Raw genomic sequence first — 72,089 nt, 5'->3', positions numbered from 1 at the left:
TTTTTTTTTTAGTTTTCCACCACATTAAACGTAGAGGCAGTGTGTGTGTGTGTGTGTGTGTGTGTGTGTGTGTGTGTGTGTGTGTGTGTGTGTGAATTTCAAAGCAGCCACTATAAAGAAGTGATTATCCACTCTTACATTACATTATTTTCCACACTGCTTTTACTTCCTAAGTGCATGTGTACATGCACATACTATATTTCCCAAATGACAAGGAAAAGTAACCAAGGCAACCTCAGTGCCTTTACTGGTGATGATCATGTAGATGGAACAACATTATTTATCCACTGCAAAGAGCCAGAGTGTGCCAGAGTGTGTGTGTGTGGGGGGGGGGGGGGGGCGAGGTTTAGTGACTTACTGAACTGCAGCTATAGACAAGTGAGTGTGCATTCATTTGATCCGAGATGAACAGCCTGTCTCATTAGATGACATAATGGGCCACAATTCAGCTACGTGACAGAGTGGCTCCTGGCCACCGAGGTCATGCTGTTGAATGAGACTGAGAACAAGACACGGGGAGAGAGGGTGGATGAATATGAATCAGTTATAATGGAAATGTGTTACATGTTGTTTTAATATTACACACACACACATACACTCGAAACACACACACACACAAAAAATCAAACAAGAGCAGAGTGAGAGTCTGAAGTAAGTAATTACATTTTATCTACGAAACAGTGGCAGGGAAAAAAAAATGTGAATGAATTGTGGGAGAAACAGGAAATGAAGGTGTAGATGCTTCCATACAGGACACGAGGTGTCATCCAGCTGTCTAAGTGTGACAATGAAGTGATTGTTATGCTTCACTCTCACTAGATGAACATCAGTGGAGGATTATGGACCAACAGGAGGACGGCGAATAAGTGCCTTGAGTTTTTTTTTTATAAAGAAATTTCACAATTATTTCCTTGATTCATAATTTAATCAATAAATAAATACAAACTGAGCATATACCATAACTATTTTCACATTACCATTATATCATAGTCCTTAGATCGTGTCTCTCTTGGTTGCAGAAGTTAATGCGTCACTGCATGATAGTGACGTTATTCTCTGACTTTGGTTGTTTCACGCTCTTCTGGGATGCATAATTAAACATCAAGCCATACCGCTGCTTCTTTGTGACTTCATGATCAATAGAGTCTTTGTTTAAATTGTCTCTATATTCGTTAATTGGCAGAGATATGTTGGGGAATAATGTTCACAGCAATATGTGCGTTAGTCTTAACCTTTGAAAATCAATAGTTGAGTTATTTTGAGTTTGTGTGAGAATAGTTCTGAATGAATTTGCCATTGATAAATTAATAACTAGGGTCTGGATCAAGCTGTTGCAATGATGGCTTTTCTGAAACATGAAGAATATATTAGCTGTGATGCAAATAGGGTCCTAAAACAGTTTGACTTTCAATTGTCATGTCTATTAATCTATCTGACAGTTATCTACAATGCATGACAACTATTATTTCACTGAAACATTACATTTTTCTTCAGGCTTCACTGCATAATGAAAACCTGCAGGATCAGACGCCTTTTCCAAGAACCAAATCCAAACTTTATCTACATGCACCAATGTGTTATATCCTGAAGACTTTTTAGACTTCAAGCACAACTGTGCAAGAACCCTATTGAAACTGAAAGGATTATTATTCTTATTATTTATTATTATAATTAATATCATCAAAAAAATATGCTAAATACTGTTGTCTGTGAAAAGCTCATACCTGCTTATTATTACACTGGGTTACAAAAAATTGTAAGTTGTCAATGTCTTTTCAACTGAATTAGGACCATTTTGCACCGCTGAATCCACAAATGACCATTTTTCTCAATCAGGTCAGGTTTTCATGCTAATTTGATTTTGATCTGATCTTCTAAATTGATGACATTTTTGTGACATTATTACTTATGACAAAGTTTTCTAACAGATTCCTGTTAGGAACAATAGTGTATTCACCACAGATGTAGCAGAATACGCCAGGGTTATTTTTGCAAGATCTTCTAGTCGAAGCCATTTCATTCACTTGTAATATATATATTTAAAAAAAAAATTGTCATAAGTTGGCACATGCAAAATCTTCAGAATTTGTTTATTGCAAGAAATATAAAAGAAATTTGCATCATATGACGTACCCGTACACGTAAACAAAAACGTTAAAAAACAAATATGGAGCTTTGTTCAGAAAATTGACCTGATTGAACAAAACCAATGTGATTTTTGGATTCAGCACATCAAAATGATCCTAAATCAGCTAAAGCTAAATTAGTTTCTCCTTACCTATTGGATTTTATTTCAATGTAATTTTTCACGTGGCTCTAATACTATAGAGAGTTCAGAGTTTCCACTACAGAGATACATTTGATATATTTTCTGTTATTAGCATTTTATTCACACTTCGGTGACACATTCATTTTAATCCCTTGAGATCCCCTAAACACATTTTTTTTATTTGTGCATGGAACGAGGGGGGAGAGGGATACAAAGCATCATGCTTTTTTGCAAATGAAAGCCTCAGCAAATCTGTACGATCAAATCAATGTCAGCCGCATGGAGCTTCAACAATGCACTCCCTGATTACATTGTTTTGCATGCAAAGACAGAATAAATATACTGTGTGTATTAATTAGCCCCATTTAAAGCAATACAACAGCTACTGTACACACAGTGTCAGTGGAAAGGATTTTCAGCCCACCAATTGCCTATGGTGGTCAATCAACAGCGAAAGGCGTTACGCAAAGACTTTGAAGCATAATTGACAGCTTGAAAGCCTCTGTTTTCCAAGCTGAAGACAGCATTAAAGAGAAATAGATTCATACGTCGGTTCTTATATGCATTTTCTTTTCTGAAGGTCTGCATTAAGCTTGAATTCAGAAAATAACATTTGTCTCAGTAAGGGTATATCCTTTCACTTATCTATAAATCAAGTTGCATCTGTGTGTCTGTGACAGCCATGTCTCGCTGACTGTTAGTCAGATGGCCCTAAGACTTTGGATATGGGTTGACCATGGCCCGACGGTATGCATACTTGAATTTCTAATTTTTTGGAGGAATTTTAATTTTCACTGATTTATCATGTTACACCATGCAGGCAGCGGCTCATCAGCAGCAGCTGCGCTGTCTGGAGCGGGGAGGTGGGAGTGAAGAGGCTGTCCTCATGGGTTGGGTGAGACATTTTCACACGGTTCACGCAGAAGGTATAGTCCATTCACCAATATGCAAGCACATATTTATTTTACATATTTATTAGCATGCTACTACTTTGCGGCTAACTTGGCAAAACTGTTTCCAAAGGTCAGCGAGGCTACCATTAGCATTAGCGTAGGGCTAACATAATACAAACTCTGTGCAACCTCATTAGGTACAATGCAATTTCTTTCATTTTGCATTAGCATTAGCATATGTTAGCTGGCTAACATAATACAAACACAGGTTGCACAGTGTTTGTATTATGTTAGCCTTTACGTTCCTTATCATGCATTACCATAACTGAAAAATCTTCTTTAGCTCCCACAATAGGAATACATACATCCTACGGGCACTGCACTAGTTTCTACTAAAAGCCTAAAAGCCAAATGGACATGAACTCAATTGTCACTGTTTTATCATATAATCTGTCAAAAAAATTAAATAAAAACGCCGAAATAGGAAGGGCTATATATAAGTGTTAAAACAAATTATAGGCAGCAATAGCTTCAGCTGATTCCTTCTCATCTCACATTTTGATCCATAGCCACTTTTCAGTCAAAAATGTGGACTCTATTTCTTTCTCTCTGTGAGACTTTTCCTTTGAATCTTTCCTCTTTTCCATCTTTTTTACCATCAGTCTGTTGGGATTGTTGGATCAGCTGCTGTGCTAGCTCATGTCCCAGACTGCTTTCTGGGACAAACTTCAAGAAGCCACGTGAAAAAAAAAAAAAAACGTGGAAAAAAGATGTAAGGGAAAATATGGTGAAGTGAGAACGCAAAGGAGAGAGAGGATCCTGTATTGCTATGCGGCCTCTTCAATTATTCAAATGGCCGCTGTCCCTTTGCACTTGTTCTCTCTGCTTGGTTTGAATATTAAAATGACCGCCCCCAAAGAGACATATATCCAGAAGATGAAGCCCACGCAGAGAGCAAAGGCTGACGCTTGACTTCTGACATCCCCACCACATCAGCCGATGAACGAGGAACTATCTGACTTCATGACTTTGAAGAGAGAGGTATTCCTGTCACGTTTGGCCTAAATTCCATCTATAACTGGGTGACAGACTACATTATTAGCATCAAGGAGAGTGTGTAGCACTTTCAATGGACAGGAGATGCCACCTCCTCTGGAAGTGCCCACTGAAATGCTAAACGAGGTCTCGGTTCTCTCTTTGGGAGCTTAATCTGGTTCACCAAAATCTGATAAATAATATGACACATAATCGCCTGCTGTAACTGAGTTGTTTGAACTTCAGCCACTTTTGTTTGGGAAGACTTTTCTTGCTGTGTATAGCCGTGATTATTCACTTCAAGCAACAACATGAAATAACTCATTCCTTCATTTTTAAATATTAAGACAACATTTAACAAGATTTAATTTACCATTTTTTTTATTTTATGAAGCATTATTAAGTTATATCATTTACAACACATAAAATATTCAAAGATTATTAGTGGCTGAATTTCCATGTTCCATTCCTCAAGTATTTAACATTGCACTTTGCACACAACTACAAATTGTAATTGTATATTTTAAGCGCAATTTTGAGTATTACTCCACTTTATCTATTTTTACATATCTGCTGTCTTATTATATAAAGGGGGCAACAAGGTTTACAGGTTGAATGTGAATAAAGTCATACTGTTTTTGCTTAATAACAAAGATTATAAATTAAATAATATAAATATTATAGATTATAAAAAATATTGGATTCCATGCTGTTATGAGGCAAATCACATCAATTATACAATGATTAACTACTATGGTGATGGAGAGTAAAAGGCCAAAGCATTTGATTCAAATATTATCCTCTTGTGGGACTATTTATATTCATTGTGTTTCTTCACTCATTGCTTATGGCGTTCCTTTAATGTATCATTTGTTCAGACTCATGTCGAGGAGTAAAGGATGTCTCACTGCTTTGTTAGTGCACACATGACTCTGAAGACTCCCTCAACTCCTCCAGGCATTGTAATTTACTCTGTTTCTTTTTTTTTCATTCAATTCAATTTTGTTAGTATTCAGTGATCACAGAGAGCAGTGTAGGAGGATGAACCCTAATGGATCTTGTTTCCACTCATTTCAGGAGTTCCATATAATTGAAGTGGTATTTCTGTGTACACATAATTACACTAAAGACCTTACACTAAAGAAAGAAAAACACTAAAACGGTTAAATTACTGTTTCAGTCGCATTTTTAAGCACCAAAACCACTCAATCCCCACTGTGTGAAACTATAGTGTTGGATAGTATAGCGGAGACTGCTAGACTTTGTAAGCAGTGCAACTGTCTCTATGCACATATAAAAAACCAGAAGTCCGTCAAGTCAGCCATAGAGGATTTATGTGTCCAGTGGATACATCTTATATATGATGACAACAGTTGAGCTGAGCCACTATTTTCTAAAATAAATATTGTGTGGGGCTGATTGGCTTAATTAGCATTGTGTGAATTCACTTGACAGGGGTTTGAATGTAATGGATCTTTGTTTCGAATGAAAACTTACACAATGCAGCGTTAAGTCTTTTCCTCTTGTGACTTAAAAAGATTTGCATGTAGGTCACAAAAGCTTAATTTCTCAAGGGCCATTGTGAATGATGTGGAAATGAAATGGCTGATACTTGAATTTTATGCACTGAATTAATTTGAAGCAAAATGTGGAAATATACCTAAATTTCCTGACACAGCAGCTCCAGTCTGTTTGTTTGTTCTTTTAAAGCACCTGTTCTTAAAATTGATGTCATCAGCAATGTGTCGTGTGTAACAATGCAGACTGTTTTTTTCCACCATACATGTTGTTTCTAAAACAGTCAGATGGTAAAATATTTCTGGTCAGTGCTTTTCAAGGACCTACAGTCCAAGTTGTAACACATTTACCAACGAGAGGACATAAGGAAAACTGGGAAAATAATCCATCTATCCATTATATTCTGCTTTATCCTCAGCTGACATAGGGTGATAGGCGGGGTACACCCTGGACAGGTGGCCAGTCCATTGCAGGGCCACACAGAGACGAATAACCATTCACTCACACTCTCACACCTAGGGTCAATTTAGAGTGACCAAGGGCCAATTCCAATTCCTATCTTTACCCTCAATCTTAACCCTCAAGCTCAACCCTTATCTTAACTGGCCCTCAAAACCAAGTGTTGAGGGTTATTTTGTCACTTAGAAATGGGACACCCCTTAAATGCAGATACGTCCTCAGACCGTAGGGGGCAGAATAATGCGAAAGCTGCGTCCAGTCTGTCAACTCCAAAAAAGAAGAAGAAGAACACATTTACGTCACGATTATTTATTTATTATTTTATTTCAGTCAAGTTATTAGGTTGTCAGTTAGTTATAAGATGATACTCATACAAATCAGCTGACAGTTACCACACACCACGACTTATTGAAAAGTAACCCATAGCAAACGATCGTGTGCGCACCGGCCGGCTATTGACAAAAGATCGTAAAATAAAAATAAATGTTACGCAACAATGACGTAAGTAATCCATAATATGGGCCTAAACTAAGATATTACAATGGTTTTCATCATTTTTATATCTCTATTAACAAAGAAAATACTTAATTTGTATCGCACTCGCTTCACTGCTTTCGACGCCATCTTTCTTATGTGAAAACACGCAATGCATTCTGGGTAGCCCTTGCTCCCAAGGGTGGTCCCGGGAAAATCTCAATATTGAGGGCGATACAGCCCTTAAACTTACCCCTCAACTTAATTTTTCTGAGAATCGGGACAGCACTTGCACTAGAGGGAGTGCACATTTTTGAGATTGAGGGTAAAAATTGAGGGTTAAGCAAGGAATTTGAATTCACCCCAATTCACCTAATCCCAATATTGCATGTTTTTGGACTGGGAAAATAATACTTAAAAATAATGCCCTAGCCCTCCATACATTCCAGACATGACGATTATAGGAGAAAACAGTGAAGAGTTGTACAAAGCTACAAATGCCAACTGGCACATGGTCAAACATGCTCCATTCTCCCATTCTTGTTCAACACCGCTGACAAAACAACCCCCCACCCCAGAAGTAATTATTTTTTGATTAATGACACCAGGTTCCTCTTGAATTTGAATGACCTCCAAAAGAGTGTTCCAAGTCGGATTCATGTGGCTTCCTGTTTGGGAGCAGATTTCTATCAATCAGGATAGTGGAGCTCATTAGCATAAACATGAAGAGAGAAAGAGGCTGGTAAAAATGGGTGGTGACGTTACATCTTTATCTTTATCTTCCTCCACATTTTCACCACCTCACATGAACTTTCAGCACAGAAACACTACATGCACAAGAATGATGATAAATGCAGAGGCTTTAGACACCGTGATGTGCACAGGGATGGCAGTTAAGGGGAATCTAGTGCATCCTGGTGGTTTGTCAGAAACACTGAAGCACATAACCACATAAGTCACAATAAACCAAGCCATCCAGGACCAACTGATCATTTGTGTTGTCCTTGTGTGTTCAGCGTGCATTACTGTGATCTTTAACTACTGAGTCACGACATCTTTACAGAGGGAAGAGCTCGAGATTTTAAATTAAGAGGGATGAAAAGGAATATCAGTTGAGTCATGATTAGAAAGCTGAGACTTTAAGATATCTAAGATTTTAGTTTTTAACATCAGCATTTAGATGATTCTACTTTCACCCTGCAATTGTAATGATAAAATTGTGGATTTCCACATGATCAGCTCTGGGTGTCACATGACTCAGTTTGCTGACACCGCCATGTTTTTTTCACACGCTTTGAACCCTGCAGCCTATAAAACGATGCAGCTAATCTATAGATTTTACGGTCCAAAACTGGCCGCATTCAAAGACCAACATTTGCTCAAGTCTGCCAGTGGATCCTGACACCAATGGGTTTCGTAAGGCTTGGACTGCTGCGTGATGAAGAGAACGGCATACGCACAAATTCGCCCTCAAGACGAAAGTGACAGCGACAACGAAAGAGAGACTGTGAAAGTGTCTGACAAAGTCATTCTGAGGCTGTTTAAGTCTGACACTTATGAAGAAGACTTCAGTGGTTTTAGTGTGCAGGAGGAAGACGAAAATAGCGATCAATTACTTTTCTGGTAGGCTGGTTATTTTTTTTACCAATTTTTTTTTTACCTTTTACCGGTCTACTTACATACATTAACTTGTTTTTATGGTCAAAAACCTCCTAGCTGCTGGAAACGAGCCGATAGAAATCTGTCCTTTTTGAAGCACTTGTCAGCCGGGCTATTTCAGACATAAATCTCGCCAGTACCCCGGAAGTGAATTTCGGCACATCCACTCTCAGAAGCGCAGCTCCCTCTTCTGGAACGGTGGATGCACTGCTCCTCATTATCAAAACATTGTTTTAATAATGTTAAAAAATAGCTTCTTCACGACTCCCCGCCACAGTCTCTTTTATGACTTTGACCTGGAGTCAGACCCAGAGTCAGAAGACACTGTCGCTCGTGAAACACCTCCACAACGGACGTTAATCTTCTTCTGCGGTTCAATGTACGCAACCGGATGTGCCCGGACTAGTGCCCGGAGCAGGACAATCGGCTGTTCCGGAGAACCGCTGTTTACATAACTATAACGGGATTTTCAGAGATCTCGCTGAGCCCGAGATTACAATAAAACACAGCGTTCTCAGCAGTGGCTGAACTGTTTGTTTCGAAACTTCAGGGCTTCTTAAACAAGGTAATGACGCAGATACACACTAAAAAAACAGCGTTTATTGGAACTTCCGGTCTAGTTCCGCTTTAAATGTTTATTGGAAATTACTGAATACAGACCAATAAGTGTAAACTGTAGAACTTCTATCTGGTCATTAAAATTATTACAAATGGGATTTCTTGTTTTTTTTTTCCTTTGGCGGCCCTCAGTCCAATGTTCGGTTCCTTAATTGGCCCTCAGGTATCAAAACTTTGAGCACCCCTGACATACAGGATACTCAAGGGACATGTAACATAACAATTGTGCCCCACATTTTATCAAATAGACACAGGTTTCATAAAAGTCTTTTTCAGCATCATTATAAACGCAAAGTGATCACTGTACAAGCAGAAACTGTTGCCTGTGGGATCGCGTCACTCTGTCTTTTATGCTTGCTTCAAGTCATGTAGCATCGATCCACCTCTGCCATTGTTGGGATCTTTGGTGATCTGGTGAATTGCTCTCTTGTCGCTGACAGTTTCACCATCTTGGCGCACAACAGATATCCACCATCTTCTTTTTTTTATGAGAACAGCCACTGAAGAGATGAGTTTGTTCAAATGCAGGTAGATGGTACATGACTATGGATGTGACGTCACCTACCGGAGCTCCATACTGGTGATGCTCGTGCAGTGGCAGTTCAATGTCCTTCTTAATCAGAATGGACAGCGGGTGTCACAAAGGACTGGAACAGTGACCTTCCATTTGTAGGATTGCCTCTAACAGGCCAAGCCAGTCTTCTGCAACATTGATTTCCTAGTACTCATGTACTGAATTTTAAATCTTATCTTTCAGTGAAAATCCTTCTAAATGCCAGACACATTTATATTCAAAATCAATGTTCAGCTGAAAAAAAAAAAAAAAAAAAAACTCTGTGACTGGTGAGCACACTTTAGTTGTCTTGGTGATAAAATTGTCACCTTAACAAGACCATTTTCTCTGCTCTGAAGTCCTGTGAAATGGCTGATGGATGACAGATACGATCAGCTGGTGGTATTAATCGATACATGGGGATGCAGTGTTACAGGCTTTTGTGCGATAATCTGGACTGAGCAGCAGCCATACAGCAGCGCAATTCAGATGTCAGACGAAGGATATGCTCGTCGACAAAATAGTGACTGCAGCATAAATCAGTGTGACAATCAGTCAGGCAGCACATTTCATTATGTAACCAACTAATCTAACTGTTCCCTTCACCAGCCAGCTAATTTAATTAATAGAGGTTATGTCTCCTGGGTTATCAGATATGCTCTCCTTATTGCTGATGTTATGCTAACTACCACCACGAAGCTTAATTCATTACTGATACGTGAATTCCCTTTAAATGTCTATTTTTCTCTGTCGGCCGGTGGGCAAGGTTTGTGGAATGACTAAAGACCACCTAGAGGGCTCTTCACAAATCAATACCAACCTCATGGTCAACGTTATCTCCTAAGGAGGGGAGTTAAGATTGATTGTCGTTAAGCACTTTACAGGATGGAAAGAGGATGAGGAGGGATCATAAAACGCCCACACACACACACACCACCTACCCATCCCTCTCAGCTGCACCGGAGTGCAGCCAATCAATAGAAGCAGGATCAGCAAAAACAGAAATAATAAAAAAATAAATAAAAACAGTGAGAAAAAATAAACAACTCTCGAAGTAATAGTGAAAGATACTCATGATTGCACCAGAAGCTGATGATACACGTGGCATGAAAAAAAGTGAAAATTAAGGGAAAATAGATTTCATCATTTTAACATAATATCAATTTCCAGAAGCTTAACCTTTGGAGCATGTGCTGTGTCAGAGTCACAGGTTACAGAGGGAGAGATATTCAAATTCAATAATTTTAGCCATGTAAATTAAAACTAATAAAGGTCCGGTGTGAATTATAGTTCCACACGCTCAGGAGGCAAAGAACAAAAAAATCCATAATTTATTATAAAGCATTGAGTGGATTATTACATAATATTACATTTGGGAGAAGAAGAGCAAAAAAACATAAGTGTAACTCACAGGAAATTATTTCATGATTTTTTTGGTTAATGGATGGTAAGAAGACAACTAGCCACATGCTAAACCTTTAAAACTTTTTAAAAAGGTTCTTGGTAACACTAAGGGTTCCAAGTGAAACTTTTATAAAAGGCCAAAAAGGGTTCTCCTATGAGGACAAGCCGGAGAACCTTATATGGTTCTACTTAGCACTCTTATTTTTAAGAGTGTACAAGCTCCATCCTGGCAGAGTAACACTAATAAATCAGTTTCCTGTTAGTGCTTGTGTACTGGGACAATAGAATAGAATATATTGTATTGTCATTGTACATAAAATGCAAAAACATTTTCTATAAATGAGTATAATATCAGTATAGACAGTAGTCTACACTCTTACCCCGGATTTCCACTGGACGCGGAACGGCAGCGGCGCGGTTCTGCTTCGTCCTCTGCCCAGCGTCAATCCCCACCGGGCGCGTTACGGCAGCGACGCGGAGCCTTGGGAGCCAGCGGTATTCACGGAAGATCGCGCGATAATCTCGAACGGACGCGAGTTCGCGAGATCCAGCGATAGACTGTGTGTATAAAGGAAACGACAACAACACAGCTTCTTTTCATTCTCCGACGTGGAAGAACTGTTGATCTGGTGTCATAAATGATTTTATGTTTCTTCACTTCAACAATCAGTCTCTCGTCGAACATTATGACTCTCAGAGACGCTCTGATTAATTGATTAGTTGACCTGGCAGCACCGATCACGGCGTAATGTTGATGTGAAGATGTGACAGGCTATATTACCTGCGTATTGTGTTTTATTTTGAAAGGGGGTTAGTGTTTTACTTTGATTCTGTGTCGGACTTCCTGTCTTGTGCGATCTGCTTCGTTGAAATTTACGAGGTTCATCAGCGGCAACGGAAAAAATAGAACTGATTCCTATTGATAGCGCTGCGGCGCGGCGAGCCGCTTCTGGGACACTGCTGAGACGCGCCGCAGCGCGTCTGGTGGAAATGCTCTCATTGATAAGAATGGAAGCGATTTTCAATGGCGACCACGCCGCTGCCGTTCTGCGTCCAGTGGAAATCCAGGGTTAGAAATAAAAGTTCTAAGTAGAACAATGTAGGAGAACCCTTTTTGGAGGGTTCCACCAAGAACCCCTTTAAAACCCTTTATTCAGGAAAGGGGTTTTAAATGGTTCTCTGGATCAACATGGTTCTTACTGGAACCATTAGTGTTACCATGAACCCTTGAAAACCCCTTTCTTCGGGAAAGGGTTTTTCAGAAGTAAATGGTTCCAGGTAGAACCTCAGCCCTTGTAGAAGAACCCTTTTGGAACCTGTATTTCTAAGAGTGAAGTTGAACTACAACGGTATAGTGTGACTATGAAATGTGCATGAAAGCGTATGATTCTCATCTAAGCCAAGTGATGATTAAAGCCCAGAGAAACTAATAAGAGATTGGGGAAAAACTGCTCTGTCAGGAATGTCTAATTATCTAATTTTCCCATACAGTTATGAAAAATAAAAAAAGAAACAGATCATTACGTTGTTGCAATAATTGAAAATCTAATAGGCTAAACGGCACCAGTTAAAACCTGTGGTGATGAAAGGAAATGGATGACAGCAGCCTTGGTTTTGATTTGGACAGAGCAGCTCCAGCTTCTTTGATGAGGTTTACTGTCTTCATACAGTTTTTTTTTCTCAGTAGTGCCAGCTGTAGATTACACACATTCTCAGCCCAACAGCGATTTATTTACATGTGCGTGTGTGAGATGAGCCCACATACTTGACAGGAATCTTTTCAGGAAGGGATGAGATGGAAAGTCTCTAAAGTAAAATGTGGATCTTTGCCATGTTGTTTGATATGCTTGTAATTATCATGATCATTATATACACACAACAACAAAAACAGTCAAGTCTGTGTGTTGATGTGCTGCTTAACAGCAATGGATTCACATCTGACTTTATATCCCAATACAGTAAATATATATATAAATAAGTAAATCATGGCCTAATTAAAAACCATACATCCTCTGACATTTAACCTGACTTTTTTTCATATATATATATTCATATATATATATACATATATATATATATGTACATATCATAAAATAAATGTTTGTTGTTTTTTACTATGCTGTTACACTGCAATGACTTGCTAATGATGTACTAACACTGTAGACCTGCAAGTATAAAAAGAAACAAGTATGGGGAATAAGACATGAAGAGGTGTAATTAGAGATTAACACTTCAGAACTTTGCAAAGGACTGCTATTATTTATTATCAGTTACATAATCTATAGGGTATGCATATCATCAGTGTTGAATCTGATTTTATTTAATTTCAAACACCTTATTTCTGACAAAGTGGCTAATCCCATTTGTGATTACTGAAGTACTGTCTATACATGCAGAGGAGTGTGACACTCTAAAGGCAATAAAAAGCTATGGTTATGGTGCAATGGTTGCAATTGTTAATAACTGTTGTTTTCAAGATAGGGGAGTGTATTGGACTTCTGGTACTGAGAGGACTATATGCATAAGATTGTGAAGATTCAGAACAACATATAACTTGAAGCAAACATATTAAATATGAAACAGGTTGTGACAGTTGTGCCATCTTATACACTCTAAAATAGCTCTGTAATGCACATTTTCCTGGAAGCAGGAAAACATTGCATCTCACAGCGTCTTAAGAGAGACAGAAAATACAACAGCTGTCATAATTAATGACGAGAAAAAAGCAGGGAATAATTCATCACATATTTTCCCAGACAAATCGGTCACGAGTTTGAAAGCAAAGAAGGTTTAAATATTTAGTAAGAAAACACAGGCTCTTATCACCTCTCTCATTTCAGCAAATCTATGCATTTGTACTGTGAAATAAACATAATGCAAATCTCACTGTGACTTTTTTTTTTTTTTTACTTTTTTGAGAATCATAATGGCAGGAACATTTTATTCTCATACATTCCAGAGTGACACTGTGCCTTTGAGACAGTTGTACTGTCTTGCATTATAACATCAGCATTACATTTAGAGTGCTGACTAATGGAGCCAAGTGTGCCCTACATCTGTCTGCTTTCCCTCATAAAAGTGGTCAGGTTCACTGTTGAGGAGCGTAGTGGGGCAGCCAGTCAGTGGTCTGTGGAAATGTTGTAGGTGTAAATGGAGTCGTGCTCTGTTCAAAGAGTGAGGCTCGTGCGCTTGCCCCTCTCATCCATCATAAATGTGTCTGTTTATATGGGCGAGGAGAGATGGAGGATGCTCTCCAGCCAGGCCCAGGAGATGGGCTGAAGGGAGGATGACAGATGACAGATGAGGTGCCGTCATGGTTTCCTAAGAGCTCAGTAAGACCTGTCTCCTGGCAGCATGTCTAAATTATCACCAGCTTTGCAGCCTATTCTTATGTCATTTGTGAAAGACTGCAGACCTTTTGTAAAGTCATTAATGTATCTTTCTTCTTACTTTCTTTACTTTACTTTTTAAAACAAAGTTTACATTAAAGAGTAATGTAATTGAGTAACAATAATAGAATCAGAAATACTTGATTGATCCCCAGGGGGATTAATAGGGCAGTATAGGGAACACATATTCACCATTAACTAGGTGCCTACTAACATATGCAAGTAGCATACTAGCCCTTTATTAGTAATCATTTAGCAAATATTAACACCTTATTCTACCTCTATTACAACATGAATTCATATTTCTCCTACATAAGGTGTTAATACGTGCTTAATATTTACTAATAAAGGGTTAGTATGTTACTTATATGCATGCACCTAGTTAATGGTGAATATGTGTTCCCTAATCTAAAGTGTTATCAATTGTTTTTATCATGATTATTTGTCATGTAGTTTCCAGGTAATAACTTGGTCATGATAATTACTATAGGTTGGGAATCTAAAAGGTTAGGTCCATGTTATAAAGCTGAGGTTCCTCCCCACTCTCTGTATGACACACATTATTTTGTTTCAAGGTAACACAGTTCACACACCTGTTACATGTGTTACAAGATTATCAATATTACCTTGTATTATACAAGGTTATTACTAAACGGTATAAAGTGTTACACACAGATACCAGCTTGTTCCTAAAGGTTGTGATTGTGGTAATATGTTTGAAAATTAATCTCAAAACAGGAAGTGATGATTATAAACCCTAATGTCAAAAAACGCAGGTGGCCATTCCCGCTATCAGGAACCAGATGCTCTACATCTCTTTTCAATTCCCACTTGGACTGCCATGAAATAAATTAGCATGCAAGTTTCATGACACACACATATGGTGAGATGTTACATGTGTTTGCATGTTCCCTGGACAGCTGCTCTCAAGTGATCACTCTTATTATAAAAGAAACAGGCCCTGATGATGAATCCCATTCACTGTTGAGTGTGATTTGTTTCCTCGTGGACCGACTCATGTGCTGCGAGTTTGGATCATGAGGGTGCTGTCCTTCTTGTTTGACTGTGGCCCTGTAGAGTATAACTGGCAGGAGGACACACACGAATGTAAACCAGACACACTGTGTGCTGGCGCTGAGTGGGTGCTTCAGCGTGCCAAGCTGTGTGGCGGAAAGTAGGGCAAACAATGAAATACAAAACGCAACAAAGCACTTACACTTTCTCTTCAGAGCAGAAATTACGCAAATATAAAGTGTCTGTAACATTTGCATATATTTGCAAAATGATATACAGATTCTCTGCAGGCAGCAAACTGCAAGCCATCATCTCAAAGCAAATTGTTAGTAGTATTTGGAGTAATATTGCAGTAATATCTGTGAAATAGCGATTGGTAAAGCCCTTACATGTTTTTTTCCACATAGAGCACTCAGACATACAATTAAATATTATGTAAGGGATCAGAAACATCTGTGAACATCTGTGAAAACATAACCGTAAAATTAATATGATAATGTTTTTTTTTTTATTTCTTACTTCTGACAATAATATATCTCATTATTCTATAAAAACAATAAAACAAGAAGACTTTCTCAACATCAAATATGTCACCTTGTGTTTTTAATCGCATTTAATTATTTTTAATTGCTCTGAAATACTCAGTTGAGCAATAAATCACAGCATTACCAATGTCATCAATTAGCAGCAACAAGATACATGCCGAGGCCATGATAATAATAATAAAAGACAACCACCATTTTGCACAGCTCCTCCAAGGGCTACATTTAATAAGAACCCAAAGGATGCACACACCAGGAAAAAGGCTAAAAGCTGTGGGGCAACCACATGCTTTTGGGACCTGAATGTGACAGTTAAGTTGGGCTAACATACTCCTGTCATGTTGTGCTGTGGAGCAGTAGTAAAGCTGTCAGCTGGCACAAAACTTAACTCTTGCACAACTGGCAGTTTCAAAATCACAGTCTGCTTTGAGATGTAGAGTTGATAGCGCACCGCAGATCCTCCCTACAATTGCATGCTATAATAAACAATTTCACCTTGGAGGTTTAAAGTAACAACTATTGTAATAACATAACCATCAAAGTCAATTCTGAGCGAACAACCTCAATTTCTCAGATGTTGGATAAACAAGGTTCTGGTTTGATTACAAAATATAGACACAAACTATCCAACATCACAGTGAATTTAATCCAGATGTGCAAGTAAGTAGATTATAAGCGAGTCTGCCAGATCTGCACTTGATGTATCCAATCACGTTATGTATGAAATGCACTTCAGGCAAACAACATTTTTCCACTATGATCGCCGAGATGCACAGAAGCGTCTGCATAGGCATTCTGTCTTGTGGCTGCTTCCTGAGACATGGATGCGTGCCAAGATGGAACTAAGACCCTTGCAAATCCATTCACTGGGAATGGTTGTCATTCCTCCAATCCATTCAAATTTGATTTGGCAAAAAAGTACTTGACGGAACCTTGATTCCAATTGGGGGAGGCGGCAGGGGCGAGGTGAATGATGCTCATGACCAGGAAGCTGAAAGGGTGAGGAGGAGGAGGAGGATATCAGGGACTCATACAATACACATTTTCTTCTGAAAGCGCTGGTCGGAAATGTAAAGTCTTGTCACACATGTCCACTAAACTTTTATATTTACACGCATGTGTTTTATAACGTTTGAATATTTGTTCTGTGACACAATGTAAGATTTAAATAAGATCTCCAAGATTAGTTTGATGGCGCATCAACTTACAACAGGGTGAAAGGCAGATCTGCATAGCCTGCATTGGCATGGACTTCTGATTTCAGGTCCGTGCCATAAAAGAACCACAAAATTTTACTTTACGGCGTACATCACAGCCCCTCTGAAAAGGTTTTCCTGTAAGAGCAATTAACCACACACCCAGGGGCGGCCGGGGTATAGGGACGATTTGGGCGACGCCCTCCCATCTAGGAGGAGAAAGATAATTTTTTTCATCAGCAGTTCCAAAGATCCTCAGTACTAATATTCCTTTCAGTCGTCTCTGCCAGCAAAGGTAGTTATTATCAGTGTTCTAGACATATTATCTGTCATTGTCCAATCAGAATCATCAGATTCAAGTCACGTTTTATGGTTCAGCCTCTTCTGGGGCGATTTGACTGACGTGAAGAATCGCCCCAAAATTCTCCCATTGACTCTCATGTTAAAAACTTTTTTTTCGAAAAACATACCCTCCAATGCATTTTTAATGAGGATTTATGTGCATGCACTAACGTGCTTGCGTCATATGTAAATTGAGCAAAGAGAGGAGGGGATAACTTCTCTTCACTTCACGTCTCTCGATAAGTTGTTCGTCTCTCTGCTCGCAGCGTTATGAGCGAAGCTCACCGTTTTAAAAATACACGGAGGATTGTGCTCGTTTGATCGATCCCAGCACGAACGGATAAGTATGCGTAGTTTGACCAGTGCCACGGAGTTCATGCTTTCATACGTGTTAGCTGTTAATGGCTCGTAGCAGCGGACAGCAGTCATTTGAAGCTACGTTCGTTAGCTTGTTTGCTAACATTGTTGATGTTTGTATTGCTCTGCTAAGGGTTTAACTGTAGGTTTAAACTTCAGGTTGACAATCGGACTGTTTTGTGTAAGGGTTGCTGGACACATCTTGTGTCCTGTTTAGCTAATCATACATTAGATTCATGTAAATAATATTTGTTTATCAAGTTGTCATCTAGTGGACACAAGGAAGACTGTTAATCATCTAACAACACAATGATACTGTCTTTCTTTATGCACCTATTGAATGGGTCACCTTAATCATTATCAGAAAAAATTGCCCCCCCCCCTGAAATTTTCTTCAGGAGCCGCCACTGCACACACCAGGTAGCCTACCTAACTACATGTGGCCAATACATTTATGAGTAGTCCTATAATCCATCACACCTGAGGAACATCCACATTTGATCAAATGTTATGCCCTCAAAGTTAGTTTTTGTGGCAATGAAGTGTGCAGTTTCGCCAAATATACCAGAATCCTCTGTTCAATAAAGGAATTCATTTAATTTAAGTCTTTTTAAACTGATCGACAGTTCGCCATTGTTCTTGGACTTGCTGAGGCTGACTCTGACAGTTTAAGCCACTGAACATCACTCATGGCACAGTGTACTAAGTGATTCAGTTCAGTTCGGTTCGTTCACCTGATCAAATTGTTTGAACGACACAACGCGACTCAATGATGGCAGTTTAGCGTTTTGGGGCTGCAGGCCTCGCAGGTGATTAAAACATGAACTCTTTCGGATGTACTGTTAAACAATCTCACTCCAGAGTATTTAAACAAGGATTTTGACATCGGACTATTTCTTGAATATACTCTGATGTATTCCCATTATCTTAGGTGCCTAATGAAAATGTGTTTCTGTAATTATCCACTGTATGTAGTTATTTGCTGGCTAAATTGTTATTATACCTTATTAATTTTATAACTGGAGGCACTGCTATACTAAGTATGTACGGTGGCTATTATAATTGAACCATTATGGACTACTATTGTGATACATTTACATCTCAGTATATATTTGTACATAGTGACTTCAGTCTTTGTGCATATGAAGAGATGTGTGGAAATCTAATTTAAATATGATGCACAGTATGTATGTTTCTTTTCCTTCCAGTTACAGGTGAAATTGCATGTTGATGAATTCCGTAGGATGGGGTTGTAATGATGCTTCTTTTAAAAATTGTATTATTTATAATATTTAAATCATATTTCTTGAGTTACTTTGTCGTTTTCCTCATGCTTTTTCCTCATTCTTTCCTGTCTTGGTTGGCGACTATTGTTCTCTCCCTCGTCTGTTTACATGCCATAAAAAAATCAAGGCTGGGTGTGGCTGACCCACTTTTTCTGCATGCAACCCACACACATGCCACTCATCACTCTGATTGCCACTCATCGCTGCGCTGCTATAAATACCCAGTCTTTGTCAATGGTCTGTGTCAGTTTTCCACTGAACAAACAGTGATCCTGACAAATTCACCTGCTCTACCATGCCTCGTCCAGCTCTGACATCCATCTGCTGATGGTCTCCTCTGGATTCCCTTATCTTCACTCATCTGAATCAGACTCTCAACTTCCTGGATTCAACCCCCAGCTTGAACCTTGGATTTAATGGACTCTTTTCACACTCACCTGACCCTTTAGTATATACATTATCTTCAAGAGTATTCTGCCTAAGGCGTCTGTATTGCCGCTTGAGTTAAGCAGCACTCCTTCTTAACAATTTGCCCCCATTTTAATTTGACTGAGGAGTTTGTAATGAGTTTTCTTTAATAGAACTCCAGAATGTGATGTCACACAATCCCACCATGCAGCACAAAGCATCACTGTTCACATCCATAGACATATAACGGGCAGCAAATACACCAGGCAATATGTCAGGCAACGTATCCTTCACCGGCTGTTTTCATAAAAATGAAGATGTGGATAGCGGCTGTGCTGAAACAGTCAAGGACAGACTAATGGGAGAGCATTTTATGGTATCACTAAAGATAGTGAGGATGGCAGAGGTGGATCACTGCTGTAAAACACACTCAACGCCAGCATAGAAGATGGAATGATGGGGACCCGCAGGCAATGCTTGTATAGTGATCACTTCATATCAGGCACTGAATCACAATGTTGGCATCAAGATTCATTCCTTCCTAGGCAGTGATTACGGGGAAACTTGATGGAAATGTAATTTACAGCAAAATTGCATGTTACTAACATGTAAAGCCTTCCTGTATTTTGACATTTACGACATGACATTTATAAATCATTTATTCTGTTTGGTAACATACATTGTAAGCTATGTTTCCTTTAAGTTTCTCCTTAACTGCTGACCTGGAAACTGTGAATCTTTAAATTAGCGTGAGTGTCCAAATAACTTCTGCATGTTTATTTTACATGCTTTTTTGCTATGCATTCTCTAGAATAAGGGAACAGTCTGAAATAATGTGTCCTCTCTGGCTGTTTCTATACTTTTCATTTACAGCTGATATTATTGTGGCTCATCCAATCAGGAAGTGAATGCGGGACCCTGTATCATATCCAAAGGTATCTTCCCCCCTTCCCCCCCAAAAAAAGTTTTTTCTTGCTGTAAAAGGCCAGGGCAATGTGGACAACAGGCCTATATTTAGCCGAATCAATGCATTTTATATGAAAATGGAGCAGTATAGGGGCCACATGGTTGGTGTAGTGGTTAGCACTCTTGCCTTTGCAGCAAGAGCAAGAAGACCAGGGTTCGAGCCCCACACAGCCTTTCTGTGTTTGCATGTTCCCCTTGTGTGTGTGTGTGGGTTTTTTTGTCCAGGTTCTGTGGAGAAAACTCTGGCTTCCTCCCACAGTCCAAAAACATGCAATATGGGGATAAGGTAAATTGGTCACTCTAAATAGACCGTAGGTGTGAATGTGAGAGTGAATGACTGTCTCTATGTGTGGCCCTGCTATTCAACCAATGCAGCCAACTCAAATATTATTCATTATTCAAAGCAGATCATGTTCGACATGTAGTAGTAGGACAAACACAGGTTTGACCAGGTAAGATAAACGTGGTTAAGCTGCTTCTTCTTGTAATGTTTTTATCCTCAAATGTAGATTATTCATATCTAAAACCAATATGAAGAAAGTCCCTTTCAATATTCAACTTCAAAATTATACTTAATTCTATCATAATTAGATCTTTTGTTGAATTATAATTTCACGTATTATTATATATTATTATTATATATATTATAAAACGTTTATTTGTTTAGCCATTATTTGCATTTGTGTTTGGTTAACAATTCTCCAGGCTCTGGCACGCAATGAATTCTGGGATATAGTTGGTGAAGAATACATCTGGTTTATCCTTCGTGGATGGGCAAAAGCAATTAGCCTTAATAAATAAGCACTTTTACCTTTCTTTTTTTACAGTTACAGCCGCTAATAATTGTAAATGTGCTCAGTTCAGGACTAATACAATTCCTTAGATTTGCATGGAGCACATTTTCAAACTGTTACCATGTCAAAATGTCAGAAGCACACTGCATGAAACTTGCATGATTAGAAAAGACACATTACATGATTGTATTATTGAAATCCATTTGATATTAGTCAGTTTTTTTTTAATAACTTTGTCTGAAGGGGGGTCTTAAATAAGTGACGTGATGTAAACCTTTTTTCTGATTACCTAATACTTAAGAACAATATCTGTAAAGTTAGCAGCTGTGGCTGCACACACACAAAGTAATGTACTGTACATTGAAGGTCAGAATGTTTTTTTTATATATATTATGACTTTGACTTAAGTAACATACAATCCATGAATACATGGACAATGTTTGAAAGTTTCAAATCACATAACTGAATGAACCATTTCATCTGCCACAACAGTCTAACCAGTAACTGCTTTTTAATGTTATAGCTGATTGATGTGAATTCTGTTTTTTCAGTGATGAGCTTTCTGTTTGAGGATGTGTTCGAAGCCCTGAGAGGAAAAGGCCTCAGTGGAGGAGAAAACCAAAGCTGAAGTCAAAGCTTTATTCTCAAAGCATGTTTGAAGGCATACGTTTGAAGTCAGACATGAAGACATTTTCTCAAAAATGTCTAATCTCAGGAAAAATGCTACTGTATAAAACATAAAGTATGCATCCATTGTTTATCAATATTAAATACGCTTTATTAGGTTTACACTGTATCAAAAATGATGCATTTATGACATGAATCCATACTAAGCACTATAAAACTTGATGACAAATTGGAAAAGGAGACATTAAAAGGTACGGAAGCGTATTGCATTCACTTGAAAAAAAACAAAAAACTCCTGTTTTTCTCAGTAATTAATTTTCGGTTTGATTTTTTGAATATTTTTTTTTTCTGTTTTTCTGAGTAATTTTTTTTCTGTTTTCCGTGCACATTTTTTTTCCGAGTAATTTATTTTTTTCTGTTTTTCAGAGTAAATTTTTTCTGAATTATCGAGCACTCTTGCTATGGTACACACGCCGCCGATTGGCGATTCCGGCACCTCAGCTGTACACCATGTGCATCCAATATTTTCAGCAGTCTCCTGATCGTCTCTTGAGTCACAACGTAGCCAGCCTGAATGCATTTCAAATGCATCATCTTGTATCCATGGAGCACGCCATATCTGTCCAACTGATCCTGGAGAAAGATTGCTATGTCTAGCAGATCTGAATGGGCTTTTCCTTCTGAACAACCGCAAAGTCCTCAGGTGCCTGCGTAAAGTCGACAAACTAATGATAATACCATCTATCTGACCTAAAGACAGTGTCTTAAACTAAACAAGCCGTCCATGTTGTTATAAAAAAAATTACTCCGAAAAACAGAAAAAAAATTACTCCGAAAAACAGGGGAAAAAAATTTGCACAAAAAACAGAAAAAAAAAATTACTCCGAAAAACAGAAAAAAAATTACCCCGAAAAACAGGGGAAAAAAATTTGCACAAAAAACAGAAGAAAAAAAATTACTCAGAAAAAACAAAAAAAATTAGACAGAAAAACAGAAAATAAATTATTCAAAAAATCAAACCGAAAATTAATTACTGAGAAAAACAGGATTTTTTTTTTTTCAAGTGAATGTGTCGACTTTCGATTGGCTTTTATCGAAAGGCAACAAGGGAAGTGCTGTGAGTTTACACAGCTTTCCCACTGACAAGAAGAGGAGAGTGAGGAGTGGGAAGATGCCTGTGGAAGGACACAACTTGCGTGTTCTCGACATTTTTCGCCAGAAGCATTTGAGGCTTTTAGTCGACCACAGCTACTAAAAGACCTCACCGGAGCGGGAGGATACAAACGGAGACTTAAACCAAATGCCTGTCCGACAATTCTCCCACATAAGGAGCCTAAACGCCCACGTGAAGCGAGTGAAATTCGCGTTAAAAAGCGCCAGAGACAAGAGACGCTGGATGCTCTCCTGAGCAGACAACCCGCTTCTGCAGTCGCCGCTTCACTGTATATCCATATATACCATGGAGAGACGCAGTTGCCGCACAAACACCACAGGTTTTGTCCCACTCTCGCCTCATCCCGTCTTTCTTGCTCTTCATTTTGATGCTCGTTTTGTGAAACATTGTCAGTGCTGTCCTCCTCCTGTATGTTTCGCTCGGGTTCAAATTGAAAAGGCTGAACAGATGACATGTTTATGCTGAACAGTCACAACAGGGTCCCGAAGCCCCCAGTACAACCTTTTTACGTCACTACCCAGAGTGCATTGCGACGTTAACAACAATGGCGTCCTACGAGTTAAACTATTTTCACAAATTTTATAAAAACGAAGACATCAAGAAGGTTTTTTATATCAATTTATTATAACTGATACTAACATTTATCTTTTAAGAACTACAAGTCTTATAGCCGGGGTTCCTTTTAACAAATGTTCATTATTCCTAAATGAAACATTTCATTCAATCACAAATGCCAGCATTTGTTCTTATACTGTGTACATAACAAAATGGCTGTGTATTCAACATGCTTTAGAAGAATATATTCTGCAACAGAAGTCCAAATTAAGTACGTGTTTATCTATTTACAATAATGAGTAACGTTCTCTTTGTTTTCGGTCACAAGAGCTGTCTGATGTGACCACTCTCTAGTTAAATGTTTCCAAATCTGAAGGAATTGAAACATATTCATAAGCTCATAGGTTGGAATTTATTGCAACGTTGATGTTGAATTCACATAGACTGCACATTTACATTTTTAGTTTCTTTTTTTCAGGGCACTGTTGTTTTTCACTGCTTTAATTTTATCTGCATATATTTCTACTTACAATTGTTTTGTCCAGAGGTTTTTAGGAAAGTGTAATGAGATTCTTCTACAGGCAAGAAAACAAGGTGAGGTCTGGGATGTCAAGGGGAAGGCAGCCCAGAGCAAAGTGCTGCTGCTGGTTTGATGGGAAGGCTAATGGACACTGGCATTTACTGTTTGCAAACATACACAAATAAGTTTTGTTTTCTTTCATAAAATAAAGCCAGAAACCTGTAAAAGCACAAACTATGTCAAGAATCCTTTGCTGCAAATGACATCAACTATACCTTTTTCCAATGATGTGGGATGTGGCTTTTCCAGGGGTATCAATTGACCATCATGTACAGCTCGGTACATAAAACCTGACAGATACTGAACCAGTGCCTCAAGTCCTCTTACAGAAATGAATTACCCTTGAACTCCTCCATTAAACCATTTTTGACTGTGTGTTTTAATTAGCACAATTAGACACTCACAAGTGCTTCATGTGTTTGCACAAGGTGATTACCAAATTACAAGTAATCTGTTTCTTCAGCAGCACAAGTAAACAGTTCATTAAGCTTCATTTTGTCAATATTTTGTCCGCATGTTTTAACATGCAGTATTATTTTGTGAGCTGAGAATCTGTGTATACAGTTATTTGAAGGTAAACTCAGTCAGTGTCAAAATAAATGAATTATCATTATTTTTAAGTGTTGTCACTGCACCAAGCAGCAACCACAATGGGAAAGTGTTGTTTCACATTTGACCACTAGAGGCTGAAATAACCTCTCAGGATTTACCTTAAGCTTCTTGTTGCTGCAGGTCCTGACGGCATCAGGTCCAGGCTCCTCAAATTCTGTGCAGCTCAGCTGTGCGGGATTATGTGGATCATCTTCAACATGCGCCTGAAACTGGTGAGAGTACCACAGTTATGGAAGACCTCCTGTGTAGTACCGTTGCCAAAAACCCTGCACCCGAAAGATCTCAACAGTTATAGGCCGGTGGGGCTAACATCCTACCTGATGAAGATCCTGGAGCGGCTGGTGCTGTTTCATCTTCTCCCTGTGGTGAGACCAGTGATGGACCCACTGCAATTCGCCAACCAGCCTAGCATCAAGTTGGATGATGCTGTCATCTACCTGCGGGACAGAGCTCTTTCTCACCTGGAGAAGTCTGGGAGCACATGCGAGGATCACGTTTATTTTTTTTTTTTCTCCAGTGCTTTCAACACCATCCAGCCAGCATTTCTGAAGGACAAGCTGGAGTACGCAGGAGTGGATCCTCACCTCACATCCTGGATTGTCGATTATTTGACCGATCGACCCCGAATATGTGAGGACTTGGGATCTGGAATGGCTGTCTGCAGTATCGGGGACGGTTCTGGCTCCGATACTCTTGACCCAGTACACTGCAGAATTCTCCTACAGCCTCCCCTCCTGTCACCTGATGGAGTACAGGGACTTGTCCCTCCAGAACTGCCCCCAGATCAATGTGGGAAAAAAACAAGGAACTGGTGGTGGACTTCCGCAGGAGACAACACTCTCCTCCAACACCAATGGAAATGGACATTGAGATGGTAACATCTAACAAATACATGGGTGTTCACATTAATAATAAACTGGACTGTCTGATCATGCTGCTGTGCTCTACAGGAAACGTCAGACCAGACTCTACCTGCTGAGGAGACTAGGGTCTTCTGGAGTGCTGGGAGAACTTCTTAAAAGGAACCCCGGCTATAAAACTTGTAGTTCTTAAAAGATAAATGTTAGTATCAGTTTTAATAAATTGATATAAAAAACCTTCTTGAAGTCTTTGTTTTTATAAAATTTGTAAAAATAGTTTAACTCGTAGGTCGCCATTGTTGTTTACGTCGCAATGCACTCTGGGTAGTGACGTAAAAAGGTTGACTGGGGGCTTCGGGACCCTGTTGTGACTGTTCAGCACAAACATGTAATCTGTTCAGCCTTTTACAAACATGTAATCTGTTCAGCCTGTCCAGCACGGACAATGTTTCACAAAACGAGCATCAAAATGAAGCGCAAGAAAGACGGGATGAGGCGAGAGTGGGACAAAACCGGTGGTGTACGTGCGGCAACTGCGTCTCCATATATGGATATACAGTGACGCGGCGACTGCAGACGCGGGTTGTCTGCTCAGGAGAGCATCCAGCGTCTCTTGTCTCTGCCGCTTTTTAACGCGAATTTCACTCGCTTCACGCGGGCGTTTAGGCTCCTTATGTGGGAGAATTGTCGGACAGGCATTTGGTTTACGTCTCCGTTTGTATCCACCCGCTCCGGTGAGGTCTTTTAGCAGCTGTGGGCGACTTTCGATTGGCTTTTATCGAAAGGCAACAAGGGAAGTGCTGTGAGTTTACACAGCTTTCCCACTGACAAGAGGAGAAAGGAGTGGGAAGATGCCTGTGGAAGGACAACTTCCTAAAGATCCGCGGCTGTGTTCTCGACATTTTTCGCCATAAGCATTTGAGGCTTTTAGTCGACCACAGCTGCTAAAAGACCTCACCGGAGCGGGTGGATACAAACGGAGACTTAAACCAAATGCCTGTCCGACAATTCTCCCACATAAGGAGCCTAAACGCCCGCGTGAAGCGAGTGAAATCCGCGTTAAAAAGCGGCAGAGACGAGAGACGCTGGATGCTCTCCTGAGCAGACAACCCGCGTCTGCAGTCGCCGCGTCACTGTATATCCATATATGGAGACGCAGTTGCCGCACGTACACCACAGGTTTTGTCCCACTCTCGCCTCCTCCCGTCTTTCTTGCGCTTCATTTTGATGCTCATTTTGTGAAACATTGTCAGTGCTGTCCTCCTCCTGTATGTTTCGCTCGGGTTCAAATTGAAAAGGCTGAACAGATTACATGTTTGTGCTGAACAGTCACAACAGGGTCCCGAAGCCCCCAGTACAACCTTTTTACGTCACTACCCAGAGTGCATTGCGACGTAAACAACAACGGCGACATACGAGTTAAACTATTTTTACAAATTTTATAAAAACGAAGACATCAAGAAGGTTTTTTATATCAATTTATTAAAACTGATACTAACATTTATCTTTTAAGAACTACAAGTTTTATAGCCGGGGTTCCTTTTAAGACCTTCAACGACCCAGTAGTGGCATCACCAATATTTTATGGAGTGGTCTGCTGGGGCAGTGGTATCACAGCTGCGGACAGGTACAGGCTGGACAGACTGATAACAAAAAGCCTGCTCTGTCCCTGGATGTACCCTTGACCCAGTGGACGTGGTGGGAGAGAGGAGAATGGCTACCAAGCTATCATCTCTGATGGGCAATCTCTCCCACAATCACAGCACCGGGCAGCTCCTTCAGTAACAGACTGAAGCATCCTAAATGTCTGAAGGAGCGTTATCGCAGGTTGTTCCTCCTTACAGCTGTTAGACTGTACAACAAGCACTGCTCTCAGTAGACCACACATAACCAGGCTCCTCATCCCATGTGCAATATACCATATTTTTACACAAGTATATAAACATATATCTCATGCTCAAGCTGTTTATAATGTAAATATCTAATCCATACAGTATATATTCTGGAAATTGTCTATAATGTACACTATACATTCTAGTTTAACTTTTTTTATAGTCTCAGTGTTAATATATTTTTGTTTTGGTAATGCATGTTTATTATGTATTATTTTTACCGTCTTTGCTGAACAAACAAAAGATCCACAAAAATACACTCATTATCCTTTCGAAGAAAACAAAGACAATATTTAAGCTTATAGGTTGCTCAAATATTAATATCAGTAATCCCTTTAAAAATCTCGATCCACCCCAGGCTAGCACTGGCATGATCTGGTTTTAAAAATCACAAAAACTTGTTTTTGTTTTATCTAATGAAAGCAAAATGTCAAAAGAGAACATATTTAAGCACTCTAAAAATTCTTAGAATTAACTGTAAACCATAACATGCATGCTTGCTTTTTTAGTGTATTTTTGTTTTGGGGAGCTGACCCACATGAAATTACAGTACCTGTGTGTCTGACCATCAATAAAATTAATTTATATCACCATTTGGTCTGTCACGAGGCTTTTACTGAAGCTAAAAATCATAAACAAGTTTACAATTTAATCAATATCATAAAATATATGGTGGAGCAATGAGTGTTCCTTTTCTCCCGAGACGTAGGAGCCAAACACATTTGAATATAATTTATGTGTTGAGAGGCGCCACTACAGCACATGAACTGTTATGTGTCCCCCAGTTGATTGGAAATGCTGCAAATATACCATTTTCCGGCCACACTTATAATGAGACGCCCTGTGCAGCAACTGATAATTTGCTCCAAAAAAAAAAGAGCGCTAATGGCTGTGGTGATGAAGGAAAATCCGATCAAGAACAATGATGTGATTTTCTTTTGCCTGTGTGTATAATTTAAAATTGTATGAACCCACATGAACCAAAAACCCACTCAAGTGTACAGGGTACAGAGGTTTGCACTAACTAAAGGCTATGGAGAAGTGTTTTAGTGTATTTGGGGTTAGTCTTGACAAATAAACTCCTTTGAATTGTTCATATATTAAGTTTGACAGATGAACGTTGACAGGGGTGCATGGCTGATGTGGCCATTTACACATGGGTGTACAAAGTAATAGCACATGTGCCCATATGACTCGGTAATGTTATTAAAATGTTACTATTAAAATGTAGAGTATGCCACAGACAAACACCCGGGTGTATTTTGGCCCACAATCCTATTTGCACACACTATAGAATAGCCATATTGGCGACATGTGTTTTAAGCTACATTCATAAACTACTACAGTCACACATGGGAGTCAAATCTGACTCTGGGTTTACATTGTTTGTCTATACTGTAACTTTGACACTACTATGAAGTGCCATCAAAATTATCATTATTATTATTATTATTATTATTATAACAGTTATTCAGAGTCAAAAATGACTGCTTGATATTGGTTTCATTCTATGATTAAAGAGAACATAATTATGGATGAAGTATGAACTTGTGAATAAAGTATGAATAACACCTCATTCAAGAAATCCAATATTTGGCAAATACATTTGGAATAACAACTAACTGGAGCATGGTTTGTAGTTGTACTTACTTTACTGTAAGCCAACTTAAAAAAAATAATCATCATCAGTGAAGCACTGTATAAGCCCACAGATCAGTACGGTAGAATTTAATTATAGACAAACAAAAGTTCTAATTTAATTTATCACTCAGCACAATATACAGTAGAAAGTGCATTTCTTAGGATTAACACACGTCGTATCGTTTCCTCATAGAGAAAATTGAGAAGCAGATTTTATTTTCTGTATCTTGGAATTTTGCCACTTATGGTTGATTTGTATGAACCTTTTTGGGAAGACTGCATCCTTATGTTATCCATCAAAAAACAGCGCTGGGTCAAAAACATAATCGAGAGTGTACTCCATAGTTTTGAATCTATATCTTTAGAGTCGTTTAATTTTAAGCCACATTGCATATTTTGAATCTACTACATATAAATATTTTTCCGAACATAAAATATGTAAATACTGAGATCTGTTGATGTTATATTGGTAAAAATAAGGTAATTTTATAGGAATATTTTTCTGGAGATATTGTTGATAATTGCCTGTGGAACTTAGTAGATATATACTCTTTATGTACTTAAAGTCTGCTGCCAAGTGTTGCTGACTGGTAATAAATATTTATATGAACGCTTTAAAAACTGAATATCATTGTATACTTTTAAAAACTCCTAATATTGAATGTGAGCGATTGTAGAAGGTTTTAATATTGAGAGTCTGTCTTTTCTCTTTGACTTTTTCATACAAATTACAGCATCAACATAACTACACAAACAAATATAAATTTTTGTCTCAAAAACAACTTAAATTACAGTGCTGTCAAACTGAGAGAATAACAAATAAGGTGAGAGTAAGCAGTCTAAATATAATGTCTCATTAGTTGTGACACTGTTAGTCACTTTTCAGCACCACTCTCATTTTATACATACGTGTGAAAATTATGTTTCCAAAATTTCTGCATCTTAGATTTCTTGTTATTTTCTGCCAGTGCTCTGTTTTTTGGAGGATACAGTGGGTAAAAAAAACAATGGTAGAGGCAGCAGAGGGAGCTTGTTAGAAAAACACCAGTTCTCACTTTCATGAAAGAATGAGTATGCAGACAACTGAAAACATGCTGTGCAAAGATCAACAGGCATTGTGCAATGCCTGCTGCACCAGATAGACTTGCCTGTACGGGAATGGTGTAGTGGGAGTGAAAGGATGTCAAAGGACACAGCGAGGGTCCCTTTTTATCAATACGTTGTTTTCTCTGAAAGATGTCAAACAAAAATGACCATGGTCATTTGTGCTTTTGTTGCATTTATAAAATCAAACAAAAAAAAAAAGACATTTTGTATGAAGCCATATTTGAGTTTCAGGCAGATACAAGACAAAGACCTCATTCAATTTACCGTGTATAAAAAATAATAATCATTCTAAAGCTTTCATTTTGTTTTTGCGAAAGAATAAACCAAATTTCCATTTCATCAGCTTTTATTGATTGAGGCAAAGACGTCATAATTACGGATCACCTAACAATACAGTATGCTCATGCCTGACATTCTGATTCCAATGCTTCAAGCTTGAATAGGAAAGCATTTGAACCCGAGGACGCTCATTTTACAGCTGCTCGCTCACCCACGAGTCCCACACTGCTTCACAGCAAATCTCCAGGTGCTTCCGGATCACAGGCATTCAATCTCCTTCAATCTTAAATTTACCTTCACCATCAAATTTCGTCAAATGTGAAGCAGACCAGCCTGAAAGGCAAATGATTATAATCTGCTCCCTTGACTGACTTCCATTGAGCACTGTGCAACAAATGTTGCTATAAAAAGCAGTGGCAAATGTCAAACTATTCCTTTGCATTCCACTGGAAGGGATGAAGGGTCCAGTCCACAATTCTTCATCTGGACAGCAATATCAAACAGGTAATCATAGCACTCGCACCTAGAAAACAAAGCCATGTTAAAATCCATGTTCTGTGATGCACATGCCCGCAACACACAGGCAATTATATTCTTAGTCCTACACAACATCATACAGGTTTACAGTACTCTAGTATAAATACATACATATAAATACTCACATGGTTTTGGCTTTTTCCCATGACTCGCCCCAGACATAAACACCATGTCGGCGGACCAGGACTGCACATGTATCTGGATATTCCTCCATTGCTCGTGCCATCCTGTCTTTTAAGTCCCTCTCCTCTGGAGTATTTTCAACAATAGGCACCACCAAAGTGTCATCATACCTGTAGATCGCACAAATCGCAACCCTGAAAACTACTGGCGGTATTAAAATTAGCCATCAACGCCAAAATAGTATTAACATTAAAATGGTGTTCCCATCTGGAGTTAATGAAGAGTGAGGGAAATATTAATTTACTAGTAGTTTTAGTTTAAACAGCACCCAATTACATATACAAAGTTTAAACTGAAATGAGCAAGTGTCAGCCTGCAATTTCAATCATCATTTACAGAGAAGCTTAGGCAAGGCGGGGCAGATTTGTATACTCCCACTCCCATTGAAGTACAAAGTATTGTTTTTCGTGGCTCTGTGTGTCTGTTTGTTTCCACACTGCACTTGCTAATATAACAGAGGCCACCAGAGGCTTGTTGCGTGAATGGGGTGAAGTCTGCCATCTCTGATTGCCTTGTTAAAGTATTAATACCCCACAGAGTATGATGAAATTATAGCCATAGTTTGCTCGATAGTCAATGGTCATGCTTCTCTTCATGTGGATTTCTATCGTATAGTTGACAGTGAGTGAACGGCTTAGCAGATCAGCCACACACACATTTTGAACAGTAGCTCTCGGTTTACATTTCCACAATATTTGGCCTGTTATTCTTTTATCCTTGAACTTAAGGTTCCCATTTTGAAAGCCTAAAACCCTTCAGAGTCGAGACTTTACAAAGCTACACCTGACTGAGACATGAAAATGCTGAGAACTTCCACTGATCCTTGGTGCTTGATTACATACCGATAGTTGGTGCCTGAGGTGCCCTTACGTATCCCCTTGATCATCTCTTGGTGTGTTATCCTGAATTCTTTGCCAGGATACAGCAGCGTTGCCATGACAGCAGCCTTGGAGTGGGTGTGTATAACTGCCTGTGCCCCTGTATTTTAGTACGAAAAAGCAGATTTTGATGTTTTTAATGTTATCTCCTGGGTTGTTGAATTGTTGCAAAGCAAGGGAAACAAATCATGACAAATCATGACCTTGAAATACAATGCAAACAAATTACAAAGGGAAAAAGTGCAATGTAAATGAAAGCAGTATTTTAATCAAACTAAAGATTCCAAATGGTGCTTTATTTTGTGGAAAATAACTAAATTAACCCAAAGACTAAAATCACCGCTTTGGGGTTGTATGCCTCCCCCAATCAGTCAACTTGCAGGAAATAAAGTCACAATTTCCCCTTCGGTTCCTGGATTGATGCTTAATACCGGACAGATAAATGTTTGATTCCCTCTTCTTCAGAACATTAAAAATGGAAAAGAGGAAATCCTAATTTTCATTGAGCGTTTCAAACATCAGTCTAAATAATAAGACTTTTTTTTGCCTCAACATACATTGTATTGGTATAAAAGCCCATGTGACGGACTATACTTAGACACATAATTGTAGCACTGGGATAACTGATGTGTGACTCACCTCTCATAGTATAAGCGTTCATAAAAAGTGGCGTACACTGGCTCTTTTTCAACATCTTCCAGGCAGGCGGACAGCTGATGTCCCTCTCTTCCATGTCACACACAAACATGTCCTCTGACTGAATAATAACACAAGTATTAAAAGAGGCACGGATTAAAGTTGACACTAATCCATGACTACTTCATTTAAAACACTCACCTGAATTCTTTCTTTCTGGACTCCTGATGGAGCAATGTAGATCTGATCTCTACGAGATATAAGATGTACAAGGTAAATATTAATATCAAAACTGGACAGTTGTTATAAAAGGAGTCACTCACAATAGAACACCAATGCCTTCAACAACACATGACTAGAAGACTCTGAGGTTTGTGGGTACACACTACTGGTCAAAAGTTTGGGGTCACCTATACATTTTTTTGTTTTCCATAAAAAGTCACACCTTTATTTATCAAAAGAGTTGCTAAATGAATAGAAAATGTAATAATAATAATAATAATGCATTATATTTGGAGGCGTCTTTCATGACACTCAAGGTCGCCGACATTGACAAGATTAGAAATAATGATTTTTATTCCAAATAATAATTTTGCCCTTCAAACTTTGCTTTGTCAAAGAACCAGTAAAACTGTTTTCAGCTGTGCTAACATCATTGCACAAGGGTTTTCAAGGTTTTTCTAATCATCCAATAGCCTTCTAACACGATTAGCAAACACAATGTACTTCCAATTAGAACACTGGAAATGGGCCTCTATACACCTATGTACATATTCTATTAAAAAACAGACGTTTGCAGCTAGAATAGTCGTTAACCACATTCACAATGTATAGAGTGTATTTCTGATTAATTTAAGTTATATTCATTGGGGCGAGGGGGTGTGCTCCAATTTGCAGTATTTAACATATATGAGCACATCATATTTTGCGCAGCTTAACGTTTCCACATAAAATGCAGATAATAAGTCCACTGCGCTCTTCTTTATCGAACAACAAACTACAGCTATATAAAAGAAAAGCCTATTGATTTTGAGAGCAGGGTTTGGTGAGGCTGCCCCCAGGCTGTGAGTCATTCTGACTCAAACCAAAGCAAGTGCGGACAAAAAGCTTCCAAACTTAAAATTCAGGCCTGCACTCACTGAGAATAAATATAAGCTTATTTGATTTTTTTTTTTTTTTGTGTAAAATGTCTGGCAACACTGAGTGTTCAGTTAGCTCCTTGTATCACACATTTTGTCTCCTAGCAAGATGAAGGAAATGTGTTTTCACAGTTGATCACATAGATGATGCTCAAATCAGCATCACTTATATGGTCAAACTTGTTTTTCTGCATTTTATTTCTAATTCACTATAACATTGACAATACAAAGAAAATGGAACGAATAGCAGCTGCAGTTATGACTCAGACTTGTTATACAAACTCTTTCAGGTAAATTACTGGGCCATAAGGACAACATAAAAAATCCCATTACACTGTCAAACACATGGACATTTTTGAGGAATCAAACTCTCCAGAACATAAGTACTGGGTTTGAGTAGTGATCGGACTTTTCTGTCTGAATCTAAAATTATAATAACATAACAAGATGAAAGGACATTTTCCCTATAATTATCTTAAAGTATTTTTTCCTCTCTGAATGAAACACAGCATATGCAGAGCAGCAGTCTGTAAATCTTATCTGGTTTTATTTGAAGTTTCATCAGGTTCCTCTGTTGGCTTAAATAAATGGCTGTCATAGCCCATTTTAAGCACGGTTTTGCTAATGGGTGGCACTTTCTTTGTGGCTGCCATCCAAAATAACACAGTTCAAAGATGTTTGTAATAACCTGTCAAAGTCTTCAGTTTGAAATTTGCCTCTTTTAAAAAAAAAATACAAAAAAATGGCAAAACCATAGCCTTTTATCTTCCCTTGAGTTTACACACCAATGTCAAAACCAATATAACTGACATCAGCCTCACTGCACTATTAACACTATACAAATATCCACCACTGCAAATAACAGCATTTTAGCAACGACTGTCAACGAAAGGCAAATAGTAAATTAAGCTGCTTCTAACTGGCATCATCATAACAACGTAAATTAGCAATTAAGTAGGAATGAAGCAGCCTTGAAGTACCAATTGACAGTCATACGTTTTTGGTCATTTACATTATTTTGCATGTTTGGAGAAAGGAAATTTGACTCTAAATCAAGTAAGCTCTTCATACAAACCCTCGTTTCAAACTGATCCCTCCACCCGTCCCTGTCACCCATCCCAGCTGGTAGAAGAGTCGACATAACTCAGGTATGAGTACTCGTGGATGCTCCTGTTCCTGTAACATTGTAACAGTATTATTAAAATACAATACTTTACGTCAATCAGTGTTAGGGTGAATTCCAATTCCTTGCTTAACCCTCAATTTTAACCCTCAATCTCAAAAATGTGTGCTTGTGATTTTCCGACACCACCCTTGGGAGCAAGGGCTACCCAGAATGCATTGCGTGTTTTCACATAAGAAAGATGGCGTCGAAAGCAGCAAAGCAAGTGCGATACAAATTAAGTATTTTCTTTGTAAATAGAGATTTAAAAAGGATGAAAACCATTGTATTATCTTAGTTTAGGCCCATATTATGGATTACTGACGTCATTGTTGCGTAACATTTATTTTTATTTTACGATGTTTTGTCAATAGCCGGCGCGCACACGCGATCGTTCGCTATCGTTTACCCTTCAATAAGCCGTGGTGTGTGGTAACTGTCAGCTGAATATGTCCGTGGTTGTGGTATTTGTATGAGTATCATCTTATAACTAACTGACAACCTAATAACTTGATTGAAATAAAATAATAAATAAATAACCGTGACGTAAATGTGTTCTTCTTCTTCTTTTTTGGAGTTGACAGACTGGACGCAGCTTTCACGTTATTCTGCCCCCCCGCAGTCTGAAGACGTATCTGCATTTAAGGGGTGTCCCATTTCTAAGTGACAAAATAACCCTCAACACTTGGTTTTGAGGGCCAGTTAAGATAAGGCTTGAGCTTGAGGGTTAAGATTGAGGGTTAAGATAGGAATTGGAATTGGCCCTTAGATTAAAACAATAAGTAAGATTAGTCAGCTCGAAGCACAGGTGCACCCAGGGCTCCAGGATTTTTGAATCGCTTTAACTGATCTACAGTTCGGCGTTGTTTGGTTTGATTCTTGTGTTGGACGTCTTGCTCATGACTCTTAGCGGATGTCTGAGGACATCACGTGTTAGTATCGGCTTAGCTCACTTGGAACCTCGCAAGAGTAGGTACTAAAAAAAGTACCAGGTACTATTGCTCATGGAAAAGCAACAAAAATGTGCGTCGTAAGTCGTGCCATGCTGGGACTGTATAGTGGAAGACAGCTATTAATGTTTTGTTTTTTGTTTTTTTCAATTAGCTTGACACTTCCTCGCGCAGTTGACTGTTTCTTTCTCTCTCACACATACACGCATTGACAACCAACCAATCTCATAATGTATAGAGAAAGGAAATTTGACTCCTATCTCAAGTAGACAGTGAAGATGCATAAGAAGAAGGATTATTAATTAGGACTGGGATGATATGCTTTGATCCATGCTTGCTGATTTGAAGTGTAGTGCTATTCCGATTTGTAGTGATTATGAAGTATTGCAGTTCAATAGCATCAATAATTTCCTTCCTCCTTGGACAAAAACTGAACAGATTTTTAAGACATAACCCATAAGTCGTAGTTTCAAAATCAATGCACACTGAATGTCAATCAGTCAGTTTTATTTATTTATTTATTATTTTTTAAGTTAGCTACTACATTTAGCTTTCCCTGCTAATACAATAAATACAACCAGATCAAGTAGAAGAAAAAGTGTTTTTGAGCTTTGCCTACTCAGTATTCATTGAGCTAGTGCTGGGTTGAGCCACACAACTCAGATAAACATGCTACACATGTAGCTGAAAAAAAGTGATGATACTTTTTGAGATCAAATTGCAGCTGTTTTCTGTTCATCAAACTAGTAAAAATGTCAGTTTTGAAGGTTAAACTAAATTAAATTAAATTAAATTAAATTAATTAAAACTAAGTTAAACAGGCCCATAGCATCACTTCATACAAATGCAGTATTTATCTGTCATATTATGCTCACCTGCTTCTTTTCACTTGTGACCTGATGACCTGCATCTAGGGAGCCATTACTGGTGCCACACAATGACGACATCTCCTGTGAGAGGAAAATAAAATGTTGATGACGTTCAACGGCAATTCAACGTGCCACAAGATGTCTTGGAAATGGTTGCGGTAACATTGATTTCAGTGTCATATGAGACAGGCTGAGAGCTTTTAAATAACAACAAAACTGCTTTTCGGAAAGTCTTACTTCCTTGTTTTGACTTATTCCTCTTTGGAATAAGACACTGTTAAAATAACATCATGAGAACTGATCTACAGGTCTGAGCAATTCTTTTCTTATCCTCCCACACATCAGTTGGCAAGATGTGATGTTTCCTATGATTGGCAGATGAGGACACAAAGGAAAAATATTTTCAAGAGGGTAAAAGTCTTGGGAATACATTTTGGTTATACTTCTTTGGAACTGACAGTTTTCCCATATTTTACTTTTACTTCCTGTTATTTTCATTTCACAAAACAATAAAATAGTTTGGAGTAACAGTGAACACAGTTGTGAAATCTTCTTTGAATCCATGATAAACACTACATAAACCCCCTACACAGTTGCATTAATTTTTCAACAAGTGATGATGGGTCTGACCACTGTGTGAAGTCAACATATTCCTACAATTCCCAAAATGATTTAGGTCTGGACTTTCTGGTTGAAAATCTATGTATGAAAATTATGACGGCTCCTTGAACCGTTCTTTCACAATTTGACCTCAATGAATCGTGACATTAAACACGATGGTGCAGTGACTAGCACTGAAAGAAGGTAATTGGTTCCAATCCCAGACTGAGGGCCGTTCTGTGTGGAATTTGCATGTTCTGTCCTTGTGAGCACAGATTTTCTCTGGGTACACACAGTTACTCACAGTCCAAAAGCATGCAGACATGGACACTCTAAATTGACCATTGGTGTGAATGTGAATGTGAGAATGAATGCTTGTCCATCTATGTGTATTTGCCCTGCGGAATGGCAACCTGTATAAGATGTTACCCCACATTTTGCCCTACATCAGATGGGATTAGCTCTAAGAAAAATGTACATCGTCATTCGACATCAAACCCAAAAATCTTGGTATTGGTAAGAGAAAGTGTCTCAGTTTGAATATGGTTAAAACTGTCACGCTAATCTTTTCATTTATTTTATAAAATACTCAAATAAAAATTTACCTAGCATGCCTAAGTTTGTTGGCTTTAGAGAATTAGCATTGACTGTACTTGTACATTTAGCGTTAGCCCCCGAGAACAGGATGTATTATTTTAGCAGTGCAAACATGTCTGACATGTTGTTAAACACAATGTACACTTTCAAATGTGCCAACAGAAATAGACAGGAAATAAGTGGTTCTTAACTGTTTCTTCTCACATCATACACCTAGATAACTGGGTGCTTAGTTCGCTAACCTAGCGTGCATACGTTAGCAGGAGGTTTGATATTCGCTGGATATTGGTTTTTGAAATCAACCAATCAATCAATCAATCTTTATTTGTATAGCCCACAGTTTACAAAACATAGTTTGTCTCACGGGACTTCACAGGGTTGGCAACATCCTCTGTCCTTAGACCTTCGACCAGGGTAAGGAAAAACTACCATGGAAAAAAACCCTTGTAACAAGGAAAAGGGTAGAAACCTTAGGGAGAACCACAGGTGAGGGATCCACTCCCTGGACGGACAGACGTGCAGTAGATGTTACCCAAAACATACAATTCATAATGACAAGAATAAAAAGTGAAAAGACATTTTCTCAATCAACAAATAGATATTTTCTCATTCTGATTGCTGTAGTAGTTGCCAATGGTAGACATCTACTTACTACAGGTGACGTTTTGTTGATATCTGCCATTATTGTGAAACAGTACTAAATTAAATATTTAAAATATTAACCAAAAAAACAACAAATAGACATTTTCCCATTCTGATTGCTGTAGTAGTTGCCAATGGTAGACAGCTTCTTACTACAGGTGAAGTTTTGTTGATATTTGCCATTATTGTGAAACAGTTTGAAATTAAATATTTAAACGACTCTCCAAAAATCAACAAATAGATGTAGATGTTACGCAAAACATACAATACATAATGACAAGAATAAAAAGTGAAAAGACAACAAATAGATATTTTCCTATTCTAGTTGCTGTAGTAGTTGCCAATGGCAGACAGCTACTTACTACAGGAAAAGTGCTGTTGTTAAATATTTCATACTGTTTCACAATAATGGCAGATATCAACAAAACGTCACCTGTAGTAGCTGTCTACCACTGGCAACTACTACAGCAATCAGAATGAGAAAATATCTATTTGTTGATTGAGAAAATGTCTTTCGAAAACGAATATCAAACCTCCTGCTAACTTATGCACGCTGTTGAACCTTAATTACACATAATACTGAACACAGAAAAACTAGCATTGTTACTACAAGTGCGGTTTACAACAACAAAAAAACAGCAAGATACTAAATAAATGCGCACAAACTGTGTTTGAATGCACGGTTAGTCATTTCAGTCACAATACACATAAAACTAGACCAAACATTATGTTAGTTTATAATATAGTGTGTAGGCGTTACCTTAGATACATATGGTATGCGGCTAGCTAATGCTAACGTCTTCGCTCTGACAGCAGCTCTTGCAACTTTTAAAATACAGAAACTCAGAAACTTTCAGCTGAGAAACAAACTGTTTCGTCACAGCTACCATCAACATGTATACTACAACGAGTTGCTTACCTATTTTCCGCTGTAAATCAGTCTGTAGCTGCAACACGATGTGACAACAGGGACAACCTATGCTAACGCTACGTCATTAAAGTGGGACGTGACGTCAGGCTCTCGTCGAAAACTGTTTTTTTTTAAATTATTACTATTATTTTGAACTCAAAAATACAACAATGAATTTAAACATGTGCATGGAAGTTTTTTCCAGTTCAATCATGTTCTCATTTGATGTTTTATTTTTTCATCTTCAGCTTGTTTGTTCAGATTCTCACCTTATTTCTGTTTAAAATGTATTTACTGTTATTTTTTTATTTTTTTTATCCATTTACCTACATTTTATTTGTTCTGTATCCATTGTCAACATGATGTTGTAAACATCAACATTTCACTTGGAATAAACTGGTCAAATGAGATGAAACGTGGTTGTTATAAAGACAAGTGTTGAAACATAGCACATAATTGTATTGTTATGATGCACTCCATTCACATGGTTGTGGTATTAGGCAGTACACGTGTGCAAGGCTTGAATATTAATATTTACATGATTTCTTACTTAAAAAGATATTAGTGATCTAAATATTATAAAAGACAAATCTTCCTATTTGCCACTTTCCTCATAAATCTACTCTGATGTTGAGCCCTTACAGAAAACCTATATACTGTATATACATGCAATGTACCTGAGTGTCATTGTATGCAAATTATATGCAGTTTTATTTAAAGCAAGCCATAAACACATACTCTGTCTGTTTCATTGCATCAAGTCAGAGCCTGCGTTGACAAGTGTTGACAATTGCTTCATGCAGTCACTCCCCCTCACAGCGTGGCTTTGTTCCTGTTGAGAGGTACTGGTATATATACAGTACATGTAAGAAATCTCATCTCATCTATGTTGGCCAATCTTTACTGTCACTGAGGGTCTGTGTCTCATAAGATGGCTCATCAGAGTCAGAATCAAGTGTTTTCAAATGAGTGGCACAGACATGGACTAAGTGGGTTTGTAGGAAAACTATTGCAAAAGGTAACACAATCGTTACAATTAATTCCAACTGTTATATTTGCATTCAGATTCTATTCAGTCTATTCGTGTTTTTAACTAAACCAATGTTGTGGTTATAATGGATGGCAGAGGCAATCAGTATTCAATATTGTAGCCTATAAATTAAAATCCTATAGCATTTGATATGAATATCTATGATCCCAAGAATGTGATTGTGTGTGAAAATGAATCAACACAAAGAGTTTGCAATGAAATATAAAATATGAAATATGATCGGGAGAACAGAGCAAATATAATAGAGACAATACAAAAGCTTCTCCAAAGATGAACATGATGTCTGCGACTGATATGACTGGAGCCTGATCGCCGCAGTTTTGTATTATTCAAACAGGACCCAGAAATGGTGAATGAAATTAATGGTTTTCAAAATTACCGTCAATCTTGTTGATGTAAGATTGTGGCTATTTGTGTTTTATATTGTATTTTGTATTAACTGAACAGAAATTATGACCAAGTACACACTTAGCAACTAAGCTGGATTTAAAACGAGATCATTTACAAAATTATTGAGGTGAAAACACAACTAGAAATGATTTAGTAATGTACTGGTGTGTTTTTGTGTTGAACTGACATGTTCCAGTTGGTTTGTTGTGGATTGGACCGGACTTAACATGTTACATTAGCATTATTAGACCCATCCTTAATTTGATTCTGCCTTAACCCTGTGAGGCATATTTATCTCACAAATGAAAAGGAGTGGCACCTTTGAAAGTGTTTGCCTGCCATGTTTTGCCATGTCAAGTTTTGTCAGGTGTAAATAAATCCAGCCAAGCCAGATTTGGGAAGGAGACGTCAGCATGTTGGGTTTCTTCTCAATTACTTTAACTGTTAGCAACGCAGAGACCCAAACATTGGGTGTGTCTCAAAATGGTTTCCAGTTACTATGGTGGTGAATCACTCAGGAAGTCAGCTTTTGTGTTTTCTTGGATGTGATACAATTCAACAAACGTTGTCATTTCGCGTACAGCAACATACTAACATATATAAAGTAGTTGTTGACTTTGACAAGATAACACATGTAACCATACCAACAGCAGGGTAAACTCACATGGCCTCTCTTCAAATGCAAAGCCAGTTTCACAACATTCATTATGATGAACACAAACTTTGGCTTCAATAATGGTCCCAACAAAATATGGTATGATCCCTTTGAACACTCCTCTCCAACTCTGCTTAATACTCACTGTGTACTCTCACGGACTGTGAACTTAATGATTCAGCACAATGGCTGTACCACCTGCACTGCACTTTGTTTTCCCTCCCATGAAATATGGGTTAAACAGGGAGGCTCAAATACCATCCTGACAGCATCACAGCAGAGGAAAGACAAGAGCAGCTTATGCACTTTAGTTTGACTAAGTAGTGAGTTTGCAAGCCATTATCTAAAATGTAAGCTTTGTGCAGCTGTGCTGGTACAATGAGAGACTAAACCAAAGTGAATTTAGAGATAAATGCATTCATGTTCTAGTGTTTTAATATGCTGTATGACAGAATTCAATGATCTGTGTCATGAGTCACCAAATTAGATGGAAGTTGATTTCAGACACAGTAATAGTGATGTTGGTTCTACAAGAAAAATGGCAGGGAGGCATAAATTGGGATTTTGGAAAAGCCTATTTATGTAACTGGAGTATATGTTAAACATTATTCAAATTGTTTGCATTGGGTAGGATCTTGTATGTCCGTTGACTTCCATCTCTCATGAGAATATCCACAGAGCTTGGTCAACTATATAAGGTTCTTCGGCTTGTCCTCATAGGAGAACCCTTTTTGGCTCCAGGTGGAACCTTTATCCCTTTTGGAGGGTTCCACCAAGAACCCTTTTAAAACCCTTTATTCAGGAAAGGGGTTTTCCCTTTTACCAAGAACCCTTGAAAAACCCTTTGGTTTTTCAGAAGCGAATGGTTCCAGGTAGAACCTCAGCCCTTGTAGAAGGACCCTTTTGGAACCCTTATTGCTAAGGGTGTAGGGATAATTTGGGTAAGCAGTGATGCTTCAAATGTCCAGTCAATGTACTTTTGTCCCTCTGTTGTTAAATTATTTTTCAGAAATGTTTAAAGGTAAAAATTGGATGGAAGTTTTCCCTACCCAATATTTTATTTCAGGACATCAGTGAGATGAAAAACAATGTTTTTGGGAATGTGCCACACTGCAGTTGATATCTGTCCACAGAGGTGATAAAGGCTGTTGAAGGTTGTTGAGCTCAGTTGTCTTGTGATTTTGAAACAGTAACAATGGTGGCTGCCATGAAACATGAGATTACAGTGAAGCAGTAGGAGGGAGTCTGCATCTTACACTGGCTGTTAATTGACCTGCACATGCCCAGCGGACTTGCCCTTGAAAGACCTTGTGTTCTGTGGCTTTACAAGTCAATCCCATCCATACATTTAACTGGACACAGACAAAACACACAGGCCTGCTTGCATTATCAGGTTCCTCACTTTACAATATATCACCACAACAGCATGAGCAAAATGTCCCCCACTTCATATTAAGACTGGCCTTTAAAAAAATTAAAATGGTCCAAATATTTCAAAATAACCCAAAATGAGAATGCAGTCATTACTGATTTACTCTGAAAAGGCACTGAAGTTTCGAAAATGATGAAACTCATATACACATTTAAAGCTACCATAGTGGTCCAATCGCACAAATATGTGAGTTATGGAGGTCTACTTACATACATTAACTTGTTTTTATGGTCAAAAACCTCCTAGTTGCTGCAAACGAGCCGATCGAAATCGATCAATGTAGGCTCTGATTGGAATTAGTGGGAACACAAGACCCAGGTGATCACATTAATTTCTTCTTCATCCGCTTTATTTTAGTTTGAAAGAGGCTTTGAGACTGGCAAATTTTAAGAAATAAGCTTGTTAGGGAACTACAGTGGCCTTTGCGTAGTAGAAAGGATGGTGTTTGTCTTTATTTGCGTAGTAAGCTTCAGATTATAGCCTTGTGTATACTTGCGCGTGACACTGTGGCGTGGGGCCTCTCAGAAAGCGAGCGACCTACAAGTATGCATGGAGGCGTCAAAATGTGCTGCCGGATAAAGGTCGGCTGCTTAGCAACATTAGTAAACAACAACTTTCTGCCATTTAATTTTAGGATATCGCTTACATTGGTCTCAAAATTGCTGTCTCTCGGTATTTCACGTATTTGGACAGCCATCCCAGCTCCACCAGAATCACAGGGAGGGCTTTTCCCCCCCGGGGTCAACACTCTTTCCATGGGCTCGTCTTTTGCCCTTCACAAAGCGATCCCGCATGTTTTTCCACGTCCTACGCCAAAAACTGTCGTCTTTTTGTAACGTGGTAGCAATCTCCTTCCATGAATTTAAGGCCATCTGTCTGTCTCGGTGCTCTCGGACAGAATAGTCATACAAATGCTTGAACAAGCGGACCTGCTCGACCAGTCTTCCCAATGAAGAGTTGGCGCGAACCGCAGCCGACACAGTTACAACAATTCAGAGATGTGCGCGCCCAATCGCAGCACCTATCGGAGCTGACGAGCCCAGTTCGACACAGGATATGACGTAATTTTGCCGCGTGGCCAGCACACTATGGCGACCATAAACGACCATGTGTTCATGTCCCAATAAACTCTCCTATATCACACTCTGAAACAAGTTTTTCATTAGAAATGACATGGACATCCTCCTGTCTGTGCTCACAGGGTCCAACGTTTAATGTGTAGATCTTCCCGTTACCCACACAGGCACTGCAGGAACAGTGTGCATCCTGAGTCACTAACAGTGTCTAGCCAGATTGTGTTAACTGTTGCATGCTTGTGAAAGCCAGCTTTTGTCAGTCAGATCAGTTGTGATGTTACTCACAGTTACTAAGGATAACGTACAATTTCATTATCTAGATTACCAGGAATGAACGTTCACTAGGTGTGGCATACAAGTCAGTACAGGTGTTCACCCACACATGGTGAGTAATTCATGACGAATGTTGCACGGTCACGAATGTGCTCAAAAGCCTGAGGCTGAAGCTGTGCAGTGACACACTAACTTCCGTCAACAGTTCTTGTACACAGCCCGCAGGAAGATGACACTGAGCTGAGACCACAATTGCGTAGTGAATTTTCGAAACAACGTCAATAAATGAAGATTCCCTTTTTTTCACTCTTTAAAAAATTAACTGGGGGGAAATTGGAAGGAGGAGGTGCAAATGAGATATGGTGGATTGCTTAATGTGTCTCCAGAGATGCACGTCTTTTATCATGTCTCTGCCTGAGGTCTTGAGTGATATCCATGACTTTTCCAGCCAGCAAACACATTTAACATTTCAGTGAAAGCTGTCTGCATTTCTGAGAAAGATGCTTGACACAGATTATTTTCACTTTTACTAAATAGGTGTTGGTGATAATTGTGCAGTCATTTGCGTTTGTTTGTTTGTTTGTTTGTTTTGTGTGCCTCCAGCCTGTCTTACCTTACACAATTCCCAACAAAAAGTGCAGTGACCAGCTTTATTCCACACTTGCACTCTTTTTTTAATTATAGTATGGAAATAAAATATGTTTGATGAAAACATAATTTCAATATTTATATTGACTATTTCCTACCACCGTTTTCCTAATTTCCTACTGAGATTAATATTTGTGTCTTGTCCTTTTTGTTTGCTTTATTTAGATAATGTTCCGTAACTGCTTTGTTCCTGTATTGCAATGCCAGGTTGCCATTGTAGGAGCCAGTATTGAGTTAATTTAGTTAGTTTAATTGATTGACGCAAGCTTAACCAGTGGCTCTTAAAGGGAAAGAATGTGGTATTGTGGACCTTTGATACCTTATAGCTACAGATGGATAGAAAGATAGATGCCACAGTGATAGGTTCGCCTTTTTGACCGTTATGTTACTGTCAGCTGTAAACCTCCATCTACAACTTGGAACATCGAAGGCATAGTTTCATGTGTTGTTGATCTGAGAGAGGCTTGGATATATATATATATATATATACGGTAAGTGGGAAATAAATGTGAAAAACCTTTACACGACTCTTCCGTGCCATGGTGATTGAGGACTAGAAAAAGTGCATGTGAGTCAAGCCCATTGAAACCTGCCTAAGCTAATAACTTTGAGCGGCTTTGAAATGAAGCTTAGGTTCTCCACTACACTCATGTTAGGTCAAGTTCATCTGATGACACTTTACTTTCATTCGCAAAATGTCTTGTCATACACTCGAGTCAGTTTTTGTGTAAAAATAAAAGAAAGGAAATCCTTACAACAAATTTGATCTGACATAAATTGAAGTTAAATGCCTTCCACTGCTGTTATTGCTTTAACTGTCGACATCTAACAAAACAAATGGAGTAACTCATACAATGAAATGATCAATTTGCGATGATATTGTGTTTTATTTCTATTTAAATGTGTATAATATGTTTGTGCCTGAAGGAAGAAAGTATGGGAAGACGTGTGAGAAAGTGTCTGAGGAAGAGGGTGTGTTCACAGGTGTGCCAGCCCTCCTGTGTATGTTTTTGTGCGCTGCCAGCCATTGTTGTACTGATGCAACACCTACCTGCTGGTGTGTATAAAAGGCAAAGCCATGATTCATCTGTTTTAAAGTCATCAGTTCAGTGTGCCAAGTACTTTCAGCTTTTTACATTTTTCAGTCAGTGACTCCACCAGCAGTTTGTGTTATGAAGATGAAGAATGTTCTTGTGGGGGTTTTACTTGGACTTCTCACCGTTGTCCGGACAACACCAATTAACAGTAAGATACAGACTTGTACAAATGCATTTGTTGAAGTTTCTGACATTTCTTTTTTGATTCTCTGTGTAAGTCAGTCTTTGAGAATTTTAAATATAGTGGTTTGCTCACATGCTCATTTGAGATCTTCATTCATGGTTTCAAATGTTTTCTAAGATTTGAGTCCATAGTCTTACTTATTAAAAGCAGAAAACATAGAATTCTTTCAATACACAGTTGTGAATTTTCCATAATTCCCATGGTGTCCTTTTTCTTATCCCGTGAGTCAGCACTTTTCCGCCTCTCACCTGAGATGCTCTTTATGTTTCAGCTCTAACTCTCTCTGTAAGAATAGGATTTCATTGTCAAAGTGCAGGTTTCACTCGCACCTCCAGATTACACACAGATGTCTTTGTGAAATGTTCTGAGCTGCTCCAGAAGGTGCATTAATGCGTATGACTTGAATAAGGTGAAACCAAAGACCAGCACAGAGCTGTTACACAAGCCTGAGCAACCGGTAACTTCATATAGGGATCAGTGGAGCTGAACATGATTGGGCAGAAATGGAGAAAGGAGATGGGTGATTTGATTCTTTAATGCCTTCTTTTACATTTTTTAATAAACCACTGTTTCCAGTCCTGAGATTTTCACAAGGCAACAGATGGCCTACTGAGGTATTTGGTGACAGAAGTACTCAGATTGCTGATTGAAATCTGTATGTTATGAATAATCCTTTAAAATATATATTTGAGATAAAATACAGAATTATTAATAGCAAATGCACTTATTCTGCCAAGGATGAGGACATACATGGTGAAAAGTGTAATGCCATTTGAAAATGTTTATACAGGTCTCTATTAAACCTTTTACAATAATTACAGCACAAAGGAAGTGAGATATCCAGCACCAAAAAAATGCACGAGCATCTCAGAACTGTATTTGATCTTGGTAATATGCAGGCAAAACACTTAAACAAACAAAATGAACAATACATATTTTTAATTTATTATGTGATAATGTTCATTACCTAATGTATCCTCCTTACTTCCTCTTCGTTAATAACTAAATCTATGTCCATGGCTTCCTTCCAAGGAAGAAAAAACAAAAAAAGATCAGTCAGTTGTGGTTTACTCTGGTGTAGGTGTGGTTTGCTTCTAACAAAACTGATACTTTGATGAGACTGCCAGGTTTTTGTTAACCCACTCAAAGATGATTAGTCACCCCGGTTAATCATTACTGTTTCTCACCACACCTTCACTAAAGACAACTGCAACGCAAGTTTATACAAGACTTTGGGGGGGCGAAGCACATAAGCTCCGTGTGATGTCTTTATAATACCACTTGAAGGAAGCTTGGTAACTTTCCTTTTACCTCATGTCAGGTCTGGTTGTTTAAACACTTAATGTGACTCGTGAATTTTTCCATCTCCCTTCGCCTTAGCTGTGACCCAGACTCCCACCAAAGCAGAGGACGAAGTTCTCCGAGAGGCAGTGACGGATGGGTTCCTCGTTGATCACTTTTTTCCCTCCACCCTCGCAACTAAATCACCTGAAAGCAACACAAGCAAATCACCAGCCCAGCAACACACCTCTTCTGACCCCGAAAAGGTTGCTATAGATGAGGCCAGCGGGGAGTCCACAACCTCTGCGCTCATCGGTGATCACACTGCAACCACAGTTTCCTCAAAGTCCACATTCTCCAGTTCCAATGCACCTACTAGTCAAAGCCCTCAGTCAAGCTTTACCTCCTCATCATTGCCAAATGAAGCCCATTCAAGTGCAACACCACGCCATGTCTTAGTCTCCCAAACTACTGATCCTGCCGTCCCCAGCTTTAACTTTCTGAGCACTCAGTCTTCAGAGTCTGGGTCTGGGTCTGGAGATGGAGAAGATAATGATCTAATGTCCAGTGTGACCTCTATCTCCAGCACAGAAAGTAGCACTGCATCATCAACCTCCATGTTTGCTGAAGTTGGAGATTTTGATGGATCAGGCTCAGGAATGACAACAGGTACAGTATGTCAGATGAAATTCCAGTCTTGCACAAGAATCTTTTTCAGGCCTATGGTCATCCTTCATCTTTAATGTTTCCATGAAGATTTTAAGTCTGTGTTTTAATGTTTATCCACAGAAACTAGCACTGCATCAACAACCTTCACAACTGCTACATGGCTGTTTTCTGAGCCTGAAGGATTGGGATCAGGATCAGACACAACAGTTGAGATAACTACCATGAAAAAAACAATCATCATAAAACAAGAAGGTAAGGATTTATGCCCAGTACTTATTAAAAGTTGTTTTAAAATCAAATGTTGGCTTTGTTTGTCTATGGAATGTTTTTAAATGGGTCATTTATGTTCTAGCACCAGCTTCACCAGCAAAAGTGAAAGATCATGTCACCATTTTATCACCACGACAGAGTGGAAGCACACCAAGTGAGTCCAGATGAAAATGTATTTAATTACTAGTTTTCTGTATAATTTAAGGCTGGTGTAAGTAACACATATGTGCTCACGTCTCCAGGTTGGATCATTATCCTTGGTTTTATTGTTGGTGTAGCAGCACTCGTCTTGCTCTGTGTCGCCATCGCTACCCGAGACAAGTAAGTGTTAAAACCATAAAACAATTTTCGACAATAACTTTTCTGTGTGCACGGAATTAAATTCACACTCCTCCTTACTGTGCAGGTGGAACGGACCAAACCAGGTATCCCAGCCAGAGAAAAAAAGTGACTTCTCAAACCAGCAGAGGGAGCTAGAGATGGAAACATTCCTGCACAAAGAAGAGCCCAGGGAGAACGGAAAGGCAGCAGAGTACACGGTCATCCCTCTGGATGAGCTTCCAGAAAGTAGTTTGTCACACTGACATTCAGAGTTAGATCCTGTGGAGGTTTGAGACTCATCACAGACCCACAAGACTGTTTGTGGCAGTTTAATTCAATCAAAAGAACATAAACTGCCAGGGCTGTTGAGCAAAATGCTTATGTGGACTTTCACAGCTCTGAGCCAATCCTGAACAAGACTTAAGAGCTGTTTATTTTTATTTTTTTTTCTGCTGACATTTGCCAGCTCTCCACACCACACCTACTCTGAAGCACTACCTTTGTTTGATTTATTTATTTCCATAACAACTCTGTCATTAACTATACAACATAAACTTTCGGTACTAGAAAATTGTCATTTATTTCAAAATTGAAACGTTTTCACAGTGTTTTATTCCCATATTATATTTGTCAATGTAAATAATAAGTGTGAGTAATCAATGATTTTAAAGAAACAGTTTCTGCCAAGTCTGTCTTTGTTTCAGTGCCATTGTTGTAATACAACTTACTATACTACTGAAGACTGTTGTGGAGTGTAACTTATATTAAGCCGCTCGTTTCCTCACATTCATTATGTAGGCTCTGAGTGTTGAACAGCACTCAGCCCACTAACTCATTTGCTTCTGTTGACAACCTCTGCATCATTTCAGCTGCTACAACATGTTTGAATATTGATAATTATATATATGTTCATATGTTGTATCACATTCACCACTTGGCTGAGAAATAAACACAACGGCAGCTCATCAATGAATATTTATTTGTTTCCATTAATATTTACACACAAGTATTAAAGTATGTACACACGTCATTTGCCTGAGAAATATTTCTGTGGTCTATCATAGTTTTTATGGAGCACAAGTGCATTCAATGTTGTCATGCATGTAGTAGTGAGACAGTTTCAAAAATAATGTCTGCCTTAAAATGAACATCAGACAAAAGGAGAAGGGATGTATTATATTACATATTACATTTATGAACCAATATGTGCATGAAATGAAAAATAAAGATCTAAAATATGACTTTTGTTACTTAACGATTCATAGAAAACACTGATAAACTATTGACCAACTGACAAAACTACAAATAACATTGATAAAAAAAAAGTGGTTTAATTGATACTTGATTGATTTTAGGTCACCAGGTGATTCATCTTTTCTGTTATTGGAGAAGATTTGTGTTTGAGCCAAACACTGAACTGTTTGTTGAGGTATTATGTCATGAAGACTACAGTACCAGTTGCCAGCACCAGTATTCATGTGCAAACACCACCACATTAATGAGCTCATGACCCTTAAATAACATTAGATGACAACAATAATTCACATACAAGTGGAGAACAGAAAGCTGTCTCTTTGGAGCTAAACAGTTTAATAGTTATACATTAAACCTAAAATTGCCTCAAGTTTAGAACCTGTTGAGACTTTGTACTAACACTGCTACAGACATTTTATATGTATAAATATAACTATAGTCTTTATATAAACTTTTAGCATGCAAAAACAGATTCTGTCAAATTCCATACATTTGATTTTACACATGATCTAAAGAGAGTATATACACAAAGTGCAAGCAGGCACTTTAAACATGAACATGCTGTTTTCTGTAAGCTGTCACTTTATATGCAAAAGGGAATAAATCAGTTTTCACCTTGGTTTGGAGAGACGTCAATGTCTTTCATGCAAAACATTTACAGTACTGTGCAAATGTCAAACCATTACATGTGTTGTTTTACCAATCAACATACGCTGTGATTATTTTCTCGATCACTTCATCGGAACACGTCCAGGAAATGCAATTTTCAAAATGCCTCACCTGAAGTGGAACCATAATTAATATTACTGGTAAAACTTGTGAGTGTCTATAGGTCTATGAGGCCAGGTTTATTCAACTTTGACACAACATAGACCAACTTCCATTCACATCAACCCAATCCAAATGCCAGTGATCACAGAATTTGACAGATATAAATACAACAAAGCTGGCAGCGCCCTGAGATTTCTGCACAGTACTGTAAAATTAAATGACCTTATTGTTATGTGTGAAGATTAACTGGAGCCAGTATTATAGTGTTCACTTGCTAAACAGATCATTAATGCTACATGTAATTACAAATCAGTTTGTTCTACCTCAATCTGCTGTGCAAAGTTTAACATCTGCAGAGTAGTATCTCTGGGTGGAGTTGCTTTGTTTCCTCTGCTAAAATATACGTCCTGATAACAATGAAAAGTGATAAATTTTATCCTAAAATCATACTTATTGCACTCTGCAGTTGACAACTTAAAGGCAAGGTTGTCATATAGCAAAGAAATAAACATTGAAATAAAAGAGTGCAATGCGTTGGCCTGCTGAGATTTTGAGAAACATCACATATGCATTTTGTTTTACATTCTCACTGCACCTCCAATTTCCTTTCTATATTCATTTTTCTTTCTCTCAGAGATGGAGGTAAATCCCAGAACACAGACATTTTTTTGACTACAAACAGAATTGCATTGCATCGCACATAAACAACATGTATACAAAAGATACATAAATATTAACAGGAAGGATTGCCTTGACATACACTAATTTCTGCTTTACCACTCAACACATCCCGTAATGATTGTTACCACATTTAGAGGCCACACCTTCTGCTCTTATGGTTTAAGACCTAAGCTTTTGGTTCTTAGGCTTAGGTTAATGTGTGTGACATCAGAGTGTAATCTCATAAGTCAAACAGTCAAAGGTAATGCAGTTTTTAACCTTTTCGCACTTGAATCGTCATGCCACACATGAAGCACTGTTTCATCATATTCATGTTCAGTTTTTCTTAAAACTCGAAACAGCAACGGCCCTGGGTGTTGTCAACCGAGGGTTTTATCCTCCCGAACACAGTGTGTGATATGCATCAGTTCATTGCGGTTTGTGTCCAGTATGTGAGAATGCATAATCTAATACAAGTTCAGCTGTGATTTGCTCCAGTTGTTAACCTGGATTGAAAACTGCAGACAGGAAAAAAAGACTGTCTGACTGTTTGGTCGTGCCGTACTGCTGACTCTGCTAACACTAAAGTTAAGTTGTAATATCACCTTTTTATGTGAGTTTATATATACCATATAGTTGTGTCAGCAGAAAGTAAAAGATAGTGGAACTCAGGGTAAGGCGCAACAGCAGCATCTCAATCTGCTTTACCCGCACTTCCACGGTTCCTCCTCAACAAGGGAGAACTCTGTAGTCTTGCCATTTTTTCCCATGGTGACCTGTAAGCAATTATCGAGAACATCTAACTACTAAGGCCAAGGCACCATCATTTATAAACTGTCAACAGATGGGGGGGCAGAGAAGCCATTGTTTGGTTACTTTTTGTTTTCATTTTCAGGCATTTTGTCCTCAGGACTGAGTTTAGTTTGTGAGTCCCCAGAGAGGAAACACATGTGTCCTCATGCACTGATACATGCATTATAGTGACAGATTAATATGGAAGAAGTTCTGGCGAGTTGGCCATGTATTTGATGGATTCTCTGCCCGACCAAATTATAATACAGTTATTAAATCTGACCACAATGCAACTCTAGCATCAGAAAAAAGTTGCATTAAACAGGCAGTGAAATATCAACAAAAGGTTTATGCAGAAGAATGTTCGGAACTTCAGAATGAATGCATCACTTTGGATGAAACATGGTGAAACAGCAGTCTTTATGCATACCACTAGATACAAAAACTCGAAATAGAATATGGTCAAGGATATCGAATATTATAATTTGGTCAGGGCTGCCACAAATACATGTCCATTTAATAAATAGACAAAAAGGGAAAAAGATGGCAAAAACAAAATACAAGTAAAACTAATATGTGCACAAGACTATGCTTGAATATTTTTTTTAGAAAACATTCCATTTGATTCCATAAAAAAGAAGCTTTTGCTTTTTATAAATGTGGTATCACAAAAACTGCTCTTTCAAATGACAATTACTATAAACATAGTCACCAATACTGCAGGTATTACAGGTAGCCACGTAGAAAACAAACACAAACACAGACAAAGAAAGTGAGACAAACGCACATACAGAGCCAGGGACGTTTCTCTACATACAAGTCTCTATGTCCGTTAACATAAAATGTACCTTGCAGTCGTCTATCAAGATCGAGTTGTGGTGAGTGTATACATTCTGGTTGCTGTTATTTTCAAAGTAGGATTGTGTCTTTTCCATTTCATAGTCATCCATACGGGTCTGCTGGGCATCAAACATGTCAAGCTCGTGTTTGGATAGGTGGTAAACAATTCCAGCTCCATAGGAGTCTCCAACCACATTGACCGAGGTACGGAAACGGTCCCTGTATGATGAAGAAGAGATTGTCAACAAACACAGTAAAACACTCATTTTATTGCATGCAGACATTCATGAAAACTAGAGATATATTCTGACCCAACCCACTGACATTTTCTTCTACTTGTGTGTCTTTGAAAGTATTGGCTGGATGAAACTGCACATGCACAGTTAATATCTGCACTTTTATTGTGATTAACCATCTAATTTCAAGATCAACATATCCATGCACGGAGTGGACAATGAACAGGAAACTTACATCTGCATCCATCTAAAACCAGAGACTGGGGCAAAATGGGGCCCTGTGTCTTGTTATTTGGTTTTCAGGTACCAATTCAGTGTATCAATTATTTTATTAAAACTTGATATGCACTTATTCCATGAATTACCCCTTTAGCCAAAGTAATATCTTTAATTCAGTGAATATATTGCCAGTCGGTTTGTTTTCTAAATAAACCCAAAGATGTCACTGGGTGAACATAATTGCATGTTTTCAGGAAATGTTTCCAAGTCTAAGAGCCAGAGTTGTGTGTGTGTGTTGAGTGTCGTATGGGTTTAGTGAGAGAGCTTCTGTCCCTGCAGTTATAGGAAGACAGGTAAGAAGATGATGTCATTAAAAGGCAAACAAAATGACACAGTTCATGCTCACCTCACTGCAGAGTTCATTATTTTGCCGCACTGATTGACATTGAAATGTAATGTGTTGCATACTTTGAAAAATAACTAATTAAAGAAGCTAAAATCACCATCCTGCTGTCAATGCCTTATGTGGGTGTCAAACTCACAGCAGCCAGTCGACAGCAACCAGGAGGCTGATGTCCTGAGTGGGCAGCCCCACCGCTGTGAGGATCAGAACCATGGTTACAAGTCCAGCACTGGGGATACTGGCTGCTCCAACGCTGGCCAGGGTGGCTGTCATACTGAACAGAAGACAAGTACAACTCTCAGCAGGACCAACGACAGGCTCTGCCGCCCAAACACATCACTGCTGCTGCCCTATATGGCAACATACTGTCACTGCATTTATAACCCCCATCTAGCTGATTCATTTGCAGAATATTACCGCTTTGTTGTATATGTTCATCATTCTGTAGCCACATTCTCACCTGACAGTGATAACCTGGCTCCAGTCGAGCTCAATCCCGTTCATCTGAGCGATGAAGATGGCTGCCACGGCCTCATAGAGTGCTGTGCCATCCATGTTGATGGTGGCGCCCACTGGGAGGACAAACCGTGTTACTCTCTTGTCGATGCCCAGATTCTCCTCTAAACATCGGAAGGTGACAGGCAAGGTGCCGGCACTGTGGTAAACCAAAACAGGAAGTAGGGATTTATTATCATAGTCACTAACTCTTTGCATTCTATTTTGTCACTTGAAAAAAAACTCAATCAGGGAAATCCACTAAATAGACAGTGGAATAAGTCTGACTTAGGGAAGGAAGGAAACACAATTCATTTTCACTGTAAGTGTGAATCACTCTCAAAATCAGTTGTGATTCAGCAGTTGTGTCGTTTTACAGATGGTTGGGATGCTTCGAGACAGCAGAGCAGTGAGCAGACAGGAATTTGAAAGAATCCTGCTCACCTCAGGAGAGGAAAGAGTGTTTCATCGCATTAATAAAACATTGAGAGTCGGAACAATATCCCGCATGGAGTCAAAGTGGGAAGACTTCATAGTTCCGCACTTCAATAAAAGTTATGGTTGTTGTTGAAAATATGGCTACAGATCTAAGGGGATTTACAGTATTTATGAACAAAAACATGCATCACATCGGAAAATAGGTTTGTGTTCTAAGTGACCACGCTGTGCTCACTGTAGTGTCTGGATCATGGAATGTAAAGCACGAACAAAGGCAGCAATATCTCATACCTGGATGCTGTTCCGAGTGCAGTCACCCAAGCCTGGAATAGTCCCATGAAGAACTTGTATGGGTTTTTTTTTACAATCACAAAATATATCAGTGGAAGAAAGATGCCTCCATGGATGATGAGGCCCACAATCACGGTGACCATGTACATCCCCAGCTGCTTAGCAACCACCTCCAAATCAGCAATTGAGATGATCTTTCCACAGATGAGGCAGGCAATACCCACAGGGGAGTACCTGAATGTAGACAAAGGCTTTGTTTGTGGGTTCATGTCTTAGACTCACAAACAGGTCTTTTTATATTACTATATCATAAGGCTTAGTTGCTGAATACCTTTATTTGGAATGATCAGTTCCTGTTGCGGGTAGCACTTACCACATAATTGCGCCGACGAGTTTCATTACAATCTCATTCAGGACGTTGAAAAAGTCCAGCATGAGCTTGGCCTTCTCTCCCATTTTCCCCATAATTACTCCAAATGCTACAAAGAATCCAATCAAACCTGGAGGACACAGAATGCAGTAATTCAATTTAGTCTCATAGAAAATCTATATCCAAGGACGAGGTCTATGCAAGCTGTAAAAAAGGACTTTTAAATTTCTTGATTCATCTTTGGTAAAGGTTGAGTCATGTTGTTATGGTATTTCATATACCTTGTAGTTAAAAATAAAAATGTATCTTTCTTTTTTTTTTTTTTTTTAAGTTTTACTTACCCAGGACATTCATCCCACCCTTGAACTGAAGTGACCTTTTTATTATGAATTGCGGGGGTGCCCTGGTCCTGTTAGAAGGCACTTGTACTTTGGTAGTTACTGTTTGGACCTGGACAACAGGCAAAGAAAACAACAAGCAGGTGAGTGAGTGAGCGCTATATGAAGCATAGCATGAATGATGGTTGAAAATGATCCGCGAGACTCTGACCTGCTGAAAACAGGACTGCACCAAGTTTTCTGGGAACAGGTTTCTGACGAGATCGAAAAAGGCGTCCATGCTGGACACGTCGTCATTCTTCTTCCCCTGTCCCAGATTAGCCTTCAGCTTAGGGTTGCCGGGATGGATAAGCAGCACAAGGATCACGCCCAGGATGGCTGCAATCACTGTTGTTGACATGTAGTACACCATGGCCCTGGTGCCTAAACGGCCACTGGATTTGGCATCCAAACCAGCAAGTCCTGTTGGCGAAAAAATTAAATAATTATACAGGCTTAAAAAGATAAACTTATTCAATATTCTGCATATGATTAGCCTGTTGCATTCTGTCTGCCCAGACCTCTAAATGCAAAGCCTTAGTATAAAACAACTTACCCTTCATAAATAAATGTTGATGTTTTTTGTATCAACTTTACGTCTCAACATCCTGAACAACACACAATGCAGAAGTACTGCTACAAAACATTTAAGGCGCCATATGTAAGGATGTGGCCAAAAACGGTTACTACACTCAAATTCAAAATACCAAGGTCTTTTTTAGGCTTCGTTTTCTCTGCCATTGTAGCTCAGACGTAACTTTGGCGCCACATGCCAAAACTAAAAACTTAATTTACGGTCCGCAAAATATTTTTTTTCATGTGAATATTTTGTCTGTACTGTTGTTGGTGAGTTCAGTTTGTTATATGAACATTATTCCTGAGCCTCTGTGACATATTAGGAGGATTGTATGGCCAGTTGCTTGGAATGGCATGAAACAAGTTTGTCACACACAGCTAGATGTCATAATATTAAAAAAAAAAATTCCCAAAGACAAAATCCATTGCATCATGCATTGTACTTTAAAACAGCTGCATGCTTAGAGGAGGATAGATCCATCAAAACTGTGTTTCTGCTGCATTGTCATTCCGTCTATCACACCTATTTGTTTGTCCTCAAAATATGCAATTTAAGAAACATATTTTTTGTTTACCCAAGACACAAATATACAAAAAGAAATTCACAAAAAGCAAAAGCACTTTCTCTCTGTGTGTGTTTCTACAAGTAGTAGCACCATGTGAAAACTTGTCGGTACATTCAGCAGAACATTTGCACCTCACCCACCTGTGACCAGACTGGAAACGACAAGAGGCAAAATCAGCATCTTCAGCATCCTCATAAGGATCTCTCCTGGGAAGGCGATGATCATAACAACATCAGCAGGGAGAGGAGATATGTGCCGCAACAGCATTCCAGAGATGGAGCCCAGAAACACACCTGAGCAAGTGAAATAAAGAAATAAAATTTAAAAAAATCAGACACAAAGCCTGATGACTTTAAAAGCATTTACTGTATCTGAAATAAATGAATGAATCAAAGTGTCAGAACAATGGTGTTATACGTACCATAATAACTATATAGTATGCTGATTTGTATCACTTGTGTTTGCAGCATAGAGCTGAAAGACTGGGACTAGTGGAGTGAGGTTTTATGATCTCCTTCACTGTTGGTGGAATTCTAAATCAACATTGCTCATAGCTATATGACATGTGTTTGTCTATGCTAGTGCAGTAATGTAGTACAATCCCTCACAGACAGTACACTGTAGTGCATGCCTAGTAATGGCTGTGAAAACCCTTAAATAGAGAGCTGGTGACATTGTAAACTTACCAAGGATTGTTAGAGTGAGAACCATATTTTTCATAATTGTATCACAAAAACTGCTACATGCACTCTCTGGAGGGTCCACAATGGGCTCCAGGTGGCTCTCGTCCATCCTGACCTCCACTTGCTTCTGCATTTTAGTTGCTCTAAAAGTCAAAGAGAAAAGAAAAAAACATTTTGAATGTGTTTTTTTTTGTCGTTTTTTTTTTTTTTCTTTATGCAATTTTGAACTAAAAGATGAAAACGGATTTGTAATAATCAAAGGAGACCTTTTTATATAGGTTCTGCTTTGACCTTCTATGAACCCTTTTGGAGGGTTCCACCAAGAACCCTTTACTCAGGAAACTGGTTTTAAAGGGTTCTCTGGATCAAAATGGTTCTTACTGGGACCATTAGTGTTACCAAGAACCCTTGAAAAACCCTCTCTTTTGGGAAAAGGTTTTTCAGAAGGAAATGGTTCCAGGTAGAACCTCAGCCCTTGTAGAAGGACCCTTTTGGAACGCTTATTTCTATGGGTGTACATATCTCCCACAACAATAATAATACAAAATCTGGAAACAAGCACTAATATCTAATTAGTTCGTAAGACTCTGTAATTGGAATTAATATAAATGAATTAATATAAGATAACTATTGTCTCCTGAGGTTATCACAGAATCAATGACACGTTTGTTTGTAATACACAGTTTCTCAAAGTTTAACTTGCTTCATCTGACTACACATACTTACAAACTGTTTATAGACAGATGTAAGCAAGGGAACCTGCTTACAATTTTGAGGATTTTGCTTGAAATATGTTGTTATGAGAATGTATCTAGATAATAGAAATGTTTGCTGCCTGGAAATAATCTATCAATTTTCATTGTATTGCTATATCATGTCACTGAAGCAACGTGTATCTCAGGTTTGTTGTGGTCTGGCATAAAGCCTCTTTGACTTAAAGATCAGCTCTCCCCCTCGTGCAGCCTTTAAATCCTCTGTGGAGCACAATTGCATACGGTTATGTAACAGTGAATGCTTGTGTCATTCTGAAGACTCCCGACCTTCATGACTTCATAACACCTGGAATATTAATGCTGGCACCACACAAAAACAATTCTCCAGGGAAATTTGGGTTGTGAAGTAAGCAAAAAAAAAAACTTCCCTTCTTTTATTCAGGGAATAATAGCAGCAGCAGAGGGAGAGCTCTGACTTTGAGTGGCATAGAGACATAATGCGTACATCTCTCCAGATTCAATAACACTTTTAATGTTTGTTTGCATTACCTTCTGTAAAAGTCACAGAAACATACGAGGTGAGGACAAACTTCCAAGTCAATCGCACCTGTCTGATACACTGCGCAGTGGCATTAATGACACTTAAACCTTTTAAAGAGGATAAAATTAGCACCTCCAGCTCTCAAGTGATTGAGTTACGTAAAAGTAAAGGGGCTTCCCAGGAAAAGTCAAGGTCTCACCTCCACCTCTATGCTAATTCTTATGCAGGGGATTACTGATTTAAATATCAAACTTTAGTGTCCAAACCAAATTGCTTGCTGTTTTTTCCACAAGTAAGGTTTAAAACTAACCATCAAAAATCTAAATTGCATGACTACTGTTAGATATGTCGGACGTTTACCTGCAAACACACAAACAAAAAGGTTTGAAAGAGTAATTTGTCTTTAGCACCATGTATCACAAACAGCAGATATTATATATCAAACAGACATCCTTTTCTAGACATAATGTAACAGCCATTATTGCACTACTGATGCATCAGCCAGTTTTCAAGGTAAAGCTGCACAGGAGGTGCTGAACATGATTTTGTCGAGGCCTCTCCAATGTAATGTCTAGTACTTGAAATACTACCACCATCATTATGTGCTACAGATAATGCTTACCGGTTGTTTTGTGAGTTGCTTGGAATTGAAAACAGACTTGTGGGGAGCAACTACATGGCCATCACGGTAGGTGAAAAAATGAACAAAGTCATGACCCATGCATCAGTAAATCCAGTCTGAACATCCAAAAAAGTCCAGAGAAAGTGTTCACCAGTTTGTAAAAATGTGTAAATCACTGTTTCCTTTGCTTCAGCTGCCACTCATTCAGCTGCAGAGAGGCTTGTAAAGGTAAACTGACCACCCTGACGTCTGACAGGAGACTCAGACAGAGAGGGTGGAGTCAATGTGAGCTTCTTTTTTTTTTCTCTTACCCTTTTGACTTGTGTTTGTTTACTTTTTCCGATGATGTCCGACAAAATCACACGGTTACTTTGAAAAGGTTTGAAAGCATTTCAAAATCACTGGTTATATTATAACTCACAATGGTGTCATGATGGGATGTCTTATGTTGTACCATGGGTGTGTTTTTCAATATAGGGACATTTGTGAAAATTGAGCAACATTATCATTTTAAAAATGAGGGCTTTCCCCTCATCAACTTGTGGTCTGGGTATTTCATATCCCCCTTTTTGGCAAGTGCAAACCATAAAAGTGCCATAAAGAACAGTGCTGTGTAATGCACTCAGATTATATTAAAATATAAAATGACCACACTGTGGTCATGAGATTAAGGAAATATGTGCAACTGAAATGCTGACCTCCTTGATAACAATGATGGATCCAGTACATTTGCATTTGTGAACCATAAACTGTTACTGTTTTTGATTGGTGGTTTGATTTGTTGTTCCCCCCACTGACACTTAAGTGCGTCTTTGCGTTTCCGTATTTTGGAAGATTTGGCAACCGTGCTCCTGCAAGCTTTTGAACTGGGATTTCAATAATTGTTTTAAACACTAAATGATGCTGTGTACATATTTGACATTGAATATATAAAAAAAACAACAAAAAAACAAAAAAAAAAACAATGCATGACTGTTTTTGTGCTACTCTTTCAGCAGGACCCTGGCACACAACAACAACAGAAACACTTGCATCATGACTCGAGGTAGCGATGCAGCAGTTTAATGTTGCTTGGTTTCTGTGTGATCATTCTCTTTCTGGACGTCACCATGACTTCTTTCTGTCTCTCAACTGTTAACACATGCCATCATTACAATATCATTGCCATGGCAGCATTTAGGACTTTATGGGCACAGAAAGTGTCTGTGGAGTCGCTGGGGCCATTAGAACATTTTGACTCCTGTGATGCATTTCATTTCCTGTGTTATTACTTCAGCCCTTAACATGAGCATCAAGAAAGTGTTTGGTTCGACTCCAAACAGAGATAAAATGTTTGCTCAGAGGCTGACTATTAATAGAGCATGTAACTGGTGTAGGAAATAGACCCATGAATATGAAGTTTGAAGAGTCTGACCCCTGATATGCGTAAAGTGTACGTGAAGCTGCTCTTTAGGCATCAAGTGGGAAAGGGAGACACTGTCGGGGCACATGGCAAAGCGATTGTCCAAGCAATTCCACACCTTGCTCCGCCCTTTTCTCCCCTCGGTAACAAGCCGACCTCATGCGGCAACACCTGACAACACACACCACGCTTAGACAGCGGGTGTCTATAATTAACTAATCTGTCCTGAGCTATCCTAATCCAGCACACATACAAAGTGAGTTGTATCAGACACACTCAGAGAACTTTGATACCTCAACACAACACATGCATTTCCACAGTCATACAACCAAGTTCTCATCCTTTGGGCTCTGTGGTTACACGGTGATATTCATCGTGAGAATGAATATACCCAATTGGCTTAATCTGTGATCCCAAACCTTACTCATGAGTATCCCCAACAGGTAAGAGGTTGTTAGACAAGGCCAACCGACCAATTATTAATGATTTACCATTTTCCCATTCAACTTCTCAGCTGTCCAGCTCTATACATATACATTAAACAACATGTTGTTTTTTTTACGTTATAAATCCGTAAATACATCAAGCCATCAGACATCACACATCTTTACACTGAAACAATCTCTGCAGAAGACAGAGATGAAGAACACGAAGAAGAAGAGGCAGTGCAAGCCACATTAGTGCAATTAATGGTGGCAAAATGTTTTAAAAATGCACGTCAATGCATCGTGGCAAACTCAGACCTTTATCAACGTGACAAACCAGGAGTGAGATGAGGATATTGACCAAAAGACCAAAGAGAGGACCGACTTAAACTTAACCATAACCATAACCATAACCAAAACCATAACCATAACCATATGAATACCACCAGATGTTCCTCATATAAATAAAACATAATGCACATGATATATGTTTAGGGTCAGATTCTTTTCTAGAGGTGTAGATGATGATATCAGGTTGGACAGTTGTTGTGAACATGGACACATGAACATGGTCCAGCCTGTTTGACTCTTTCCATCTCACCAGAACTCAACCTCCGTGAATGTTTTTTACAAAGGAAAAACATGCTAAATCTGTTGCTGTCAAGCATGTGGCAATTCAGGAATGGAGGAAAATGTTTCTCTGAACATGTAAAAATAAAAACACTTTTAATTTTTTAAAGAGAAAATGTGTGAAATGTGTATTTGGGGAAATAATATCCACAGCAGCTGTCGGCAGGGGGTTCAAACTTGTCGATCAGACTTAAAAATGAAATGTCAGTTACATGTAGATTATAAATAGGAAAAGGGTTAACGAGATGGAAAGTGCAATCGCATAAATGTAAAACAATGAATGCACTTACTACTTGCACACCCATCACATATTGCACGGCGGAGACACGGATGGCAGTAATGATGCACATCTGATGATCCCAATTTGGTGATGACTTTAATGACATCTGTCTCGCAAGTGCGGCATTTCAGCTGATTCTCCTGATTGTGAGAGTTAACTGCTCTTACTTATGCAGATGTATAATTAAAACATCTCAGCTCTCAAGTCGCTCTGCCGCCGTGCCTTCCACTTGAGAATGAAGCTGAGAAGGAAACGCTGCTTCTACTCAGACTCATCACAGCGTCTCCCTGTCCTTAGTTCCAAAGAGTAAGGGAAATGGATGCTTAATTAGTGCAGCTAGGATGATACGCTTAGCTGCTGTCTAATCATGGGGTTAGGTGAGGAGATCATCATTAATTTCAATCGTTGTGTGCATGTGAAGGCTCAGCCTACAAAACTGTCTTGAAACTGAGAGTAGCTCCTAAATCTTGTCTCCATCTTCCCCTACATTGTTTTGTGTGTTGTTTCGAGCTCAAGCTGACAACGTCATGTTGAGGACAAGACCCCCGATGATGAGATGCTGATGCTGGGCCAGCTGCAGACAGTAAATAAATTGCTCTATTGCTGAGTTTCCTGCTTTTACACTACGGCTTTCATTGTCTGTTTTTACAACTAGAAAATAATAAAAGACAACTTCTATCTGGTTCGACACTTTATTTGATGTGTGGTGCTGCATTACAGTACCTCAGTATTTTAGGGGATGGGAAAATTTGAGATGTGTGACTGTGTATTTCATTGCAAGAAATGGGAAGGTATATGCTGTATTATCTTGGGAGCAAAGTATGAAGGAAACTGATCGGTTTCTAATAAGCCTAAAGTCTGCAGTACACTGTGACTTATTCCATCTCTTATTTCATGATTAAAGCCCATAAAAATGGTTACATATGGAAAAATGGCACATGCCAAAGTCCCTCTCTGTGTGTACCCTTCAGCTTTTCACTGTGCCTCCTGAAAGTAATTGAACATTTAGCGGTTAGTAATTTGCCTCATGCCCAAGGCCATATCAGAGAATTGGGAGGTAAACTTGCTCAAATTAGAAAAACTTGGACAGGAGTAATTAAAGTATGTCGCACGGCTGCTGGTGCCAATCCCAGCTGACATAGGGTGAAAGACGGCCGATGTTCTTGGACTGGGGGAGGAAACCGTTGTACCCAAATAAAACCTACGCACACACAGAGAAAACATGCAAACTCCAAGCAGAAAGGCACTTGTTTGGACAAGGTCACAAACCCAGGTCTTTTTGCTGCAAGGCACCAGTGCTACCACTGTGGGGTCCTTGCTCTACAATCACAAATTTTATAAATGTAAAAAAAAAAGTAATTGTTTGACTCTTTTTATACGAACATATAACTGATAGATGATAAATGATAGATTTGTTGATTAAATATTCATGTTTATTTCATAGCTGTTATTCTATATTCACTTATTTTGAAGCCCTGCTCAGCAGAAACCCTTTTGTTTTATAGTCATCAGAGTGAATTACAGTAACATAGAAGGGAAATGTGTCCTGTGTAGAATTCCTGCTAAAATCAAAGTCTATTGTTGTTTTTTTATGGCTCACCGTTGTTAAATTGTAGAATCAAATCTGTCATTATTTCTTGATTTACTTGCTGAATGGAAACACGGTCTAAGAAAGCATTTGGATCCTGATTGTGCGCAGTTTACATTTCCAGTAACACAAAATGAAAAAAAAAAAAAATGAATGGAACTGATTTCTTTTGTTGCTTAAATGGATTTTCCCCTCAGTGACTCTGGGATCATTTTCACGTCTCAGTTTCGAATTGTTGATGTATATGTGATGCATTTTTCATTAAAGGTAATGTGATATGTAAGTGTCATGTACAAATACTGGGCCTGCCAATTATCTTCTGAAACTCCAGCTTATTTTGTGAATGTTTAATATTTTACTTGACTGATTTCAGACCTTGTCAACAAAGAGAACTTTTTTACTTGAAATACAATAAACTTTAATTCAACCACGTCCTGTTAATCTCAGGGCATATATGGACTGTTTCACTTCCAAGTGATGTGGAGTTCTGCCACAATTTGTGATTTATATAATGTGTACTATGCTTTGTTTAATCTATAGTTAATGATTATGTCATATAAATAATAATGTCAAAATAAGATTGTGTTTGTCACATTACGCAATAAGATGTGTGAGAAATGGAGGCTATCAATAGATAAAATAAATAGAATTTACTGTGATTTAGTATGATCTTGAAGTTTTGGATAACTTGTGTTTATCCGTGAAAGCATTTACTTAATTACCACAGATGAAGCATATGTCAATTCATGAACTATGTATTGTTTAACAACATCTTTAGGTTGAAACACAGATTCTTCTCTATGAACTATACATAACTTGTATTCACTTACACTGTGAACTTATTGGCATTAACACTGAAACAAAACAAAGGTTAAATGTAAGAGCCATCAATGCCATTAAAAGTATGTTAAAAAGAAAGAGAACTTCTTGTGTGCGCTCTTTATTATTCAGTTGTGCTTGTTCATACACCGTTGTCTTCTTCAGATAATGTGTATATTCATGCCACAATAGTGACTCCAGAAAGTAGAGCAGCTTTGTCTCTTGATGCTTTTGGAAAGGTTTCTCTCTTCTACTATTGTGTCACAGACTGGCTTCATCAGACAACTTTTAAAAAGTAAGATTTCCCTGCCCTGAGTTGATTAATAAGGTTAGGTGGGTGTGGAGGCTCATAGAGGCTTCTTCTGCATGTCTTTGAATGGTGTGGATGCATCTGTGATCAACGGTCTCAACCATCACTAGAAGTAAATACAATGAAGTTGCTTTAAGTGCGTTCATATTTCTCAAATTAAAATGTTAAATATGTGAAAATTAATCGCAACAAGCAATGTGTTCATTTCGACAGCACTAAGTAAAGAAGCGACTGATAACAGGAATTATAATGTTATCCTTGCGGCAGTTCTTTTGAACTTCATCTTCTTGCAGCCATGTCTTGAGTTTGGGGGATGTATATATACACCAGGAGTGAATCTCACACAGCGGCGTGGTATCTCTAATGATGCACATGTGGCCCAGGGCTGTCAGTTTTGCATTGCTTTGAGAAACTGTCACTTCAAAAAAAATGCACAAGTTGACTTGTTCTTGTCCTGAGATGGAAAGTCATTAATCTTTTTGTTCACTAACAGATGTGTTTCTTGCATTTCAGGAGCTGGCGAAGCACCAACACAGCTTGTTTCAAGATTGTGCACTAATTCTTTTTTTTTTCTAACATAATATAGGCATTTTGCCACTAAGGTGACCTACAGTGTGTCACTAAAATAGTGGGGGAGAGGGAATAAAAGCAAGCTCAGCACCAACTATTACATTCATGTATTTTTGGAAATGGGTCACTGCTCTAAAATGCACAGCAGCCTACAGTCGTAACTCAGCATCTATTATACGGATGATTAACATGCTGAAGACATTAGAGGATATGACTGAATGACACTGAAATCATTTTTATAGCCAGCAGCAGTGTTTTTCTTTGCATTTTAAAATGCATCTAATTACATGTTTCCAAGTTAAATGCATGAGCAAATATAAGATTGTCCACTTGAAATATTCTTAAATAAATATTGCTCACCTGTGGGAGACTTGTCTTCTTAAAATGGGCTTTCCTGATTTGAGAAAATAGTAATTTCCTTCAAATTGGAATACAAGTGAAGCAGCAGGGTTATTAATTTGCAGTCTTTGGAGTGAACTCATACAGGTAGACTCATGCCGAAGGTTCCTCCTCCTTTGCCACTCCAAGGTTCACAAATCCTGCCCCTCACAACCTAAACAAACACCCTGCACTGATGCACCAACAGAGGGGTGGGGTCTTAAAATAAGAGGTCAACACTTCCAGTCAGGTGTGGGTGGGGTATTTTCTCAATTTAAGAGTCATAGATCAGCAGAGATTCACGCCATTTTTAGCAACATGACTTCATGCAGTAAAAGGGAGACCTCGACCAGTGGAAAACCTTATGGGCCAAGTCTATGAAGACACCTCAATGACATTTTCAGAACAGGGTTGCACTTATAGTGCATGCATTTATTCATTATTTGATATTTGGGTTTTAACGATAGATTTGCCTATGTGTGTATTATAGTAAATACTTTTAACATCACAGTAAAATCTTGGCTCCCATCATCATTTCATTTATTTTGTCCGTTCACTTTGCAGGTTGCAGATAATGACTACTGAACTGTACTCATTGTTTAATTGACCCAGGATTAAAAGGTGTCCTGCACAAAGCTGCGGACTGCATAACAGGCGTCTGTGTCGCAGGAGTAAGAGCTAAGTTTAGCAAATCCTCTCAGTGTGTTTCTCAATGACAGCACGTGTTGGACAGTCTGCAGAGAGACTCACGGACACACAGTATAACCTCACATGCAAACACGCTGCAGACACACAGGTACTGCACATATTTAGATGAACATGCGGTCTGTACATGATGTACTGCTATGCACATGCAAACGTGCATGTGTTGCTCGAAAATTAGGGGAATATTCTCTCATCGTAATCTAAATGATGGGAACATTCAATATGTATATTTTAACACATTTATTTGTATTCCGGTAGTTGAAGCTATGATTGCAAAGTGAAAAATATGTGCTAAATCTATTCGTTTTGGCATATATATATATGTATATATATATATATATACATTATATATATGTAATGAGAAACATAGTCAACAGTTTATTCTTTATTATTATTATTATTATTATTATTATTATTGTAAAAAATACACTAAGGTAACAGATATGTAGATGTGTTTGTTCCTCAGCTCCTGATATGATATATATTTATAATATGTGTTTAAACATTACAAACAACAACGTTCAACCATTTTTGTGATTATGTAACTGACAGGAATATAAAATAATCATACATGTCATAAAAATCCATTTCCTAGAATCTACTACTACATAATTACTCCACAGACAATAATGACACTGACAGGAGGAACAAAACTGTGTTGCTGGAAATACAATATTTGACATAAACAAATAAATATTTAATATTTAAGTTTTAAAAATATCTTAGCTTACACGACAGAGGGAGGGAAAACAAATCTACGTCACGTTTTTTCTCTATTCTGTCTCAAATTGTTTCTGATTGTTGAAACCAAACAGCAGCCAGCCTGTGCTGGATGCTCCGTGAATCTCTTCATTACCTGACGACACATGACCTGTGGATGGAACCACAGCTGGCAGAGTTGTGAGGCCAGAGATAACACATGGACACAAGTGCTTTCAGGACTAGATGGCTTCTTAATGACGCACAGTGTATTGTCACTAATCACTGCGGTACTTGCTCGTCCGTGAGCAACTGCTTTTTTTCACAAGGAGCGACATCACTCAACTCAGCGGGCTTTGTTCGGCTCGCAGCAGTGCAGTGACCCAGGTGCCTGTGATTGTCTGGTTCTCCATCCATCTTGGAGTATGAGCCTCATGCACCATCACCTCTCCTCCAGACAGAATGTGGCAATACATGCGTACTGATTTTAGCCTTGTTCTGAAGCACAGCCACATTGGATTCAGGAGAAGTTTTGACATTTGGAAAATGTTTTAGACCGGTGAAGGAAGAGAGAGCAATATATACAATGAAGTTAAAATACTTAAGACTATGAACTTCCTCTCTTGGTATTATGCATTAAGCTGTGCACAAATGTAAACCCAAATCAAATTTATTTGTATTCCAGTGAAGTTTTGAGCACACATCCTAATCATCATCATCCTAAGCATTTCCCCCTGAATGAAACCCTGTCAAGTAATTAAGATTCCTTTCTTAACATTTCATTGCATCTGTTGTTTGCTAGTCATGGGGAACCTGTGTATCCTTGATGATCAACTGAAAAGAAAAGAATAAGAAAAAAGAAAAAAGTGAAGGACCATAAAAATTATCATTGTATATTATCAAAATCCTAAGTCCTAAGAGAGCTTTCACACTAAAATTATTTCACTGCAATTTCATTAAATGTGGAAATACAAAACCTCGGACAGATTTTCACTCAAATGTCATCTTCCGATTGCCGCCTGAAGTAAGAGCTGCAGGTGGCCTTTCAACTGATCCTTGCAGGTACTGCCTATGACAACCTTTTCATGTGCTGGGTGAAGGGGCTGCTGCATGTCCTTGTCTAGCACACACTGAGCTGCCACCAGGACACTATATGCTTAGCTGAATGTAAAATCCTCTGAGGCCTCCTGTTGGGCAGACAGGGTCATTCCACGAGAACTGTGGTTGCTGACTATCAGCAGGTGAGTCACAGGGCCGGCTCTTGGCATAGGCAATATAGGCAGTCGCTTGGAGGGCCATCTGCTGGAGGGGCGCTGCCAGTCACCCTTGGCCTCAAGGGAAAATAAATGTATAATAATAATAATTTGCTATGCACATTGTTGCCCTCCCTTCATGTGTTATGTCTTGAAAATAATAAATATTGACCAATAAATAAACAATGACGTTCCTAAATTGTGGTGCTCAGTCACATGACGAGTGCGCGCCTCAGGGTCAGGTGAATCATGAGATAGGTTAAAAAAACGTTTTATATCACTGGTTTAACATTACATACACTTAAAGCAAGTAATAAGTCTATTTCTTGAAGTTGAGCCTGTGGAACTTCAGCTGAAGAGCGCCCCTTTGGTCATAAGTGGTAAATTCAGGCTGATGGTTAATTTAAAAATGGAGTGCAACAGGGGCACAAGTATAGCAAATAATATATACATGGGAAATAAGATTTTTCATTGAAAGCACCCGCTCCATACCCCCCCCCCCCCTGACTTGACGTTTGGACAATCTCAACATCAACATTAACAACAACATAAAAAATCAGTATCCATGAAAATAGTATAAAACTTTCTAATATAAGAGCAAACTCCACCGAATTAGCAGGTGAACCCTTTTGAAGGGTTCCACCAAGAACCCTTTTAAAACCCTTTATTCAGGAAAGGGTTTTTCAGAAGCAAATAGTTCCAGGTAGAACCTCAGCCCTTGTAGAAGAACCCTTTTGGAACCCTTATTTATAAGAGTATTATGTTCCAACGTCAGAGGTTGCACCATCAATCCTTCTGAGTTGTTTTCATAATACTTCATACAGTTGGGTTATTTATCTAGGCCTTGATGATACCTTGACGATAAATTTGGCCTCACAACAGTTTGACGCACAAGTCCAGACAGGCTGTAACAGCAGATCAAGCGAGTGATTATTAATATTGAGCTCAGTATTAGAATCTATTACTGTGGCCAGAATTGAAAGTATAGAGTGAAAAAAGAATGTGACACATGCTATTTGGGAAAAAGGTTTCAGATTGATTTTTCTTTGTTTGTTTTACACAAGCAGTAGCACATGTCAGGATATGTACATTTCTTGGTGGCATATGTCATTTAAGCAAATAGCAGGACTTTCTCTCTGTGTTGACATTTTGTCTTTATGTAGTAATGAAGTGGAAAATTGTGTTTGGAAGAGTGTGCTGTCAACCATAATGTGTTTTTTTTTTTTTTTTTTTTTTAAAACAACTACCTCTCACACACTTCGGTGGTCTGCTACTCCAGGATCCATTAGTGATACAGGTATACTCTGGCGATTTCCGCTCAAAATGTAGGAGTTTTGACAGAAAAAACTCAATCGTCTCTGTGCCACCTGCTGAGTCAAGAAGCCATTGAGCAATTTTGCTGGAGGTGCACACTGGATTCACATTTGAACAATAAGAGAAAAAAACACAGGCTGCAGGTATCCATTCAGCAGTTTCTCTGGAGGTGCACACACTTGATTTCTCAATTATTTGAATTGTATAGAAACAAGATCATGACATTTATTATGAAAAGCTGATGACAAAGACTGAGGTAGTTAGTACAATTTTGCAATTCATTGAATTCCGATGTATGTATCATACTTGATGCCCATGTATGCTAATTCACTGAAACTTCAGGAAATTAGTTTAACAGATCCTTAATTTTCAAATTCGATCTTGCCACTGGAATACACAGTAGTATTTCCTTGAGTCCATTTCATGGATGTATTATATGAACTGGATAGAGCACCACCCCTTCGCTTCCGTTCATTCCTATGAAGCTGCTCACTCAGCGCATATGCCAAAAAAGTTTTTTGACTTCCGCGTTTATTTCCGGGTTATGGGGCCCATAGAGCATGCGCAGTAGTGTCACTACCATATAAATATCTAAGCCCGTGTCCATGTCTCAAGGTGTCCTGTGGACACTATTACAGGCGTCTCTTTTACTATTGCGGTCAGTGGGAAAATGTATTTTTGGGCTTTTGTGCTTTTATGGGGTTTCCTGTTGCAGTACCCACAGTGGCCACCATGTAAAAATTGTCTTCAAGGCAGAGGGGGTGGTGCTCTATCCAGTTCATATTATACATCTATGATCCATCTACTTAGCATATTTAATCTGAGAGTTGTCTGACTACAAGTAATTCTTATTATAGCAGTAATTCTATCAACAGTAATATAGCCACGTAAATCATCTCACCCTATGGTTGTTTGAAAATAAAAAAAAACTCTCATTAAATATGGTTGGTAAATTAATATTTACTTGTCCTATAAAAGCTCACAACATAATTAAGGTAAGCCATGGTGAGAGTGGATTCAACAACCATCTATTATTCCTAAGTTAAATATAAAACAAAGAGTCAAAACACTGACAGATTAGAAAAAAAGGATTTGTATTCAAAATAATAATTTTGCCCTTCTAACTTTGCTTTCGTCAAAGAACCAGCAAAACTGTTTTCAGCTGTGCTAACCCTATAACCCTAATCCTAACCCTGGACGTTTGCAGCTAGAATAGTCGTTTACCACAATGTATAGAGTGTATTTATGATTAATTTAATGTTGTATTCATTGAAAAAAAAAAAACGCTTTTCATTAAAAAATAAGGACATTTCTAAGTGACCCCAATCTTTGGGGCACCTTACCAGTCTGCTTTTAGTGTAGTGGGGCTGGTTCATTTGAGTTCATGAGCAATAATTATGCCTTCATATTTTTTTTCTGGATCTCAATGTTGAACATACTTTTAAATGTTCTAATCGTTCAGATAATATCACAGGGCCACCAGATGAGGCTGCTTTTTAATCAACGTACGGGTCAAAAGTTTTAAAACAGCTTAATGTTTTTAATGAAAGCTTAGTATATGAGTCATTGAGTGGTACAAAAGTAATGGAAAAAAAACAACAACAACACAGGTATTTTTCAGAGATAAAGAACATAAGTTTAGTGAAGCCGTGCGAGTTGGTTGGAAACATTATAGTGTGAGTCAGTCAAATATTTAGATTAGATTTATTTAAAATATGTGAGCTCATTACTTTCATTTCAGAAACACCCATATAAAGGAATGCTTTTATTTAAATACCACTGAAGCATTCTAAAACTTTCTACCTGCAAATACACAGAATGCTAATATAACCGTATGAAATATTCTTCAGTGAGCATTTATATTGTTTTGTATTTTAAATGTGTTTCACCCCCAGAAGAGATCATATGCCAAAGCT

The 72,089-nt window shown here is 38.5% G+C and overlaps 3 protein-coding genes across 3 annotated transcripts; 1 reads left to right on the top strand and 2 right to left on the bottom strand.

The window, feature by feature from the left end:
- Window positions 1-30,611: 30,611 nt before the first annotated feature.
- apip (APAF1 interacting protein) lies at window positions 30,612-39,688 on the bottom strand. The gene is made up of 8 exons (XM_083900460.1): window positions 39,616-39,688; window positions 36,864-36,938; window positions 34,952-35,052; window positions 32,939-32,987; window positions 32,741-32,858; window positions 32,066-32,201; window positions 31,166-31,333; window positions 30,612-31,026 (listed from the first exon to the last, which is right to left on the bottom strand). The coding sequence occupies exons 2-8, from the start codon at window positions 36,933-36,935 to the stop codon at window positions 30,927-30,929; spliced, it is 744 nt and encodes a 247-aa protein (XP_083756586.1). The 5' UTR covers window positions 36,936-36,938; window positions 39,616-39,688; the 3' UTR covers window positions 30,612-30,926.
- An 8,895-nt stretch (window positions 39,689-48,583) lies between these two features.
- Window positions 48,584-49,900, top strand: LOC310936882 (uncharacterized protein; the record flags this gene model as incomplete). The annotated part of the gene is made up of 4 exons (XM_083901040.1): window positions 48,584-48,614; window positions 48,715-48,786; window positions 48,875-48,953; window positions 49,039-49,900. The coding sequence occupies 4 exons, from the start codon at window positions 48,584-48,586 to the stop codon at window positions 49,214-49,216; spliced, it is 360 nt and encodes a 119-aa protein (XP_083757166.1). The 3' UTR covers window positions 49,217-49,900.
- A 2,442-nt stretch (window positions 49,901-52,342) lies between these two features.
- Window positions 52,343-58,057, bottom strand: LOC310936379 (excitatory amino acid transporter 2-like; the record flags this gene model as incomplete). Its single annotated transcript, XM_083900436.1, has 10 exons — window positions 52,343-52,414; window positions 53,279-53,489; window positions 54,268-54,402; window positions 54,589-54,783; window positions 55,353-55,586; window positions 55,726-55,852; window positions 56,064-56,172; window positions 56,272-56,522; window positions 57,382-57,534; window positions 57,928-58,057. The coding sequence occupies 10 exons, from the start codon at window positions 58,055-58,057 to the stop codon at window positions 52,343-52,345; spliced, it is 1,617 nt and encodes a 538-aa protein (XP_083756562.1).
- Between the last annotated feature and the right edge of the window lie 14,032 nt (window positions 58,058-72,089).

Source organism: Microchirus variegatus (genome assembly GCF_963457635.1).
Source record: "Microchirus variegatus genome assembly, chromosome: 14".
Lineage (NCBI taxonomy): Eukaryota > Metazoa > Chordata > Actinopteri > Pleuronectiformes > Soleidae > Microchirus > Microchirus variegatus.
The sequence above is the reverse complement of the archived record's forward strand: the minus strand, read 5'-3'. Positions and strand labels throughout refer to the sequence as shown.

Coding starts and splice junctions, on each gene's coding strand:
- apip (XM_083900460.1), bottom strand. CDS start 36,935: ATGTCGTCATTGTGTGGCACCAGTAATGGCTCCCTAGATGCAGGTCAT. Junction 32,202..32,740: donor GAACGCTTATACTATGAGAG/GTGAGTCACACA, acceptor ACTAAAATACAG/GGGCACAGGCAGTTATACAC. Junction 31,027..31,165: donor TGGGAAAAAGCCAAAACCAT/GTGAGTATTTAT, acceptor TTTGTTTTCTAG/GTGCGAGTGCTATGATTACC.